We start from the raw sequence: 71201 nt of genomic DNA, 5'->3' as shown, positions 1-71201 counted from the left end.
GTAGCAGTGCCTGCTTGCAGCTGGCCAGGCAGTGAGCATACTGGGAGAGCCTCACTGGCCTCACAAACCTGCTCTTCTGGGTGGCCTGGGCTGGACAGGGGGACTGGCCCAAGCTGAAGCACGCCAAGGAAAGCTTTGCAGGTACAAATGAAAGGATCACTTTGGTGGGATGAACAGAAACTTCTTACAGAATCACAGAATTGTTTTGGATGGAAAAGGCCTCAAAGATCATCGAGTTCAACAGTTGACTTCACACCAGCATGGCCATTAAACCATGCCACAGAGTGCAATGTCTACAAGTTTTTTTGAACACCTCCAGGGATGGTGACACTACCACCTGTCTGGACAGCTTGTTCCAATACCTGACCACTTTTCCAGCAAAGAATTTTTTTCTTAATATCCAGCCTAAATCTCCCCTGGTTCAATTTGAGGCCATTATAACTGAGAGAAGCCCAAGGGACAAGATCTGAGTCACATCAGAGAAAGTATATCTGAGAGGCTGTACATGGGAGGAGATCAAGAAGGGCAGCAGGACATCCCAAATCACAGAATCAACCAGGTTGGAAAAGACCTCAGAGATCATCAAGAGCAACCTGTTACCTAACACCTCCTGACAACTAAACCATGGCTCCAAGTGCCACATCCAATCTTTTTTTGAACACCTCCAGTGACAGTGACTCCATCACCTCTCTGGGCAGCACATTCCAAAGGCCAATTACTCTTTCTGGGAAGAACTTTCTCCTCACCTCGAGCCTGAACTTCCCCTGCACAGCTTGAGACTGTGTCCTCTTGTTGTGTCATTGGTTGCCTGGGAGAAGAGACCAACCCCCACCTGGCTACAACCTCCCTTCAGGTAGTTGCAGAGAGCAACAAGGTCTTCCCCGAGCCTCCTCTTCTCCAGGCTAAACACCCCCAGCTCCCTGAACCTTTCCTCAGAGGGCTTGTGCTCCAGGCCTCTCACCAATATATAAGTAGGCAATGAGTCCCAATCCAAACAAATACATAAATAATGCTAAATGCTGTACCAGGCTGTCACCTGTGGCCCTTCCCCACTTCACTGGGCTTTGGTGCTGTGAGCCATTACACAAGGACTTCCTTTTATCCTTTTTTTTTTTTTTGGCTGGTATTAAAAAAAGACTCTGGTCCTGATGAATCTGAAGACATAGAGTAGAATCATAGAACTCTTTCGGTTGGAAAAGACCTTTAAGATCACTGAGTCCAACTACCAGCCTGACAGCACCATGGCCATTAAACCATGCCCCAAAGTGCTATGCATACTAAACTTAGTGGAAGAAGGAGAGAATGAGAAACTAAGTAGTCAAGCACCTGCAGTGCCTGGGAGCAGGGTGGTGACGCCCACAGCCTGAGCACCCTCTAGTGGCACCCAGCACCCTTCCAGCCTGGCACTCTCAGGCCCACCCCCTCCCAGCACCAACATCCAGCCGTTCACCCTGACTTTCCAACACATAGCTGAACACAAATATTTGGGCAATGGTACCAAAGCCAGCAGAGCTAACTGAGGAGCTCTTATGACACTCTGCCCTACAGCAAGCTTGTACCAGGAAGGTTTTGCTGCTGCCTTCCACAGGGCTGAGAATCAAAACCCTTCTGATGCACACACAGCACCCACATGGCACACCATCTCCCTGCTGATTAGGGGAGGCAGTTATGTGAGGGTCCTTTACAGAACCTAGCTCTGATCCATCTGTCGCTTGGCACTAATCCAGAGAAGGGAAAGAAAGTCCAAACCGTAAGCTCTGACTTCCACTTGTGCAAACTGGGAATCAAAAGGAAATAGGTGAAGGTAGCTGGAGAAGAGAGTGCAAGGATTCAAGTTTCATCCTTAACTAAATGAGTTCCTGGAATTCTCCTCTCAGCAGAACAAAACCAAACCTGCAGAGAAGTGTTCCACAGATAACTGGCAGAACACACATCTTAGAAGGACATTAGCAGGGACTGCAATAATGCCACATCTGCAAAGGCTCCTTGGCTAATCTGAACCAGAAACTACAGAGGAAGAGAAGTGCGGGCAAAAAGTACAGCAAGCTAAAGCACAGAAGAAAAATCCTTTTCTGCCTTCCCTTCTGCAAGGCAGCAGTTTGCAGGTGCTCAAGCCCCAGACAAGAGCAGCACCATTCAGCTGGAAGCAGTGAGGCACAAATCCCAAATCCTCTTAAGAGCATGAAAGGGACCATGTCCAGACTCCCTTCCTCCTATACCTAGTAGCATTTCTTCCCTCCATGGAAACTCTTTAAAAGAAAATATTAAGTCTGCAAGTGTTTCTTCCTCCCATATGAGAGATGTGGGGAGCCTGGTTCCTAAACAGGTGCAACTCTTTGCCTCCAGGAACCCTGCTCTACTGTGAGCTCAGCTTCCCATTCATACTTCTGCTCAGGCCTCCCTGGCTTGCTCTGGACGGCTCTTTATACAGTTTGTATCATTTGGGATTTCTTTTTTGGAGGTGTCCTTCCAGGAGCTTTACAAGAAGCTTGCAGACCAAATTTTGGAGATGGCTGCTGCTGCAGTGTTCAGATAGGTAAAAGCTAGGCAGAAATGTTTGGGATCAGCTCCAGCTCTTCAATCGCAGCTGGCAAATTACATCCTGGGCTGCATCAAAATCAGCCTGGCCAGCGGGTAGAAAGAGGGGATTCTGCCACTCTGCTGAGACCTCACCTGCAGTATTGTGTCCAGCCCTGGGGCTCCCAGCACAAGAGAGACATGGACCTGCTGGAGCAGGTCCAGAGGAGGGCCACAAAGATGATCAGAGGGCTGGAGCACCTCTCCTATGAAGCCAGGCTGAGAGAATTTGAGCTGTTCAGCCTGGAGAAGAGAAGGCTTCAAGGAGATCTTAGAGCTGCATTTCAATATCAGAAGGGGACCTACAGGAAGGCTGGGGAGGGACTGTCCAGAAGGGCCTGTGGGGATAGGATGAGGGACAATGGTTTGAAACTGGAGCAGGGCAGATTTAGGTTGGACATCAGGAGGAAGTTCTGCACAATGAGAATGGCAAGACACAGGAACAGGCTGCCCAGGAATGTGATTGAGGCCCCATCCCTGAAGACATTTAAGATCAGGCTTGATGTGTCCCTGGACAGCCTGATCTAGTTAGAGATGTCCCTGCTGAGTGCAGGGGGGTTGGACAAAAGATGATCTTTGAGCATCCCCTGAAGACCAATGCAATCTGTAAATCTGTGTAAAAGCCACAGGTGACCCCAGGTAAGGAATGGAAGAATTGGGGTCAGTCAGCTCCTGAGCCTGTTCCCAAGCATTGTACTAATTCCTTATCCACCAAAAAAAAAAAAAAGTCACAGAAGGGTGGGAGGTTGGAAGGGATTTCTAGAGATCATCTAGCCCTACCCCCCTGCTAGAGCAGGATCACTGGGAATAAATCACACAGGAACACATCCAGGTGGTTTTGGAATGCCTGCAGAGATGGAGATTCCACAACCTTTCTGGGCACATGACTGAAGCAGTGCAGAAGGAAAAAAAAAAAAAAAAAAAACAAACCAACCCACCAAACCCCAGGAACATGAGGTTAATCGCAAGTAAACTGAAAATGCCTATCATTTAGAACTTAATTCTGATCCACTTCATCTTGGTGCAAATTTCTGCCAGTAATGATTACAAGGTTTTACAAACCAATCCTTCTTCAAGGCTATGAGGCACTGTCTATGCAGGGAGACAGTCTGGTTGTCAAGATGGTTGGAAACATCTTTCTGGATTGTTGGCCTCACCAAGCTACACACACCTCTCCAAATGTCTGCTCTAGCTCATTACCTAAACAGCTGACAAACTCCATTAATCTGATGTTGAGTTGGGGAAAAAAAAAAAAAAAAAAGGTCAATCTGTATGCTTTGTAAGTCATATCAGGACAAGCAGCAAACATTCCTACTGCTTTATCAGTACCAGAGCATTTTCTGACCAATGGCCAACTGCACAAGGTCCTGCATCCTTGGAGAGAATCACCCTTGGAAATACTGACCTTGAAATAATGTAACCTTACTGGATGTCAGTGGAAGAGGTAAGAAACTGAGCAAGATGAGGACAACACTAATGGTCTGTGGAATTAACACTAACATTCAGAATCATTTTCCCTTATAAGTCTCCACAGATTTGTCTAATTCGATTTCTGCTTTTGTAGAATCATAGAATGCACTGGGTTGGGACCTTTAAATGTCATCTAGTCCAACCCCCTTCAGTAAGCAGGGACATTCCCAATTACAGCAGGTTGCTCTGAGCCCCATCAAGCCTCACCTTGAATATCTTCAGGGAAGGGACCTCCACCACCTCCCTGGGCAACCTGTTCCAGCATTCCACCACACTTCTTCCTAATGGCCAATCTAAATCTGCCCTGCCATTGCCCCATGTCCTGTTGCTACCAGCTTTTGTAAACAGTCCCTCCCACCAGCTTTCTTTTCAGGTACTGGAAGGCCTGTTCTCCAGCCTGAACAATCCCAAGTGACTCAGCATGTCACACAATCACAGAATGTTAGAGGTTGGAAGGGACCTCCAAAGATTGAATCCAAGTCCCCTGCCAAAGCAGGATCCCCTAGGTTAGTCTGCACAGGAATGCATCCAGCTGGGTTTTGAAAGTCTCCAGAGAAGGAGAATCCACAACCCCCCTGGGCAGCCTGCTCCAGTGCTCTGTCACCCTCACTGTAAAGAAGTTTCTCCTCATACTGAGGTGAAACCTTCTCTGTTCAGTTTTTTTCCTTGTCTTATTACTGTGCACCACCAAAAAGAGATTGCCCTCTCCACTTGACACCCACCCCTCAGATATTTAGAGGCATCATAGGAGAGGTGCTCCAGCTCTCTGATCATCTTTGTGGCCCTCTGCAACATCACCCTCAGGTCCACATCCTTCTTGTGTTGACTGGCACAGAGCTTTAATGAACTCCAAGAAAAAAAATTAAAAATGTATCAAGTGCTTTCCAATCTTCTTCCTAATGTTTGCTAAAAAAACAGTAGTTTTTTAAAAACCAGTATAGCAGGGGCAGGTCTGATTTTTTTTTTCTCAACAGCTTGTGAGCTATCACTTTTATATAATGAACTGCTATTAACTGTTAAACTAATACCTAATTATTGAAATAACTGAAGACTTTTTAGGCTCTGTCCTACCCATCTCTGCCCTGTCAGAATCACACAAGCTGGGCTGCATTATGTAGCAAGTGAAGCTCCATGTTAATTGCAGACCTTTTGAACCTGAAAGTCTGTGAAACAGTTGAACAAAAATCTCAGGCTCCAGGCAGCATGCCACTAGTTTTTCACACAGTATTCAAACATCATGAGAATGGCAAAGTGCAGAAATCACAGTGGAATTTTAGCATTCTGGCCACATCCTGCATTAGAGTCAAAAATAATTGTAGCGTCCTAGAATGGCTTAGGATGGAAGGGACCTCAAAGATCATCTGCTCCAATCCCCCTGCCATGGGCAGGGACACCTCTCAACTAGACTCAACTGCTCAAGGCTTCGCCCAGCCTGGACTTGAACACCCCCAGGGAGGTGAGCAACCTATTCCAGAGTCTCACCACCCTCATACTTGAAGAGGTTCTTCCTAAGATCCAGACTAAACCGTCTCTCCCTCAGCTTAAAACCATTCCCTCTTGTCCTATCTACAGACAGCCTTAGGAAAAGTCCATCTCCAGCCCTCCTGTAGGATCCCTTCAGATATTGGAATATTCAGATATTCCCTCCAGAGTCTTCTGTTCTCTGTGCTAGAGAAGAGCTTCCTCAGCCTATCCTCACAGCAGAGGTGTTCCAGCCCCTCAATCACCTTTGTGGCCCTCCTCTGGACTCAAATCTGTATTCTTATGATGGGGACACCAGAACTGGATGTAGTGTTCAAGGTGGGGTCTCCGAAGAGCAGAATAAAAGGGCAGAATCCCCTCTCTTGCCCTGCTCTTGATGCAGCCCAGGGCATGGTTTGCCTTCTGGGCTGCATGACCTCATTGCCAGCTCATGGTGAGCTTCTCATCAATCAACACAACCAAGTCTCCTTCTTCAGAGCTACTCTCAACCCACTCTGCACCCAGCCTGGATTTGGCTCCATTAGAAAGAGACGAAATGCACCATAGATATTTTTCTTGCAGGATGGCATGCCAAAGCACAGTCATTAAGAGCATAGATGCAGACAAAATGAACAGTGTCAGCTGCAAAACTGCTTCCTAACTTATGAACTTCCAAAGACACATTTTGACCTCATTTCCAGCAACGTTAATCCAGAGCTCAATCAAATTCAAATTTATGCCATTATGAACGAGAGCAGAATTTGGCTCTTAAATTACAGCAGCTAAGCACAACAGATTTTGTTTCCCTTGGAGTGTTTTTAAGCTCCTGATAAAGAGAGGGCTTTTGTGTCTTTAATAATCCCTCCTTCCTGAATTCAACAAGGTAAGCATCACTCAAAGTGTAGGGCTTCCTTCATTTCTCATGACAAGTTTAATGTCTTTTAAAATAGTTTCTAAAGCAGTGCATAAATCATGCTGAAAGTGACAGAGGGATCAGGCTCAGACCCAACTGTGAGTGGCTGTACCACCCTCATGACACTTGGAGATAATGGGGGGGGGGGGAAGGAAAATAAGGATGTGAAAGGAAATTTTGGGAAGAGGAACTGAAAATCAGCAGTGTGCTGAAGTGCTGAATTTATGACCGAAGTGACACAGGGATTACTGACCATGAGTTTTGCCATCTAGTGCATGAGGCTCACAACCCAGCTAAAGCTCACAACTCAGCCTAATTCAAGCCTCACCCAGCCTTTAGGCTTTTGCTGTATGCCATGTACATGCATAGCTGGTGTACATCTAGTGTATACATGGTGTGCAGGTATACCTCAGGTGCATTAAGAAGAGAGTGGCCAGCAGGTCAAGGGAGGTTCCCCTCCACCTCTACTCAGCACTAGTTAGGCCACATCCGGAATACTGTGTGCAGTTCTGGGCCCCCCAGTTCAAGAGGGACAGGGAACTACTGGAGAGAGTCCAAGGGAGAGCTATGAGGATAGTGAAGGGACTGAAGCATCTCTCTGATGAGGAAAGGCTGAGGGACCTGGGGCTGTTTAGCCTGGAGAAGAGAAGACTGAGAGGGGAACCTTATCAAGTCTACAAATATCTGCAGGGTGGCTGTCAGGAGGATGGAGCCAGGTTCTTTACAGTGAAACCCAGTGACAGAACTAGGGGCAATGGATATAAACCCAGCCACAGGAAATTCCATTTCAACAGGAAAAAAACTTCTTTAATGTGAGGGTGCCAGAGCCCTGGAGCAGGCTGCCCAGAGAGGTTGTAGAGTCTCCTTCTCTGGAGGCTTTCAAAATCCAGCTGGATGTGTTCCTGTGTGGCCTGCTCTGGGTGATGCTGCTTTAGCACTAGAGGGTCCTTCCAACCCCTAACATTCTGTGATTCTTTTCCTCTCAGCGTCCTTCCTCCAGTCTTCAGTGATGGTAAACCCCAGACCTATATGCCCTGACCAAAGCCCTCCTCAAAAAAAACAACAATTTTTTTTTTTTGGTCAGGACCTGCCACAGATCATAGCACAACAGTGCCAAGCAAAGTGGGAAGTGAGAATCAATAATTAACTAGCTGGCAAAATAACAGATTTGCTTTCTATAAACAAACTCTCCTATTAACCAGCACTTAGAACCATAAAATCATAGAATTGTTAGGGTTGGAAGGGACCTCAAGGATCATGTAGGTCCAATCCCCTGCCATGGACAAGGACACCTCACACTTGATCAGATTGCTCACAGCCACATCAGCCTGGCCTTAAAAACCTCCAGGGATGAGGCTTCCACCACTTCCCTGGGCAACCTGTTCCAGTGTCTCACCACCCTCATGGTAAAGAACTTCTTCCTAACATCCAACCCAACATCTACCCTTTTTTTTCTTCCATTCCCTCCAGTCCTATCATTACCTGACACCCTAAAAAGTCCCTCTCCAGCTATCTTGTAGGCCCCCTTCAGATACTGGAAGGCCACAATAAAGTCTCCTTGGAACCTTGTCTTCTCCAGACTGCACAGCCATTTAGGAGGATGGATGTGGTCCAGAGTTACTCACTATTTGCTGCTTTGTGCCTACAGTGCAGAGATGTGGTGCTGAGGGATGTGGTTTAGCACCAGACTCGGTAACGTGTGGACTCAATGACCTTAAAGGTCTTTTCCAACTGAAACGAAGCTATGATACCATAATCATTGCCAGCTCTAATTCAGCTGTAATTACCATACTTCAGCATGTTTAGCAGTATATTGGCAGGGTTACAACAAGTATTCTGGGATGTTTTGGACAAAGCAAAGTTCATCTAGAGGATAGAAATACTGAGGCATTTTAGGTTTAGTTCACTGAACACAAAAGAATATTTCAGCTTTCCAGCACCACAGCGAGGAAAAAACCAAAACAAACAAGGAATAAAAACACAGAAAAAGCAGAAGACCATAGATTCATAGAATGGGTTGGAAGGGATCTTAAAGATATCAATCCCCCTAAAATGGGCAGGGAAACCATACACTAGCCCAGGTTGCTCAAGGTCTCATCCAACCTGGCCTTAAAACACCTCCAGGGAGGGGGCATCCACAACCTCCCTGGGCAACCTGTTCCAGTGTTTCACCACCCTCACTGGAAAGAATTCTTCCTAATCTCCAGTCTCAATCTGCCCTCCCCAAGTTTAAATCCATTCCCTCTCATCCTATCACTACAAGCCCTTGTGAAAACTCCCTTCCTGTCTTTCTTGCAGGTCCTTTTCAGGTACTGGAAAGCTGCTATAAGTCTCCCTGGAGCCCTCTTTTCTGCAGACTGAACAGCCCCAATTCTCCCAGCCTGTCCTCATAGGGGAGGTGCTGCAGTCCTCTCATCTTCCTCCCTCTCCTCTGAACCTGCTCCAGCAGTTCCATGTCCTTCTTATGCCAGGGACAGTTCCTCTGTTTTCTCTGCACCTCAAGCAGAGCACAAACCCCTGCAATGCCAGACTACCTGTTGCCTCTTGATACACCACCTACCCTTACAAGGAGCTATTGTCACCGAGGCTCCAACAGAACAGCAACAACCACCGGAAAGCTGTGGATTCACTGCCATTCCTTCCAACACAATCAAATCCCAGGGTCAGATGTCATAGAATCACAGACTTAACAAGGCTGGAAAAGACCTCTGCGATCAAGTCCAGTCTATGACCCTATGTCAGTTGGAAATGCCCTGCTGCACGATCAGTTAAGCCATCTAGGGAGAAATGAACCAAAACATGCAGTCACTCCCTCACAAAGGGAAAATCTCACACAGAATCACAGAATTAACCAGGTTGGAAAAGACCTCAGAGATCATCAAGTCCAACCTATCACCCAACAGCATCTAATCAACTAACCCATGGCACTTAGTGCCTCATTCAGTCTTTTCTTAAACACTTCCAGGGACAATGACTCCACCACCTCCCTGGGCAGCACATTCCAATGGCCAATCTCTCTTTCCGTGAAGAATTTCTTCCTAACATCCAGCCTGAACCTCCCCTGGCACAGCTTGAGACTTGTTCTCTCACTGGTCGCCTGCGAGAAGAGACCAACCCCCACCTAGCTACAAACGCCCTTCGGGTAGTTGTAGACAGAACAAGGTCTCCCCTGAGCCTCTTCTTCTCCCCGCAGGTACTCAAAACACACTTACCAAAGAGGGGGCTGAGGACTCCTCGATGAGGTCGCAGTCTAAAGGGAGAGGATCCAAGTGCCAGGCTACATGCTGTGTGGAGAACAACTCTCTCTCTAGCAGGACTCCATTTGTATCCTGCCCAGGTGTGAGGTGCGCTGTGGTAATTTTTTTAACGAGTCGGAGGGCAGCGTGCTCCAAGCAACACAAAAGCAAGGTCAGAACTCCTGGCTCCACAGGTGCCACTTAATGAGTGCAGATCATCAAGCTGATCTTTATCAGCTGCTGGCAGACCTCAGTCAGGTGCCCCTGAGGACCTTCGTGTTCGTCAGGGCGTTGCAGCTGCCCTCAAGTATGCAATCAGACACGATGGGGTGTGAATTGCTATTGCGTTGTTAGATGTCTGCAGGTAGGAGGATGAAGCCGAGGAAGCATCATTCAGATCCTGACTCACGTGTGCAGCAGCAGCCATTTCTACCCGAGTTCAGGTGGAAAAACACTGGAGCATCTGTGCTCTGCTCTGCTCTTCAGGCAGAAAGCACAATCCTTGGCAGCACACATGCCCACTATTATCTTCTGGAAAGCAAGAAAAGCATATGGTAGAACAGATGCTGCACTACGATTTCCTCCCCTTGGACTCTGTTAAGGGCATTCAGTTAATTGTAACATTGTAATTAGCTGTGTTTTGCTATCTCAAAGGCAATTTTTTTTTCCCCACACGTGATTATTCCACTGGCACTACTTCTCTGAGGAACTGCAGAAAGGCATGGTAAGGTTAACAAATGGAGAAGGAGAGGGAAAGGAAGTAAATCAAATAACTGGCCTAAACTGGGTCTACAGCGACAGGGCTCTGGGCACCCTGATCTAGTTTAGGATGCCTCTGCTTACTGCACAGAGATTTGGACTAGATGGTCTTTGGAGGTCCCTTCCAACCCAGACCATTCTATGATTCTGTGTTTCTATGACTGTAAGCTCTGGGTTGCTCCTGAGCAAAACAGGACGACAGGTTGCAGCCCTGCTGTTAGGTGTCAGATCAAGAAACCTTGTAGCAGCAGCAGCATCTCCTCTGAGCCAGATCTCTCAGTCCTTGATCCATCAACCCCATACTTCTGAGCAGTGGGAGCCTGCACGGAGTAAGGAGGGTGGGGATTTCCTATTTACATTTTTCTCCTGTGCAGAAGAAACCTACAAGCTACAGCTGCAGCCCCGGTGGCTGTTATCACTCCTGCATTTCCTGCGTGCAGAAGGGCTCCAGGAGGCTTCTGCACAGCGGCCTTGAGGCAAGGATCCTGGAAAGCACTCCAGCATGTGTAAAGCAATCCCTGCACATGCCAGCACTTGAGCAGAGGAATAGCATCAGGCATGTCTTTAATTCCCTGTGACTGCAGTGAAACTTCAGCCCCATCAAAGCTAAGCTCCCACTTAAGTGCTGCTAGAGCAAAGAGGGTTCCCCGAGCTGTAAAATGTGTGCATTGCCTTTCATTGTGGCTACACAGCCATCAACTAATGGGGGTGAAAAACTCTTTACAGAACCACAGAGCAGTTTTGCTTGGAAATGACTTCTAAGATCATTGAGTCCAACCATTGATCCAACAGCACCATGGCCATTAAACTATGTCTCCAAGTGCCATGTCCACACATTTTTGAACACCTCCAGGGATGGTGACTTGTGGCAGTTTAGGCTGGGTGCCCCCTGCCACTGCTGCATGAGATACACCTCTGGTGTCCTGGGTGCCCACCCAATAGGGGTGGACACAGGAAACGGCGTATTTCTACCCATAAATCCTGCGCCCTATCAAGCCATCTGCAGAGTCATTCTCTTCCTCTTTCTTCCCTCTCTGCTCCCATGGGAGATGTCCTCTCTTATCGGGTAATGCCGGGGGGTGTCTCAGGCCTCTTAGGCCCGACTAGGCCTAATGCCAGGAGGAGAATGGAGGGGGGGGCACTCTCAGACCTGGCCAGCCTGAGACTTGCCTAGCAGTGGGAGGGGGAAGAAAGAGCCCTGGGGGTTTGGGTAGACCCTCAGGTGGGAGGAGGGAAGGATTGGGAAGCCTCTGGGTACTATGTAAAGGGACTCTGTATGCTTTAGGATGTTCTTTGCCACTATGCTGTGTAGTTTTTCTGTAGCTTCACCAATAGCTTTTCCATTTAAACTTTCCATCACTCTCCAATCCACTTGCGTGTGTCATTCTTTTGTCCCTTTCGGGGCAAGAGGTATTCTGGCTGGCCTCAAACCAGCACATGACTGCAGCATCTCCAGGGGCAGCCTGTTCCAATCCCTGACCACTATTGCAGGAAAGAGATTTTTCCTAATCTCCAACCTAAACCTGGTGCAATTATACCCCTGGTAAAATTTCAGACCATTTCCTCTTTTTCTATCACTTGTTACTAGGGAGAAAAGACAAACCCCAACCTCACTCCAACCTCCTTTCAGGGATTTGTAGAGAGCAATGATATCTCCCTTTTCAGCCTCTTCTTCTCCAGACTGAACACCCCCAGTTCCTTCAGCTGCTCCTCACCAGCCCTGTTCTCCAGACCCTTCACCAGCTTTGTTGTCCTTGTCTGGACATGCTCCAGCACCTCAAAGTCCTGCTTGTAGTGAGGGGCCAAAAAGTGAACCCAGTATTCAAGGTGCAGCCTCATGTGTAGCTACAGAGCCATATAAGGCTCCTCCATATAGGAACTGCTGTTACTCCTGCACCTGTGAATTTAGCTGACTATTCCATTTTGGACAGAGAGTAACTCAAGCCCAGGTGTGCAAGTGTTCCAAATGGCCAGAAATAAAGTTTTTCCCTTAAAATTCTAATGCAGGTATGTTTAAAATAACAGGGCATCAAAACCTTCATATACATACAATTGACATCTCCCAAGGATAGTTTCTGGGGAGGGAGTTTCAGGGATAGATACACTTTCAGAGGGGTGAATTTGCTTCTCCCTGTAATCTGTACAAGATTCCCTAGGAGAACTTAGATGAACTGGTGAGCTGAAGGCAGTTAAGGATTTATGATTGTTACAGGTTATTAAATGTTTGGGGTTTTTTTTTTTAGCACTCTGTACACACAGGAGCAAAATGGCACTTAAATAAACATTTATAACCACATGGCTAATTGTGATACTCTCCTGCCCTCTGACAAACTTGCTGGAAGTGGGAAGGGAAGGCTCAGAGAACCACAGAATGGCTTGAGTTGGAAGGGACTTTAAACATCATCTAGTTCCTATGCCCCTGCCATGGGTAGGACACCTCCCACTAGACCAGGTTGCTCAAGGCTTCATCCAACCTGGTCTTAAACACTTTTAGGGATGAGATGGCCAGAAGATCTCTGTACAACCTGTTTCAGTGTGTCACCACCCTCACAGCAAAAGATCTGAGACGTCTTATCAACACAAATCGAGCCCTTGGTGAGCCTTAAGTCCCGAAACCCCTCACAGCCACTGGCACTTTGTCCACTTCAAGGACAAAATACTTAAGATAAGGAGAGAAAAAGCCCCCTGCAGCCTGTGGTATACTGGCATTAGCACCAAAGATGTAACTGCAGCTGGCACCCAAATACCATCCAAGCTAGCCAGCTCCAGTGGGACCACTGAAGCACAGGTCTCAGCCCCCAGGCTGGCCAGCCACTTGTGTGTGACACACATAGAGCAGGGCCACTGCTCCTACACTCCTGGCAGGCACCACACAGAGAAGAGAACTCACATCCTCAGACACCACACACTGCTCTACCACCTTTGTTGACAATACTCTCAAAGGCATCTGAGCAGCAAAAGAATTCTGCAAACCACCAAATGCTGCAGATAAAACAGACGACCCACAGTGCCTGGCAGGCACAGAATGACAGCAGGCGTCACTCGGCAGTGCTGCTCCCCATGCTCTTCCAAGCTGGCTTGTCAAACAATCCTTTCTTTAAAGATGCACTCTTCTGCCTGACTTTGAGACTGTCAGCAGCTTTGTGGACAGACAATCTGGCAGCAGGGAGTTTGTTTCCTGACCTAAAGACTGTACATAGTCAATTCAGGAACTGACCTGTTCCTCAGGAAATAGCAGTTTGGCAGCAGGAGTCTGAAGAAAGGACTTTCTTGCTTGCCTTCTGAGCATCTCCTTCCCAAAGCAATCCAAATGAGCACATGTAAATAACAAAAGAAATATACCCAGACCACTCCTCATAGATTGCTCCTTGTAGGAAATGAAGCTGTGGGACCCCAGACATCTGCTACAGCAGCAGTGTGTTGGAAAGGTGTCAGCAGTACCACAGGACAGACTTCGAGGAACATGCACTCCTCATGAACGTGTTCTCAAAGGCCACAATATTATCCCAGGTTTGAAGCTGGCATGGTTCAGTTGGTCTCTTGCTTCCTTCTGTAAGTCCACCACTTTCTTTGATTTCAAAGATGACGGGGAGGTGAGGAGGAAGAGGAAGACAGACCACAATACAGGCACATGCTAGCTCTATTTAGGGAGACCACCCATCACACTAACCCTGCCGTAGCAGTGGAGAAAAAGGGTATGCCAAGCAGAGCAGAATAAAATCATGGAGCACACCTCCTAACCATTGCAAGGGCACAACAAAAGTTAACATCAGTGCTGGTTAAAGTGGAGTAGATGATGCTGAAGGAAGAAGGTTGAGTGGAGTGGCAGCACTTTGCCAGCCTGTGCAAAATTTAGTTCCTGTTCCTGGGATGGATGGATGGATACAGGTTATGCTGTTGAGGCCACTCTAGGCTTAGCACTTGATAACTATCTCCACCTCCCAGCCCCCTCTGAGAATACAGGGATGGCCCTGAACTCCTCACATCTCACAAGTCTCCTTCCTCTCTTCTTCCAGTTCTAAACATCAAACCTGTGAAAGGCTTTATTGTTTGATTTCATGACATTAAAGCAACAACTGGAAGAATCATCTCAGGCAAAACCCACACTGCTCTGGCTCATTCCCTCCTTTACTCTGTGACTTTTTCCTGGATACACTTGAACTGGATGCACTCTGCTCCTGTGAGACTCCACCTTGAATACTGCAAACAGTTCTGGTGCCCCCACCAAAAAAAAAGAAAAAAAAACCTGTTGGTGCAAGTCCAGACGAGGGCCATGAGGATGACTGAAGGGCCAGAGTACCTCTGCTATGAGGATAGGCTGAGGTAGATGGAGGTTTTCAGCCTGGAGAAGACTCTTGGGGCACCTTAGAGCTGGCTTACAATACCTGAAGGGATCCTGCAGGAAAGCTGAAGAGGGACTTTTCATAAGGTTGTCCAGCGACAGAACAAGGGGGAATGGTTTGAAGCTGAGGAAGAGTAGGGTTAGCCTGGATCTTAGGAAGAAGTTCTTCAGTACAAGGGTGGTGAGACTGTGCAATAGTTTGCCCAGAGAGGTTGCAGATGCCCCCTCCCTGGAGGTGTTGAAGGCCAGGTTGGATGAAGCCTTGGCCAACCAAGTCTAGTTGAGAGGTGTCCCTGCCCATGGCAGGGGGTTTGGAGCAGATGACCTCTGAGGTCCCTTCCAACTGAAGCCAGTCTATGATTCTATGAAGACAGGGGGAGCTTTTGATGATGTTCTCTTACACTCAGTTTGCAAATCCTGCTCTGGGGAGCAATTGTCTTTTTTGGTGGGTTGCTCCATCACTCCCATAAATAGGGTCCTGATTTCTAGAAGCTGTAGTTGCAGTAATAAATAATAATAACAATAACACAGTTACTTGGAAAGCAGCCCCTTACAAAATGAATGGACCTCTGTGAAGATAAGCAGCCCTAAGAACATGATTACTTCTTCCATGCAAAGGCTATAATTGATCATAAAATAACAAGTCACATGCTCTGGAAGGCCTCTCTTTGATCACTCAGCAGGAAAATGGTAATCCTTCATCAGCCATACAGCAGCTGTGCATGGAGCCATAAGAGAGCATTTGACAGGGACATTTGTATCCCAACCATTCCCACCCACTGACGAGGCTGCAATAGCTGCTCAATAAGCATTTACCCCGTTAAGGGAACTGCCACAGATTTCCCCCCAGACATGAGCTCTCAAAGCAGTTACCAGTCAGACAAATGGCACCTTCCAGGGCCCACACCTCCACCAGCTCAGCTTTCACACAAAAGCAGCCTGATGCAGAGTCGAGGGCATCCTTTGCACAGACAAGTAAAGCCTGTCAATAGAGTCAGAGAATGGTGGAGGTTGGAAGGGACCTCTAGGCCAACCCCCCTGCTAGAGTAGCTCATATGGGAACATGTCCAGGTAGGTTTGGAAAGTCTCCAGACAAGGAGACTCCAAAACCTCTCCACAGCCACTGTTTCAGTGCTGTGAAATCCTCAACGTTTTTTCCTTATATTTAAGTGAGACTTCCTCTGTTCTAGTCTGTGCCCATTGCCCCTTGTCCCATTGCTGGCCACGACTGAAAAGAGCCCAACCTCATCCTTCCAAAGGAAGGCCACAAGGATGATCCAAAGGCTGGAGCCCCTCTACTATAAGGATAGGCTGGGGGAGCTGCGATTGTTCAGCCTGGAGATGAGAAGACTCTGAGGGAACTTTAGAGCTGCCTTCCAATACCTGAAGGGATCCTACAGGAAAGATGGAGAGGAACTTTTCATAAGGGTGTCTAGAGACAGGACAAGGGGGAATGGTTTGAAGCTTAGGAAGAGTAGGGTTAGACTGGCTCTTAGGAAGAAGTCCTTCAGTATGAGGGTGATGAGACTCTAGAACAGGCTGCACAAGGAGGTTGTGGATGCCTCCTCCCTGGAGGTGTTTAAGGCCAGGCTGGATGAAGCCTTGAGCAACTGTGTCTAGTCGAGAAGCATCTATGCCCATGGCAGGGGCCTCAGATCTCTGTAGTCCCTTCAAACCTCATTTGTTCTATTACTCTCTTGATTTCAACCCTTTAGATATTGATCAGCATTTAGTTGAACCTCTGGGAAAGGAGAGTATATCTTGTGCTACCAATCACAGAATCACATACTGGTTTGGAAGGGACCTTCAAAGGTCAGCTATTCCAACCCTGCTTCAGGGAGCAGGAACATCTTCAACTAGATCAAGTTGCTCAGAGCCCTGTCCAATCTGACCTGGAGTGTTTCCAAGGATGGGGCTTGTACCACCTCCACACCACCCTCACCCTAACTCCGTCTAAATCTCCTTTCTTTCAGTTTACAACCTTATTCTGTTGCAACAGGCCCTGACAACGAGCTTGCTCCCATCTTTATAGGCCCCTTTTAAGTTCTGAAATGCTGTAATACAGTCTTCTCAGAGCCTTCTCTTTCCAGCCTGAACCATCCCAACTCTCTCAGCCTGCCCCAGCCTTCTGACCATTGTTGTGGCCTCCTCTGGACCATGTCTTGTGCTGAGGACTCCAGAGCTGCACTCAGCACTGCAGCTGCGGGGACTGAACAGGTGACAGAACTCATGGAAACCAAACTCCGTGAAACCAAGCTCCACCACTATCAGGATAGCGGACAGCAGGCGGATCGCGGCTCCCCCACCGACGGAGGGCTACGAGCCCGCCCCGGGGCGGGGGCGGGAGGAGCCCGGGGGCCGTGGCCGGCGTCTCCGCGGGCTGCGGAGGGGCAGAGGCAAGAGGAGTCGAGGGGAGAGGAGCGGAGAGGCGAGGAGGCGCCCGCGGCCATGGTGCCCGCATTGCTGCCCCTGCTGCTGCTCCTGCTGCTGCCGCCTCCGTTGCCCGCGTCGGGCGGCCGCTGCCCGCCGCGCTGCGCCTGCAGCCAGGCCGCCCTGCGCTGCCTCTCGCCGCCCCAGGGGCCGCTGCCCGCGCCCGCCCGCGCGTAAGTACCGCGGGGGAGACGGCACCGGCCGGGCCGTTCGCGCCTCGGCCGCTCCGACGGGGAGCGGGTCGGGAGGGGGTGTTGCTGCCTTTCCCGTGCCGTGGGAAGCGCCGTCGGGAGTTGCGCAGGTTCGATGGTGTGCTCGGGGCTGAAGCGCTAGCCGGGTGTGCCGTGCGCTGCCTGCGAAGGGAAACCCTGGCAAGGAACGGGAAGCAAAGGGTTTGTTTTTTACCCCCGCTAGGAAGATGCGCATCCTCTCGGGACGTTTTCTCGGCTTCCAAAAGCACATGCCACATGCCACCAGCCTCACGGACAGGTCTCAACTTTCTGTACGCTCCCGCTGCGGGCAGGAGGCAAAAAGATGCTTTTCTTGTTCCCAAGTCAGTAGCCTGTAGTGGGACAGGTCTCAACTTTCTGTACGTTCCCGCTGCGGGCAGGAAGCAAAAAGATGCTTTTCCTATTCCCAAGTAGTGGCGTGGATAACTTTAGGAAAACCTGATGAAAACGTTGATATTTGGTCTTCAATCTTCTGGGGGTTCCTTGGTTGGTTGGTTTGTTTTCTCTTCCACAAACCCGATTGACTCTGACCCTCTTCACCAAAGCTCCTGCCGTTTAATGAGCCCTATATTAAAGCAGCAAAATCCCTTTACCAGTGCTCGCTGTTTCTTCTGGAGGTCCAATTCATTGACAATTTAGGAGCTAATCTTCCCTTTGTCCACCCTTCGGTAATGAAAAAAAAAAAAAAAAGCAGGTGTGAGTTTTGACAGCTGTTTGGATCTCTATGGGCTGCTGTTTGGATCTCTATGGGCTGTTCCATCAAATCTTTTTGCCTAGTACTCCTCTTGGAATTAAGGTTAAATTGTAACAACAGGGAATCATAGGCATTCCTTTACACCCCACATCATATTCTAAGCTCGTGATCTAGCAGACGAGACCAAAATGTTTTATATAAGAAGGTATTCCAGGGTTGTGATGTTTATGGGGTCAGTTACAGCACTGATCTAAACACTTGTGGCGTCAAAATAAGGGATTACACAACCCAACAGATAGCACAGTTGCTGTTTTGAGGATCCTTTGGTTATCTGCACACAAATTGAGCCTTATTATGCCCCCTTTGGGAACAAAGCCTGTGTTTTCCATTTTCATCTGATTTGTTTGTAAATTTCATGTGCTCTTGAAATTCCCCAGGGATGATACTATCCCCTCATCTCCTCTTCCTTTGTCCAGGACTGAAGAATTGATAGGAGCCAGAAATACCAATTCCTGTTAATCTAGAGCCATCTGAATAATTTTTCCAAAGCCAGCTTATAGAAAGTAATATTTCTTCCCCTTTCCCCTAATAACTACCTGAGCATCAGAGAAAGCAGAGATTGTGAATGTTGAAGAGACTCTCCATAGTTATTGCAGGAAGCACATTTCTTCCTTGATCTTCATATTGCACACAGAGCAGGGGTGGATCAGTCACATCAAGGATCCCTATAGCAACAGAAACAAGTGGGGAGGTTAATTTTCAAAATGGATTTAGCATGTTTATCAGGATAATGCACATCACAGCCCAGAGAGGTTATGAAAAATTCTACTTATGTGTTGGGGTTTGGGTTTTTTCTTTTTTTTGGCATACTCTTTTATTTTCCCATTTTCCATCTATCATCTGAAGAAAAAAGGACATCCCAACTTCAGTGATCAGGTTAGGAGAGAAAATGGTCTTATGGCTGTTGGCAGTTATGCTTCACTTAGATCAACAGGGCTAGATGATGGGCAAAAGCAAGAGAAGAATTCTTCCCTTCAGCCTTTAATATAATAATCTTTTATGACTGTACACAAAGTCTACCGATTAGGCTGGCTGTAGAAACCAATTTTACAGTCAGAATTCAACCAAAATTCTGGTCAATACTCCTACAGAGAAAACAATTATACTTAGATGGGCAGGAAAAAATCATCCACATCTTTCAGCCTGCATTTGCAGACATAGAATCATAGAATGGTCTGGGTCGGAAAGGACTTCTGAAGGTCATCTAGTCCAATCCCTCTGCAGTCAGCAGGGACATCCTCAACTAGATCAGGCTGCCTAGAGCCCTGTTGAGCCTCACTTTGAATGTCTCCAGGGATGGGGCCCCAACCACCTCCCTGGGGAACCTGTTCTAGTGTTTCACATGCCCAGCTCCTTCTACTTTCAGGCCACATCCAACCTGATCTACAATCTGAAACTATTCTAATAAATTTCCATTTCTATTTAACTGGGGGGAGAGGGCTTTTTGATAGTTTTTGTGTGCCTGTTTCATTTTTTAATAGAAAGTATACAAGTACAAAGCTGTACTGATGAACATGGTCACTAACCTTATAGGGCTATATGTATTCTTGCTTTGTTTTAATTCTTACTGAACTTGTTTTACTTTGCTTTCACCTCTTTGATTTTCATGCTAGTGTCTTCTTCCCTGCTTAGCTGTTGTCTCCCCTTCTCTGCCCCCTCTCCCCTACTCATACAGCTTTGTCAGCTTTGTTAGTATTGACTCCTCCTCTTTCCATAATCTACTGATCTTTTGAGCTCTCTTCTCCCCTGTATAAGACAAAGCAAGAGACATTTCCCCCCCCATAGTCACATCTGTACCTGTGTGCACCAGATAAACTGCAGTATAGTGCTTGCAATAATAATTTGAGGGTAGGGGTGGGAAATGCTGTCCCAGGTTGTTCCAACACAGTTCCTTCTGTTGGTGCCACAAGAATACAGAAATCAGGCCTCAGAGAAGTCCTTGTTACTAGAAGTGAAGAAAATAAACAGCAATATGTAAATCCAGCTACAGCCAAGTAATTTAAACCCTGTTGCTGAAACGAGCTGCATTTCCAAATGTGTTTTCAGTACTTTGTTATATCCCAAGTGTGTATCCTGTAGGGAAATCTCAGCCATTTTTCTTTACTAAGTTATTCTTGCCATGTCATATTATTGCTGAAACAGTTTTCAGAATGATTAGAATTTCGACAGGTTGCAGAAGGATGTGTTCTATACAGTCTTGAATTGACCACATTTTTCTCAGGCTCCTGGTTTTAATTTGGACATTAGACAAACATTATAGAAACTCCCATTATGCAGACACCTTTATTGTGCCATTTTAGCTACAGTAGCTATGCATCCTCTTAGTCTCAGAAGGGACAGTTTTCAAAATCAATACAGGCTGGGGGATGATGAGATTGAGAGCAGCCCTGCAGAAAAGGGTTTGGGGGTGCTGGTGCATGAGAAGCTGGACAGGAACCAGCAATGGGCACTTGCAGCCCAGAAGGCCAATGGCAGCCTGGCCAGCAGATGGAGAGAGGGGATTCTGCCACTGCTCTGGGGAGAGATGAATAGCTTGGAGTCACGTCTGAGTTTCACAATCTGAGAAATCAGCACTTCATTCCTGCCAGTAGCTGCTTGAGTTTGTGGTGTGCTGTCAAAGACATCAGCAGTGTTCAATAGCAGAGACTGCAACTTGAGATAAGGCCTCACTTTACTCTGCACTTTGGGAAGAATTAAGCTTGCAACAAGCAGCTCAAAACCCTGTTAACCTAAATGCTTATGCATGTCCCTGCCCATTGCAAGGGGTTGGAACCAAATGATCTTTAAGGTCCCTCCCAACCTAAACCATTCTATGAATCTGGCTTGTACTTAGCAAGCTAAAGGATCTTCAAAAGGTGACCAAAGAAGGAGACAGCTAAATGCAAGGTTTGAGGTACAAAGCACAAAGGTAAAGTGGATAAAAATAGGGATGGGAACATTCAGCTTTTTGGTGGATCTAAACTGTCTTTATTGATGTGGACCTGTCTGTGCACACCACACCAGTATTTCAAGGCTTAAGAAAGAAGGCTTGTTATGAATTGCCTTTATTCCTTGGCTCTTGCTGTTCTGGGAGGTTCTTAATGAGACAAGGTAATGTCAGTGCAGATGAGTTCACAGTTCCAGCTATCATGGTGAACTCAGGAGAGTTAAAAACCCAAACCCAATGAAGTTGAAAAGCAGAATGGATTAAGTGCTGTCATGCAATTTAACTACAGTAGCTATTAAGATGCTGGCTTGTCCCACTTAAATTTAATGGCTTAGCTGAGGTGGCTGGAAACTTGGAGCACCACTGCCAAAGGCTTTCTTCAGGCAGCAGGGTCACTGAGCCACATGTTACAACCACCACACGTTAATTGTCACATCTCAGAGTGGTAGGAGCTTGTTGGGATGAAGCTTTTGATGTAAGTGAAAGCCAAGACCTGTTTTAATCTTTGCACTTTAAGATGTACTCAGATTTCTTTTGTAAATCATAGTATTTCCCCCCAAAGTTATGCTTTATTTTGTAAGCAGCCCCAGCTGGTGGTACAGTTATGCAGAGGTTCCTACTTCCAGGGTTACAGACCAACAATTTCTCAGGTTCTACTTCTTCCTGAAGCTGTTTTACTTTTGGGTTGGAGTATTTAACTTACTCTCTAAGGTGGCATCACCATCCCTGGTGGTGTTCAAAAAATCTGGGACATGGTTTGGTCAGGCATTGGAACAGGCTGCCCTGGGAGGTGGTGGAGTCACCATCTCTGGAGGTGTTCAAGAAATGTATGGCCATGGCACTCTGACACAGGGTTTAATGGCCATGGTGGTGTTGGGTTGGTTGAGGGTGGACTCTGTGATCTTAGAGATCTTTTCCAACCAAAACAATTCTATGGTTTAATGGCCATGATGGTGTCAGGTCAATGGTTGGACTCGATGATCTTAGAGATCTTATCCAACCAAAACAATTGTCTGGTTACCTCTACCCTTTTGTCCCCTCAGGGACATTTCTCAAGACACATGACTTAGTTTCATTTCTGGTTTCAGCCAACCTCACACACAACAAAACACACCAGCAGCCATCTAGAAACAGGCATGACCCATTCACTGTGGTGTCAAAACCACATATATATATATCCTTAAAACATCCCTATTAGGTAGGGAACCATCGTTGTTCCTAATTTACAGACAAGGCAGTCAAGATGCAAAGGAAATAAATGATTTAACTGGAGGTTCTACATAAACACAAGGAGAAAATTCTTCACTTTGAGGGTGGCAGAGCACTGGAGCAGGCTCCCCAGAGAGGTTGTGAAGTCTCCATCTCTGGAGGCATTGCAGACCCACCTGGAGGTGTTTCCTGTGTGATTTATGCTAGGTGACCCTGCTCTAGCAGGAGGTTGGACTGGATGATCTTCAGAGGTCCCTCCAACCCCTACCGTTCTTTGGTATGTCCTAGATCCAACAGTTTGAACCATAGCTAGGAAGTGACTGTCAGGCTCATTAGTACATCTGGATTTGTAACCCCCAGACATACAGATGTCTGACAGCCTGCCATTTATATTGTGTGGGCATGATCCATGTAGATATAAAAAAAAATACATATTTATAAGCATTTTTAATTGAGTACATTTTTAGGTTTTGGATTAAGCCCTGAGAAGCTGAGTCTAATTGAGAGGCATCCCTGCCCATGGAGTAGATGATCTCTGAGGTCCCTTCCAAGCCAAGCCACTCTTTGATATAGAGGATTGTAACAACAAAGCAAGCAAATGAAATGAGTAGCATAGAAACCTTTCAGCCAAAAAAAGCCCTGAGGACTGAGGGGTTTTTAAGGAGGGAAAACAAAGGTCTCTGACTAGGTATTTGTAATTACAAAGCAAAATGTTTGCACAAAGATAAGGTCTTCAAGTATGCTAAATATTTTCCTATGGCCATTATCAGGGAGAGTGTGGTCATGGCTAGATAAATTGGCTAGTAAAAGCACTGTGACTCAAATGCAGAGGAGAAATGCAAATCTGTCTCCCACATCCTGACCTTCTCAGGCAGCGTAACTGACATACTGAAAAAGGGACATCCACACTGGCTCTTAATTAACTAACCACACTGATGCTTAAAAATATCTTTAAAAGTGTAGCAGCCCACTTCCATCAGGCTATTCATTTACTTCATAGGTACTGGTGACTAATGATTTGACAGTGATTAGCATCAAAGGGATGCTGCTGAGGAACTGACCCAATATCCTTTGAATTCTGTTTAACTGAGATCAGTGGGACATGGATCAGGCCACAGGCTGACAGAGAACTGCAGGTGCAATGAAGTGGTGCTGTGCTTTGGTGGTTTTCTCCTGGTGTGTACAGAAGGAATCCCCATGCCTTACAATCCTGTCCTCCTTCATTTTTCAGGTTGTTTACTCGTCTCCCTGTGAAAGTAATCCCATCACACGCCTTTGAAGGACTTAGAGATGCTTTCATCATGTAAGTTGACAACGTTTTCCTTAGGCTTCTCCTTAACTTCAGGAAATGTCCTTAATGTAATGGAAAACTGAACATGAGCTGACAATGTGCAATGGCAGCCTGGACCCTGGGCTGCATCAGAAGCAGCGTGGCCAGCAGGATGAGGGAGAGGATTCTTCCCCTCTCCTCTGGTGAAACCCCACCTGGACCACACTTCTGGTGCCCCCAGCATAAGAGGGACATGGATCTGCTGGAGTAGGTCCAGAGGAGGCCACAAGGATGATCAGAGTGCTGGAGAACCTTCCCGATGGGGACAGGCTGGGAGAGTTGGGATTGTTGAGACTGGAGAAGAGAAGGCTGCAGGGAGACCTTATAGCAGCCTTTCAGAACCTAAAAGAGACCTACCAGAAAGACAGGAAGGGACTTTTCACAGGGGTTTGTAGTGATAGAATGAGAGGGAATGAATTGAAGCTTCAGGAGGGAAGATTGAGACTGGAGATTAGGAAGAATTCTTTACAAGTGAGGGTGGTGAGACACTGGAACAGGCTGCCCAGGGTGGTTGTGGATGTCCCCTCCCTGGAGATGTTTAAAGTCAGGTTGGATGAGGCCTTGTGTAACCCTGGTCTAGTGGAAGGTGTCCCTTCCCATGGCAGGGGGGTTGGAAGTAGGTGATCTTCAAGGTCCCTTCCAACCCAAATCATTCTATAAATCTATGAACTTCTTGCTTCAAATTCTGTCATAAACCTCCATGGTAAACCTCCATCTGAAATATGAAATAATATCTTTTTACATTAAGTTGAAGATGTGTTGCTAAAACATACTATTAGGGAAAAAAAAAAAAAAAACAACCAAACTGACAGTGAGGAACAATAACACAGCATTTCTTTTCTTGAAGACAGTATATAAAAGATTCTTCCAAAAGGTATGATTTGCAACAGTTAACATCATAAAATGAAATATTAATCATATTGGAGAGAACTGAATACAGCTGATGATTCACAGATTGCTTTGGGTTGGAAGGAACCCTCAAAGATCATCTTGTCCAACCCCACTGCACTCAGCAGGGACACCTCCAGCTAGATCAGGCTGCCCAGGGTTGATGTTGAATGTCTGCAGGGACAGGGCCTCTACCACATCCCTGGGCAGCCTGTCCCAGTATTTCACCACTCTCATTGTAAAGAACTTCCTCCTGATGTCCAGCCTACATCTCCCCTGCTCCAGCTTCAAACCATTGTTCCTCACCCTATCACCACGGCCCCTCCACAGCCTTCTGTAGGTCCCCTTCAGACACTGAAATGCAGCTATAATAGATGCCTTTGATTGGCAGGGGAGATAGATTTCTATCATAAAACGTTCTCACTCCCATGGTAGCTAGGCATTCTGTCATCAGACATTTATCTAGTAGCCAAGTAAGATAGGTCTTTGGCATTTTGTACCAGGAGATGAAATTGGCAGTGGGGATAAGTAGGACTGAACCTCTTCTTGGATCTTTCAATTTGCAAGTACTGTAATTTTGTACTCTGAGGTCTGTGTTGCTTCCCCTCCCTTGGCTCTGTAACCTGATTTCTGTCAGATTCAGACCACAAGGCTCATCTGCCCACTTCTGCCCTTGTTGTTGCTGTTGTTCCAGCTGAAAGATAGCAGGCTGAGGTCTCCATTATTGATTACTTCTAAATTTATCTGCATTGACTGGGCTCTAAAAGACAGTTGATGACACTCTAGTGCAATGCAGAACAGGAGAATGGCCTCCCTCAGAACCTAACACAAACTATGCCACTTTCTTTTTAAGGTCCACTTCTTTTACCTCTCTTCACCTATGAGAAGCACTTAGTGCATCAGATCCTAAAATATTTATTAGTGGTTAGCTAATTTATTTAGGGGGGTAGGAAACCCCCCTTGTGGTGCATTCTTGAAGGGTAAGACTTGGAAGATGAGGATAATGCAAATGTCTGGATAGATTTAACAGGACTACTTTAGCTTTTAGTGCTCATTGGTTAAACAGTGGTGGCTGAATCATAAACCTCAGTGTTCCTGTAGCTCTGGAAAGCAGAAAATAAGCTGAATTCTGCTGCATCTATTCCACTGCAATAAAGTACCATAGTACAATCCAGTGGTGCACCTTGATAATTAATGAGAACTTCACCATTTTCAGATGGGAGCCCAACTTCAATCTCACAATTTCTCCTACCTGTGTGACTTGAGGCTAAACTTTCCCACACTGTATGTACCTGCAATTATTCACAGAGAAGCTTCTGTTCATTGACATTTTCCCTTCCACCAAGAGAATTTAATTCCTTGCTTTGTGTCCTTTTAATGTATCTCTCCACATTAAAAGTGTAAAATCAATGCATGTCTGAAGTAAATATATAGAATGCTTCATAATTGTCTTGAAGTTTAGAGTTACTTTGAAAAATGCACACTTTCAAATGATCAATCTCTAAATCCTCTACTTGTGCAACTCATCACCGTCTGCAAATCAGATGATCAATTATTCTCACTGCCACAAGTCACTCCAGCATATGGAAATGCTAAGTCAGTTGCAGACAGGAGGAATCTGGAGCATGTCCAGATTTGTAGAGAAAGGCAATACAGCTGATGAAGGGTCCAGAGATCAAGGCTTGTGAGGAGCAGTTGAGGAAACTGGGATTGTTTAATCTGGAGTAAACTGAGGGGAGAGGTCATTGCTTTCCACAACTACCTAAAAAGAGGTTGCAGTGAGCTGGGTATCTGTCTCTTCTCCCTAGTATCAAGTGATAGAACAAGAGGAAATGGCCTCAAATTGCACCAGACTGAAAGAATTTGGACTCTTCAGCCTGGAGAAAAGGCTCCAGGGAGACCTCAGAGCTATGTTTCAATATCTGAAGGGGACCTACAGGAAGGCTGGGGAGGGAATATTTAGAAGGGCTTGGAGTGATAGGACGAGGGGCAATGGTCTGAAACTGGAGCAGGGGAGATTTAGGTTGGCCATCAGGAGGAAGTTCTGCACAATGAGAGTGGTGAAATACTGGAACAGGTTGCCCAGGGATGTGGTTGAGGCCTCATGCATGGAGACATGCAAAATCAAACTTGGTGTGTCCCTGTGCAGCCTGATCTAGTTGGAGGTGTCCCTGCTGAGTGCAGTGGGGTTGGACAAGATGACCTTTGAGGGTCCCTTCCAACCCAATGCAATCTGTGAATCTATGATTCTTGACTTAGTATACAAAGCACTGTGAACATTATCTACAACATCACACATGCAAACAAATAGTCCAGCTGAGTGAAGCAGGACTAACAATAGGAGCAAAAGGCTCCCAGGTGTGAGGTTCTTTCTGCTTAGATAAGTGCAAAGATACTAGATACAATCCTAGAATGGCTTAGGTTGGAAGGGACCTCAGAGATCATCTACTCCAACCCCCCTGCCAAGGGCAGGGATGCCTCCCAACTAGACTTGGTTGTCTAAGGCCTCATCCAATCTGGCCTTAAACACCTCCAGGGAGGAAGCATCCACAACCACTCTGGGCAAACTATTCCAGAGTCTCACCATCCTTGTACTGAAGAACTTCTTCCCAAGATCCAGGCTAACACTACTCAACTTAAAACCATTCCCCCTTGTCTTGTCTCTAGACAGTTATGAAAAGTCCTTCTCCAGCATTCTTGCAGGATCCCTTCAGGTATTGAAAGGCAGCTCTAAGGTCCCCCCCAGAGCCTTCTCTTCTCCAGGCTGAACAACCCCAGCTACCTCAGCCTGTCCTGGAGGTTCTCCAGCTCTTGTGTCAAGTGCTAGATGACCCTGCTCTGGTGGGGGGGTTGGACTCTATGCTCTCCAGAGGTGCCTTCCAACCCCTATCATTCCATGATTGTGTGAAAAGAAGAAAATGCAAATTGGAAAGCTGATTTCTGGTGTCTTTCTTGTTCATGTCTTTGTGCCTACCTGTTTCATTGCAGTGAGATCTCGCAGAGCGATTCCCTGGAGAGGATAGAAGTGAGCGCATTTGACAGCCTCCCCACTCTGTCTGAAATGTAAGCATCCGTTCAGAGTCACCAAGGAGGAAACACTCTGAGGAGAAGTATTCCTGGACCACATCTTCCTCTTTTACTTCAGTTGGCTTTGGACTAGATCTGTGATGAGAAACAAAGTGCCATGTCAAACAGGGAGCCCTCTTTAAGGTCTAGCCTTGGAGGTTGAAATCATACAAAGACATCCTCTCCACAACTACCTGAAAGGACACTGGGGAGAGGTTGGTGCTGGTCTCTCCTCACAGGTAATTAGTGATAGAAAAGAGGGAATGGCCTCAAGCTGCACCAGAGGAGGTTGAGACTGGACAGTAGGAAAAAAAATTTCCCATCGAGAGTGGTCAGGCATTGGAATGTGCTGGACAGGCAGGTGGTTGAGTCCCCAACCTGGATGTGCTTAAAGGTGGTTTGGATGTGGTCTTGGGGATCTGGTTTAGGGGTGAACTTTGTAGAGTAGGGTTATGGATTGGACTTGGTGATCCTGAGGGTCCTTTCCAACCTGAATGTTTCTGTGATTCTGTGATCCATGCCTAAAGTCCCACTGCTTTTAGTGAGCTCAGTGGCAGGAGCAGAGCTCTGTCTATTTCTGCCAGCACTGTCGAGTTTTCTAAGCAGGGAAATCATTTGAGATGACAACAGATGAGGAAAAATTTTCCTTTTTGAAGATGAGGATTTAAATACAGCTGTTTAGTATGCAGAGCACTTCCTCTGAGTGCTAAAATATTACTCAAACAGAACATGTACTGATTTTAAACTTGACCTGCACAGGCATCTGAGAGAGGCAAGTTAAAAGCAATGAATAGGAGAATGTTCTGAAATACTTAGTGAAATTGGAAACTATAAATCTGGTTCAGTATCTCATTTCTGCTTTTTTTTTTTTTTTTTCCCCCCACATAGCATGATCAGCCAGTGGCTTAAAAATGGTGCAACTGAGTGAGGACAAATCCATCTCTTCTTTTTTGCTCCTTGAACTCCATTGAAGCCAGTTACTCACATAAGCCAGAGATGCACATTTATCCAACTCTGGCTGAATCCAACTTCCACAACAATCAGTGGTGGGTTTAGGGAAGGACTAAAAGGGTTGACCCAATGCATTTACCTTCAAAGAATTGTAGAATTGTCAGGGTTGGAAGGGACCTCAAGGATCATCCAGTTCCAACCCCCTCCATGGGCAGGGACACCTCACACTAGTTCAGGTTGCTCAGAGCCACATCCAGCCTGGCCTTAAAAACCTCCAGGGATGAGGCTTCTACCACCTCCCTGGGCAACCTGTTCCAGTGTCTCACCATCTTCAGGGGGAAGAACTTCTTCCTAACATCCCATCTGAATCTACCCCCTCTAAGGAAGTCCATGGTACTCTAAGACATTAAACCATCTGAGGAATTGCCTTTCCTGGCTAGGCAGAGCAACAGTAATAAAATGGGAACAATGCTCTTTGAGACCCCCACCTGCAGTACTGCATCCAATTCTGGTGCCCCCAGCATAAGAGGGACATGGAGCTGTTGGAGAGGGTCCAGAAAAGGCCACCAAGATGATCAGAGGGCTGGAGAACCTCCCCTATGGGGACAGGCTGAGAGAGTTGAGACTGTTCAGCCTGGAGAAAAGAAGGCTCTGGGGAAACCTCAGAGCAGCCTTCCAGTACCTGAAAGCAGGCTACAAGAAAACTGGGAAGGGATTTTTACAAGAGTTTTTAGTGATAGGATGAGAAGGAATGGATTGAAGCTTGAGAAGGGCAGTTTAGACTGGAGATGAGGAAGAATGCTTTGTGGTGAGACACTGGAACAGGTTGTGCCCAGGGAGGTTGTGGATGCCCCCTCCCTGGAGGTGTTCAAGGCTGGGTGGGATGAGGTTTTGAGCAACCTGGGTTAGTGAAAAGCATCCCTGCCATGGCAGGGGGGTTGGAACTAGATGATCTTCAATGTCCCTTCCAACCCAAACCATTCTATGAATCTATAAGGGATGATACACAGGGATCTCACTGTGGGGCAAGGACAAGGCATGCACACAGGTGCTCAAAGCTCAGGCTCCTTGCTCCAAGATCATCTGTTGGAGGCACAGTCATCGTGATGGCAGCATGCATGTGCCTCTGAGCCCCTGAGGCAAAGCAGCAGCTCACTGTGTTAGGCACACCACAAACCCAGAACACTTATACCCAAAAGAACTGGCAGGTGACAGCAAAATGAGCAGGATATCCATAACAGATCATCTCAGCTCAGTGAACCAGGAGGATTCAAGAGCTGTTAATCCTTTTTCAGCCTCCTAACAATGACAGCTCAATTTTATTTGCAGTAGTGCTGCAGAATGCACTGGGGGTATACCTGTAGCAAAGCCTGCTGCCATATTCTGCACTTGACAGTCTCCTGACAAGGCCAATCACAAGCAGAATTCTTGTGACCCTCCCAAATGCATGACAATTAGAATACTTTTGTGAAAAAAGAATAACATTTTTTTTCCTCCTTACAGATTAATCCTGAATACAAAAAATCTGTTGCACATCGAGAATGGAGCATTCAGAAACCTTCCAAGGCTAAAATACCTGTAAGACAGAGTTTTCCCTCTTTTCTATTTGCCTTTTTTTTTTTTTCTCTGAAAGAGTAGAGAAATTACAGAATGGAGTAGAATGAAACCAGAAGTTTCTCATGCATTTTGGAGAATAGATTTTATGAAGAGCGACTGAAGGAACTGAGGCTGTTTGGCTTGGAAAAGAGGAGGCTGAGGGAAGACCTCATTGCTGTCTAGAACTACCTGAGAACAAACCAAAAACCAAACTACCAGAGAGATGATTTTCCTGGGAAATAAGAGTGCTGGAGAAGGGGTACAACATTTTAAAGCACATCTATTACACCCCAGTTGAGTTATGTCACTTCTAAATGCTTAGAAATGCTGTGTCCAGCAGGAGCAGGGAGGTGATTGGCCCCTTGTGCTCAGCTCTGGTGAGGCCACACCTCAAGTATTGTGTTCAGTTTTGGGCACCTCAATAGAGGAGAGATGGGGAGGTGCTGGAGTGAGTGCAGAGGAGGGCAAGGAAGCTGGGGAAGGGCCTGGAGAACGAATCTGATGAAGAGCAACTGAAGGAGCTGGGGATGGTTAGTTTGGAACAGAGGAGGCTGAGGGGAGACCTCATTGCTGTCTACAGCTACCTGAAAGGACCTTGTGGAGAGGTTGGTGCTGGTCTCTTCTCACAGGTAATTAGTGATAGAACAAGAGGGAATGGCTTCAAGCTATCACTGGGTAGGTTTAGACTGGCCATTAGGAACAAGCTTTTCCCATCAAGAGAGGTCAGGCATTGGAATGTGCTGCCCAGGGAGGTGGTGGAGTCACCAAGCCTGGGTGTGTTTAAAGGTGGTTTGGATGTGGTGCTTGGGGATGTGGTTTAGGGGTGAACCTTGTAGAGTAGGGTTATTGGTTAGACTTGGTGATCCTGAGGGTCTTTTCCAACCTGAATGTCCCTGTGATTCTGTGATTCCAGTACACCAGAAGTATGTGCATCATTTACAATGGCTTTCATGTGCAGCTAACTGACAGCAGCAGCTTTCAACAGGCAAGAAAATAAAGTAACCAAGGCAGGGCAGTAATGGACAAAAGTCTGCAAATCAGTTCTGCTAAGTGCTTATTGCTAGGATAAAGCTTTCAGATTGACAAGAGGCTGGGCAAAAAGGGCAACTACAATCTCTTTTTTTATGCTTAATGAAGAGACAATGAATATTGCTTCTCCAGAATGCTGCTTGAAGATGCTACAAAAGTTAACTTTTTATAAGTTTTACAAACATAATTGGAGCCTAATTAAAAATTATTATATTTGGGGCAACCCCCGGCATAAATCCAGGTTGGGTGCAGAGTAAGTTGAGAGTAACCCTGAATAAAAAGATTTGGGGTTGTTGGTTGCTGAGAAGCTCCCCAGGAGCCAAGAGGTGCCCTCACGCAGCCCAGCAGGCAGCTGTGTGCTGGGCTGCAGCCAGAGGTGTGTGGGCAGCAGGGCAAGAGAGGGATTCTGCCCCTTGACTCTGCTCTGCTGAGACTCCCCCTCCAATCCTGCCTCCAGTTCTGGTGTCCCCATCACAAGAAGGACACAGAACTGTTGGATTGAGTCCAGAGGAAGGCCACAGGGCCAAGAGCTGGAGCACCTCTACTATGAGGACTGGCTGAGGGAGCTGGGGTTGTTTAGCCTGGAGAAGAGAAGACTCTGAGGGGACCTTAGAGCTGCCTTCCAATAGCTGAAGGGATCCTACAGGAAGGCTGCAGAGGGACTTGTCATGAGTCTGTCTAGAGACAGGACAAGGGGGAACAGGTTTGAGCTGGGAAAGCAAGGTTAGACTGGATCTTAGGAAGAAGTTCTTCAGTATGAGGGTACTGAGACTCTGGAATAAATTGCCCAGGGAGGTCATGGATGCCTCCTCCCTTGAGGTGTTCAAGGCCAGGCTGGATAAGGCCTTGAGGTGGCCTTGAGGAGGCATCCCTGCCTGTAGCTTGGAGGTTGGAGTAGATGATCTCTGAGGTTCCTTTCCAACGTAAGCCATTGCAGGATTCATATCTGTCACTCATCTTTTTAATGACTTGTTAAAATTATACCTGCAGAGCTGCCCTCTTTTCGTGTCTCCTCTCTGCTAACTTTTTCTCCTGTAAAAAGGAATTCTGCTTTTCCCTAGGAGCATCTGTAACACTGGGATAAGACAATTTCCAGACCTGACACAGATATTCTCATTAGAAGCTCATTTTATTTTGTAAGTAGAGACCCAAGCTAACCCAGCCCTGAGTCTTCTCTCTCTTGTCCCTGGGTCCCTGACAAAACCACCTTTTTCCCCTTCCCTCCCCAAGGGAGCTGTGCGACAACTTGCGTATGACGACCATCCCACAAAATGCTTTCCAGGGGATGAACAACGAATCGCTGACACTGTGAGTAACATGATCCTAGCTGCAGTTCCTCCTGCAAGGACAGCACCTCTGCTTCGAAGTAAGCAGGCTGACTTTAGAAATGTCTTGAAGTTAAGCCCCATAAAACGTACGTCTGTGTCATGAGTTCGGTTTGAAAGGCTTTAGGAAATAGCAGAGCGTCCTTCAAGCTGAAGAGCAGGAGGTTACCCAAAAGCTAACTTCACTTAGGAAGGAAAAGAGGAGGAGGAGGAATCCAAATCCTTATCTTCCATGCAGTATTGTTTAAAAAAAAAATACCATCAACTAACCTCCAAAGGCTGTGCTGGAGCCAAAGTCTCTCCTCTACCCTCAGGGATGTGGTTTCTTGAAATCGTGCTTTCAGGGACAAACGAGATTGGAACTGCTGATGAGCATCAGCTGCACAGGATCTCACTGAACAGGAGAAAGAGAGAAGAAATTGCTACAGATTACTGCTGCTTGTTCCTCCCCTGATTTCTGCTGACTCAGTTTATGTTGATTCCTCTTAACTCTCCATACCCTAGGCTTTCCTTTTTAGCAAACTCTGGGTTCATTGCTACAGCTAACTGTGAGGCTGGAGGGTTGGAAGGGACCTCAAAAAAATCATTGAGAGCAACCTCTCTGCCAAAGCAGGATCACCTAGAGTAGGTTACACAGCAGCACCCACACAGGTTATGAATGTCTCCAGAGAAGGAGACTCCACAACCTCTCTGGGTAGCCTGCTCCAGGGCTCTGCCACCTTCACTGTGAAAAAATTTTTCCTTCTGATCATGTGGAACCTCTTCTGCTCCAGCTTGTACCCATTGCCCCTTGTCCTATCATTGGACATCAGTGAGCAGAGCCTGGTTCCTTCCTCCCAACACTCACCCTTCACATATTTCTATTCATACACAAGTAATTACATTGAAACATACTGAAATAATATTGGAAACATGAACTTAATATCACAAATGGATTTTTCTCAGTGAAATCAGACCCACAGGTTCCTAATGAAGGAAAAAAAGCTGGACTTCAGCTGCAGCAGGGCCTTTAGGATGGGGAGGCAAGAACTCAGGGTACCACCAAGTGCCCTTGCAGAGCCCAGGGGACAGCAATCTTTTCCACAGCACAAATCAAGACTGCCAGCAGCACTTTGGAGGAACTGATAGCTCAGGGACTGCTAAATGATGCACAACTCATCCCTGTCTCTCCATAAAGCTGAGTATTTGGCTGCTGGAAGATTCATAGGCTCATTTATGTTAGAAGGGACCTAGAGATCATCTAGTTCCAACCCCCTCTGCCATGGGGAGGGACACCTCCCACTAGACCAAGTTGCTCAAAGCCTCATCCAACCTGGCCTTGAGCACCTACAGGGCTGGGGCATCCACAACCTCCCTGGGCAATCTGTTCCAATGTCTCACCACCCTCACTTATAAAGAATTCTTCTCTGATCTCCAGTCTCAATCTTCCCTCCTCAAGCTTCAATTCATTCCCTCTCATCCTATCACTACCAACTTGTGAAAAGTCCCTTCCTGTCTTTCTTTCAGGTAAGTAGGTCTCTTTCAGGTACTGGAAGGCTGCTATAAGGTCTCCCTGGAGCCTTCTTTTCTCCAGGCTGAACAGCCCCAACTGCCTTAGCCTGTCCTCATAGGGGAGGTGCTGCAGCCCTCTGATCATCTTCATAGCTTCCTCTGGACCTTCTAATCTGTAAGGATCTGTGGTCCAGCACCACCCTCCAGGCTTTGGAGCTGCTTTTCATCTGACACTTCTCTACCCCTTGTAGTTTTCTGTTTCCACAGGCTGAAACCATGTGGTGGGTTGAAGATTCCCCCCCCAACACAAACTTTGCCAGACCACCACCAAATCCATGTCTTCTGCAGGAAGTTGTCTGTGTGCCAGGAGCTTACCTGGATTATGGGCTTTTGTTTCTGGATCTCAGCCCAAAGCAGACACTTGTGAGCCCCTCAGAGAGGGGAGCTATCCGTGCATAAGCAGAAGTCCTCTTCAACAGCTAACAGAAAGGTGATTAGGGAATTAAAGCTGCAATTTTAGCATTAATGTAAGTCATGCAATAGCCACCTTTACTCTCATCCCTCTAATCATTAAATGCAGCATTAAGATTGTCTAGGGAGGTTGTGGATGCGCCCCCCCCCCCCCCCCCCCTCCCTGGAGATGTTCAGAGCCCGGTTGGATTAGGCTTTGAGCAATCTGATCTAGTGGAAGGTGTCCCTGCCCATGGCAGGGAGGTTGAAACTACATGATTTTTAAGGTCCCTTCCAACCCAAACCATTCTATGAATCCATGAGTCTAAGCTCTAAAACCTGGAGTATATGACATAATCTCATGTTTTCCAAATCCTTTTCACCTTATTTTTCATCCTCAGCAAACTGTATAAAAATGGATTTGAAGATATCCACAGCCATGCCTTCAACGGGACAAAGCTCAATCAGCTGTGAGTATGTTTCCCCTCTTGGGTACTTCTTATGAGCAGTAACCACAGGCAGTAAATACAATAAATAGTACAGTAATATAGTGATAAATAAATATAGTAAATAATAGTTGAAATACAGTTAAAGGATCTTCCTTCAGCTTCACTGGCTCTGCCTTTGCATTTGCTGCTACCCATTAGAAAGTGGTGTGTTTCAGTCTCACTCCAACTCACTTACTGACCCTGCAGCACATCCTGCTTTTCCTGAAACATCATCCCTTAGTTTTTGATGAGAAAAGTTCACCATTTTTCATCAAATTCTTAAACTTAGCAGCAATAATGGAAAACTGGAAACAGTAGCCCAGACCAAGGAACCTAAATTCTATGTCTGGAAACAACAAATAGTTTGTAATTCGCTTTTACCTGCTCTGGGACTCAGCCTCTTGGCTTGGGCAAAACTTGCTGCATTTTTGTATGCTACTGCTTGTCCTGGTTTAAGTTAGAATAAATTGGAAATGATCAGAATTTCAGTGTAGATGATAAGTCCAGTATCTGAAAAGGGCCTGTGTGAAAGACAGGAAGGGACTTTTTACAAGGGCTTGTAATGATAGGATGAGAGGGGATGCATTGAGGCTTGAGGAGAGCAGATTTAAACTGGAGATTAGGAAGAAATTCTTGACAGTGAGGGTGCTGACACACTGGAACAGGTTGCCCAGGAAGGTTGTGGATGCCCCCCCTCCTGGGAGGTTTTCAAGGCCAGGTTGGATGAGGCCTTGAGCAACCTGATCTTGTGGACAGTGTCCCTGCCCATGGCAGGGAGGTTGGTACTGGATGATCTTTAAGGTCCTTTCCAACCCAAACCATTCTATGAATCAATAGGTTGTAATTCACTTCCACATGCTCTGGAACTTAGCCTTTTGGTTTGAGCAAAAACTTCTGTTGTGTTTCTCTACACTGCTGGTTGCCCTGGTTTAAGTTAGAAGATATTTGAAATGATCTGTGTAGATGATAATGGTCTGGTGGCATCAGTGAAGGGAACAAAAGGAATAAAAGCACTGTCAGATATTGCAACAGCAGCTCTGATGGGAGAAAGGATTGAAATAGTTGGGGAGAATAAGCAAACAAAAGGGTTATTTTAAAGTACAGATGTAAAGAAGGTTATGTTTGATTCCACAGAATCCTGAAGGATAACAAGAACCTCAGGCGGATACACAATGACGCCCTGAGAGGGGCCACAGGACCAGATGTCCTGTAAGTACTCAGCACTCCCTCACCTGGCTTCCTTGGCGTCCCATGGGAAAGGTGCTGTGCCATGTAGGCTACATCATCTCAGCTAACACGGGCTCCAAGTCTGGAAGAAGGCTTCATCTCTTACCCTCTGCCTCTAAAATGGAAATAGATCAACAAGATGCCATGAAATATGCCTCTGCTGTGAGGATAGGCTGAGGCAGCTGGGTTATTCAGCCTAGAGAAGAGAAGACTCTGGGGGGACCTTAGAGCTGCATTCCAATACCTGAAGGGATCCTACAAGAGAGCTGGAGAGGGACTTTTCATGAGGGTGTCTAGAGAAAGGGCAAGGGGGAATGGTTTCAAGCTGAGAGATTGGAGGATAAGACTAGATCTTAGAAAGAAGTTCTTCAGTACAAGGGTGGTGAGACTCTGAAGTACTTTGTACAGAGTGGTTGCGGATGTCCCCTCCCTGGGGGTGTCCAAGGCCCGGCTGGATGAGGCCTTGAGTTGAGAGGTCACTGCCCATGGTGGGGAGGTTGGAGCAGATGATTTCTGAGGTCCCTTCGAAACTAAGCCACTCTGTGATTCTATGAAAGTACAGGGTGGAAGGCTCAGTTTGCACCATGCCAAGTGCTTATCAGCCAGTTCTAGCATTGCCATTGACCTCCACCTCTTAGATATTTTGGCCTTTACTTTATCTGTGTTTTATGCTCTTGATCCTTCCCTTGTGCTTTATATTCTGGCATTTCAAACTAAGCTCTTCTGGTAGGATAACTATGATTTTACTGTTTATTATTGTGGAATTTGGTTGTAAAAGCAAAGTAGCTGATTGCGTGCTAGAGGCCTGTGCCCAATAAACCACATCATTATCATCCTCATGCTTTATTAATCAAGTACTTACTGCCTGGCTGCACTGGATGTAACTCCATGCATGAAAACACAATGGGTGGTTCTGTAAATAGCCACACTTGCCCTTCTGTTCCTTTTCTTGGTGCCTTACAGTACATGGCATTACTAATGCTACTCTCACACTTGTAGCCTTTTTCCCCCTGTTTAATGACCTGCCATTGAAAATCCCTAGCTACCTTGATGGCCTTTCCTCACACAAACAGCCCTCTGAAGTTACTCTAAACCAAACTGCTTAAGTTTGTCCTGGTAAGGGTTCTTTTTTCAATTAATAACCATCTCATTAAAACACCCAGAAGAGCCTTTCAGAGTTAAGCAGAGAGACAGGAGGCTGTCCCACCTGCTAGCTTGCTGAGGAGTCCCATTCACCTACTTTCTCTCCCTTTCTCTGGCCTAAATCACATCCTAGGCTACATAAAAAGGTGCATTGCCAGAAGACCAAGAGGTGATTCTGCCCCTCTGCTCTGGTGAGATCTCACCTCAGTGCTGTGTCCAGCTCTGGGGCCCTCAACACAAGAAGGACATGGATCTGATGGATCAGGTCTGGAAGAGAGCCACTAAAATGATCAGAGGGCTGCAGCACCTCTCCTATCAAGACAGGCTGAGAGAGTTGGGGCTGTTCAGCCTGGAGAAGAGAAGGATACAGGGAGACCTTACAGTGTCCTTCCCATACCTGAAGGAAGAAAGTTGGGGAGGGACATTTGATAAAGGCTTGTAGCACTAGAACAAGGGTCAGTGGTTTTAAGCTAGTGCAGGATAGGCTTAGATTGGACATTAGGAAGATGTTTTTCCACAGAGTTGTGAAATACTGGAATAGGCTGCCCAGGGCTGTAGTTGAAGCCCCATCACTGAAGACGTTCAAGGTGAGGCCTGATGGGGCTCTGAGCAACCTGATCCAGTTGTGGACATTCCTGCTTGCTGCAGGAGGGTTAAACTAGACATTTAAAGGTCCCTTCCAACCCGTGGCATTCTAAAGAGCCATCCCTCACTCCATGCACAGCAGCTTGCAAATAGGGAGGTCAGGGCACAGCCCCTGGAGCAGTGGGTTTTGGCTTCCCCAGGACAAAGAGAACTCCTTGCCTCCCTGGGGTTCCTGGGCCACAGGCATGTTCTTACCCTGCTGCTCTGTAGTTTCACAGACCATGTTTGGAAGCTGGGCATCAGGTGCTGAGGCAGCTTTGCAGATTCAGAACTTGGTGAAACACCAAGTCACTGTTACCCTACAATGCTTCAGTTGTATTTTGATAGATATATTTTGATCTTAGAAGAAGTTCTTCACAGAAGGAGATTGGCCATGGGAATGGGCTGCCTAGGGAGGTGGTGGGGTTGACATCCCTGGAGGTGTTTAAGAGAAGACTGAATGAGGCACTTAGTGCCATGGTCTGGTTGATTAGATAGGGTTGGACTTGATGATCTTGGAGGTCTCTTCCAACCTGGTTGATTCTGTGATATGAAAAGAGGAATGCTCTCCTTATTTCACAGGGATATTTCCTCAACAGCACTGGAGTCCCTGCCTAGTTACGGGCTGGAGGCCATTCAAGTCTTAAATGCAACATCATCTTACTCCTTGAAGAGGCTGCCACCCCTGGAGAAGTTCAGCAATCTTCTGGAAGCTGTTCTCACTTACCCAAGCCACTGCTGTGCCTTTCGAAACCTAAGGACTGAAAAGTAAGTCCAAATAGCACATTGTTGTGCTGCACTGCTTCAGAAGCTCCAAAAGGCCACTTCTGCTCCACTCAGCTAATGAGCTTTGATGATCCTTTGACTTAGAAGGATGCTGTGGTGTGTAGCAAGGCCTTGCACAAAACGACAGATCTCTGCTAAAGCCGGGAAAATGATCTGTTTGCTTTAGAACAGGAATGGATCCCAGCCTCTGCTCAGCATCTGACAGCAGGAACTTCGCTCTAAGTTTGCTTAAAGCTCTTCACACATTCACAGATTGCATCTGGTTGGAAGGGACCCTCAAAAGTCATCTTGTCCAACCCCACTGCACTCACCAGGGACACTTCCAACTACAGCAGGCTGCCCAGAGACACATCAAAGCTGATCCTGATCTCCAGGGACAGGGCCTCAATCACATCCCTGGGCAACCTGTTCCAGTATTTCACCACTCTCATTGTGCAGAACTTCCTCCTGATGTCCAACCTAAATCTCCCCTGCTTCAGTTTCAAACCATTGCGTCCTGTCACCACAAGCCCTTCTAAACAGTCCCTCCCCAGCCTTCCTGTGGGTCCCCTTCAGATGTAGGTCTCCCTGGAGCCTTCTCTTCTGCAGGCTGAACAGCCCCAGCTCCCTCACTCTGTCTTCGTAGAAATGCTCCAGACCCCTGATCATCTTGGTGGTCTTCCTCTGGACACCCTCTAGCAGGCCCATGTCTCTCTTGTGTTGGTGGCCCCAGCCAGTACTCCAGATGAGGACATTCAAGATCAAACTCAGTGTAGCTCTGGGCACCCTGATCTAGTTGGAGGTGTCTTTGCTGACTGCAGGGGGAGTTGGACAACATGACCTTTGAGGGTCCCTTCCAATCCAATGCAATCTGTGAATAACCAAGCTGAAAGACCATACTTATATTCCCCATGAAGTACAGTATTTGAAACCTTCTCCCTGCTTCCAGAGGTCTACAGGAATGTTCACACTGACAGAAGTTCCACTCTAGCTTACTTTGTGTGTCTGTGAAGTTCTCATCACATGCAGAGAAGATGAGAATTTAGCCAAAATCCAAAGTGACACTCAATTTTCTATCTTTCTTTCAGACAAAATTCCTTGCTTTCCATTTTTGACAATTTCTCCAAAGAGTGTGAAAATACCATGAGGAAACCACCTAATGAAGTATTGTAAGTACCTGTCTGCAAACAGATGCTGGAAGTGGCCAGTTCAGGCCTCCCACTCCTGCTGGTGCTGTGATTTTCATCTGCCAATTCAGTTGCACAGTGGCAATTTTACTATCATTAAACCAGTATTATTGCTTGTTTGTTCAAAAGCAAACTAAAAAAGGATACAATCTTCTGAGCTTTACTCACTCCAGCTTCAGTTCTGAATTCCAGACTTGCAAACCATCAATTAAACAGTTAACAAAGCTAATAGCCTACAAGGAGACTTTTCATGGCCTGAGATAATTGCAGTTGTCTGTGATTCAGAGAAGAGCTGCTACTCTTCATATGATTTTTGCCTATAGAAATTATAATTAGAAGTCTGTATGCCAGCAGTTTTCCATGGTAGAAATAGAATCCCTGAGTTAGAAGCATGGTGACCCTACACAACTGGTTTACCTCTTCTGTGTCATACAATTCTCAGGTTAAAAAGGACCTCAGAGATCATCTGCTCCAAACCACCTGCCATGGGCAGGGACACCTCTCAACTAGACTTGGCTGCTCAAGGCTTCATCCAACCTGTCCTTGATCACCTGCAGGGAGAAGGCATCCACAGCCTCCCTGGGCAACCTATCCCAGGGTCACCTGACTCTCATACTGAAGAGCTTCTTCTTCCCCAGCTCCAGTCTGACCCTGCTCTCCCTCAGCTTAAAACCATTCCCCCTTATCCTGCCTCTAGACACTCTCATGAAAAGTCCCTCTCCAGCCTCCCTGTAGGATCCCTTCAGGTATTGGAAGGCAGTTCTAAGGTCCCCCTGGAGTCTTCTCTTCTCCAGGCTGAACAACCCCAGCTCCTTCAGCTTGTCCTCATAACAGAGGTGCTCCAGCCCTTGGATCTTCTTTGTGGCCCTCCTCTGTACCCGTTCTGACAGCTCTGTCTTTCCTTATCATCACAGTTCTGTTTGACAGTGTTCAGTGGGACAGTGAGGCAGGCTAGTATCAAAACTGTTGCACTGGCAATACTGGATGACACAAGCTCTAAACCAGTATTTAAGGGAGAGGTTTAAGAACTGGCCTCTATTCATCCCTCTTACAGCTAAATGAGAGACCTTGGGACTTCTTATCAGCCCTGTTGTGGGGTCAGAACATTATAAAGCCTAGAAGAAACAAGGTTATGGTCACAAAATTCCAACAGCTAAATACAGCTGAAATGTGATTGATAATTGAGATACTGACCTCCTTGGACATCTTCTTGATTGCTGGTTGGTGAGGCCTCCTACACTTCCCATTTGGTTTTGTTCAGCCTTTTGTGAAGCAACAGGTGCCTTTTTTCTCTTGTCACCTTGCTCTTGAGGAGCATCTTTGCATAGTGGCTCAGAAAAATCACTTCTTATTCATAGATGCAAACATATTCCCTGCTTTTCCAGTTTAAGCCAAGCAAGCAAACACAAGATATTAGGCAGATTTTGGATAACAGGGTTAGAAAGTTATCTGCCCAGCAGGAATAGATGAAAAGCATCTCAGCTTTATTTACCAGTTAAGATCCTGCTCCAGAAAAAATTGCTTAGCATATATAGAATTGTAGAATCCTAGAATGGTTTGGGTTGGAAGGGACCTCCAAAGGTCATCTAGTCCAACCTCCCTGCAGTGAGCTGGGGCATCCTCTACTAGGATCAGGTTGCTCAAAGCCTTGTTGAGCCTGGCCTTGAATATCTCCAGGGATGGGACCTCAACTGCCTCCCTGGGCAATCAGTGCAAGAGTTCCACCACGCTCATGGTTCAGAGCTTGTTCCTAAAGTCCAATCTAAATCTGCTCTTCTCTCATTTCAAACCATTGCCCCTTGTCCTGTCACTGCAGGCCTTTGGAAATAGTCCCTCTGCAGCTTTCTTGTAGACCCCTTTCAGTACTGGAAGGTTGCTATTAAGTCTCCCTGAAGCCTTTACTTCTCAAGGCTGAACAACCCCAGCTCCCTCAGCCTGTCTTCATAGAAGAGGTGCTCCAGCCCTCTCACCAGGCTCTACAACTACCTGAAAGGACATTGTGGAGAGATTGGTGCTGGTCTCTTCTCACAGGTAACTAGTGATAGAACAAGAGAGAACAGCCTCAAGCTGCACCAGGGGAGGTTTAGACTGGACTTTAGGAAACATTTTTTCCCATCAAGAGTAGTCAGGCATTGGAATGTGCTGCTCAGGGAGGTGGTTGAGTCACCAAGCCTGGATGTGTTTAAAGGTCATTGGGATGTGGTGCTTGGGTTTAGGGGTGACCCTTGCAGAGTAGGATTCTTGGTTGGACTTGGTGATCCTGAGGGTCTTTTCCAACCTGAGCATTTCTGTAATTCTGTCTTACTGTGGTTTGAACTGCAGTCCTCTGGCAGCATGAGAACAATGCTTGCAAAGCAATCAAGATGCAGTACTCACAAGTTCTGAGGAAACATTCCTGTGGTGACCTCTGCTCCTCCCCAAGGCTGCTACCCCAACAAAGGGTGCACCTGTAAGGCTTCAGCACACATAAACAGCCTGTGGAAACACACCTAGGGAGTGACTGGTTTAAAAGAGCTGCTAGCTATTTTATTTTACAACAGAAGGTGAGCGACTACCTGAAGGGAGGTTGTAGCCAGGTGGGGGTTGGTCTCTTCTCCCAGGCAACCAGCAACAGAACCAGAGAACACCTTCTCAAGCTGTGTAGTGAGAAGTTTAGGCTTGATCTTAGAAAGAAGTTCTTCACAGAAAGAAAGATTGGCCATTGGAATGGGCTGCCCAGGGAGGGGGTGGGGTCGACTTCCCTGGAGGTGTTTAAGAACAGCCTGGATGAGGCACTTAGTGCTGTGGTCTAGTTGATTAGTTAGGGTTAGGTGATAAGTTGGACTTCATGATCTTGGAGGTCTCTTCCAACCTGGTTGATTCTGTGATCTTCTAGCAAACAGTAACTTCTCTCTGTGGGGGGGGTTGGGTTTTTGAATAGCTCCAGAGATGACTCTTCCAACACATCGCTGTGGCCAGAAGAGAAGGCTCTGTACCCCTTCACAGCAAAGGAGGAGCCCTCCCCTTACAGCTACTCAGCCGTTTTTTATGACAGCGAGCTGACCGCCTTCGACTTCGAGTACGACTTCTGCCAGCCTAGAATACTCACCTGCACCCCGGAACCGGATGCCTTTAACCCCTGCGAGGACATCCTGGGCTACAGCTTCCTCAGGGTGCTTATCTGGTTCATAAACATCCTGGCCCTGGCCGGCAACTTCACCGTGCTCCTCGTCCTCATCACCAGCCACTACAAGCTGACCGTCCCTCGCTTCCTCATGTGCAACCTCTCCTTCGCCGACTTCTGCATGGGCCTTTACCTGCTGCTGATCGCCGCCGTGGACGCCCAGAGCAGCGGCCAGTACTACAACCACGCCATAGACTGGCAGACGGGCGGCGGCTGCAGCGCTGCCGGCTTCTTCACGGTGTTTGCGAGCGAGCTCTCCGTCTACACGCTGACGGTGATCACCCTGGAGAGGTGGCACACCATCACCTACGCCATGCAGCTGGACCGCAAGCTGCGCCTGCGGCACGCCGTGCCCATCATGCTGGGGGGCTGGGTGTTCTCCATCCTCATAGCCGTGCTGCCCCTCTTTGGGGTCAGCAGCTACATGAAGGTCAGCATTTGCTTGCCCATGGACGTGGAAACGGGGCTTGCCCAAGCCTACATACTGCTGATCTTGGCGCTGAACGTCGTCGCCTTCCTGGTCATTTGTGCTTGCTACATTAAGATTTACGTAGCTGTTCAGAACCCAGAGCTGGTAGCTGCCAATAAAGATACCAAGGTTGCCAAGAGAATGGCAATACTGATCTTCACGGATTTCACCTGCATGGCCCCCATCTCCTTTTTTGCCATATCTGCTGCCTTCAAGGTCCCTCTCATCACAGTGACAAACTCCAAGATCCTGCTGGTTTTATTTTATCCTGTCAACTCCTGCGCAAACCCCTTCCTCTACGCCATTTTCACCAAAGCCTTTCGAAGGGATTTCTTTCTGCTGCTGAGCAAACTCGGCTGCTGTAAGACCCGAGCAGAGCTTTACAGGATGAACTATTTCTCTGCTCATACCTCTAACTGCAAGAACGGCAGCTCAGCCACAGCCCCCAGCAAAGCCTCCCCAGGGCTTCTGCTCTTGTCAGCCTTGGAGAAGCCATGTCCTGCAGCAGCAGACAAGACATCTTGCAATGGCAGTTAAGCCAGAGTGCTACCAGCTGTGGCACTTTGCAAGGCCAGGTGTAATTATTCTAGTGACTAGGAAATATTTTCTATCTTGAACACTGCACAATCACTAAAAATGCCAGTCAGGAATTCTTATGCAACCTAACTGATCTGATGGTCAAAGTGACACTTTGCCCAGCTTTTCTTTTGTAATGATAGGCCTGGATGGTGGCTGCAAGGCAACACTTTTTGGGGTGAAACCAGAGTAACGCAGCAGTAGTCAAGTTGCTGTTTCAAAGAGTCACAGAATGTTAGGGGTCAGAAAGGACCTCCAGAGATCATCCAGTCCAACCTCGCTGTGTCAGAGGAGGATCACCTAGGGCAGGTCACACAGGAACACATCCAGGCAGGTTTTGAATGTCTTCAGAGAAGGAGACTCCACAACCTCTCTGGGCAGCCTGCTCCAGGGCTCTGCCACCCTCACAGTGACAAAATTTTTCCTTCTGTTAATGTGGAACCTCCTCTGCTCTAGCTTCTACCCATTGGCCCTTGTCCTCTCATTGGACATCACTTAAGGTTGGCTGTCAAGGTGAAGATGTCAGGCTCTTTTCAGTAGTGCCCAGTGATAGGACAAGGAACAACAGGTCTGAGCTGGAACACAGGAGGTTCCACCTCAACACCAGGAGAAACTTCCTTACTGTGAGGGTGACAGAATACTGGAACAAGCTGCCCAGAGAGGTTGTGGAGTCTCCTTCTCTGGAGACATCCAAAACCCACCTGGATTTGTTCCTGTGTGACCTGCCCCTAGGTGATCCTGCTCTGTCGCAGGGAGGTTGGACTGGATGAGCTCTAGAGGTCCCTTCCAACCCCTAACCTTCTGTGATTCTATGACACACTTAATGAACAGAATTTCCAAGTACACAGCCTTGTTACTACACTTGCTTAAAGTGTTCCAGTAGTAAGGTTGTCAAGATGCCACCAGGAGCAAAAGTTGACCTGCTGAAACTTTGTTACTAGCAGTTTACATTAGGTAGGTAGTTTACTTATAAAAACTGGCCCATCCACACCTATGTATGATCTGGGAATCACCAGAGATGCAATAGCTTCAAACCCCAGCTGCTGCTCACAGGCCTCTGTGTTACACACCATACCTGCACACATACACAGCACAGGCTGTCAGGACTCCCTCTCAGCAGCAGGATGGCTCTGTTCTGCACAGGCAAATAAGTGCTGCCTCATTTCCTCTCCAGGGAGTCTCATGAATTATCCACTCACCCTCTGGCATCATCAGTGCTAGTGGCATTCAGAACATGCTGAGGACCTCTCTACAATCACAGGCCAACTCCATTCCTAGCTGCTGAAGCTGAGTAGTTCCATCTTAGTGCCTGTTTTCCCATAAAACTCTCTCTTCTCTCACTGTGCATTGTCTGCTGCTAAGGAGATGCAGATTTGTAGCCCTGCTCCCGATTTAAGCAAGATATGAGCATTCCTTCGCAGCGTATTTACTGCCTGCAGCAAAGAAGCTGTCATCCCTCACACAGGTCACTTGTCATGAGCCACCCTTGCTGTATTGAAGTTCAAGATGCAGATGTTTAAGCTCTTACCTGTGTCATGTGGGCCAATGAAATCCATGCTAAGTGACAAGCTGCAGCCTGCATTGAACGTCAGGAAGGATCACAGATTCACAAACTGCATTGGGTTGAAAGGGACCTTCAAAGGTCATCTTGTCCAACGCCCCCCTGTAGTCAGCAGGGACACCTCCAACTAGTTCAGGCTGCCCAGGGATATTCAAGACTGATCTTGAATGTCTGCAGGGACAGGACCTCAACCACATCCCTGGGCAACCTGTTCCAGTAAGTTACCACCCTCATTGTGAAGAGCTCCCCCTGGACTGGGCATTGGTGAGGCCAAACCTTGAGTCCAGGGTGCAGTTTTGGGCCCCTCACTCCAAGAAGGACATTGAGGTGCTAAAGCATGTCCAGAAAAGGGCAAAGCAGCTGGTGAATGGTGTGGAGAACTGGTGTAAGGAGTACCCAAGGGAACTGGGGTTGTTCAGCTCGGAGAAAAGGAGGTTCAGCAGAGACCTTCTGGCTCTCTGCAACTCTCTGAAAGGAAGTTGGAGCCAAGTGGGGGTTGGTCTCTTCTCCCAAGGAACAAGAGATAGGAGAAGGGGAAACAGCCTCATGTTGCCCCATGGGAGATTTAGTTCAGACATGAGGAATAATTTCTTCATGGAAAGGGTATCAAAGCCTGGACCAGGCTGCTCAGGGCAGCAGTGAAGTCCCCATCTCTAGTGGGACTGAAAAGCTGTGTAGATGCAGTGCTAAAGGACATGGGTTGGGTTAATGGTGGGACTTGATCTTGGAAGTCTCTTCCAACTAAAAGAATGCTATGAAAGCAATCACTTGAAACCTCTTTCATTCTCCTCAACCGATTCTTTTGATTTCAAGTCTGTGATAGCAAGAGTTAGAAAAAAAATCCAAAGTATGCCTCTTGCTGCCAAAATATGGCACTGCAAATTAAATTTGCTTCACATGAAAGAAAGTCATTCTCTGCACTGGTGACTGCTTTAGCTCATCAGTACATTAATTAAAATAACATCTCTGACCCTCTCTTGTCTTCAGCTTAAATGCCATCATTTCAATCAGGATCAAAGCTCTGCGTGTATGCACAGCTGTACTCATGAGCAGTTCAAAGCTCTCGTGAGACCCCACTGTGTCCAGTTATGGTGGCCCCAGCACAAGAAGGACACAGAGGTACTAGAGAGGGTCCAGAGGAAGCCACAAAGATGATCAGAGGGCTGGAGAACTTCCTCTGTGAGGACAGGCTGCAAGAGTTGGGGCTGTTCAGCCTGGAGAAGAAAAGTCTCCAGTGAGACCGTAATGGCAGCCACCTAGTACCTGAAGGTGGCCTACACCAATTTAAAGAAAGGACTTTTTACAAGAGCTTGTAGCAACAGGATGAGAGGGAATGGATTGAAGCTTGAGGAGGGCAGATTTAGACTGGAGATTAGGAAGAAATTCTTTCCAGTGAGGGTAGTGAGACACTGGAACAGGTTGCCTAGGGAGGTTGTAGAGTCTCCTTCTCTGGAGATTTTCAAAACCTACCTGGATGTGCTCCTGTGTGACCTGCTCTAGGCAATCCTGCTCTGGCAGTGGGCTTGCACTCTATGATCTCTAGAGGTCCTTTCCAACCCCTGCTATTCTGTGATACACACAGAAGTGAGGAAATAAGCAAACCCAAGACTTTTCATAAAGCTTTAGATACATGCTAAAGCTTCCCATCCAAGTGACATTTGTAATTCTCTCTCATGATGTTTGCTAAACTTTACCTTCTTTCTGGTGGAAATTTTTAGACAGCCATTTCCTGAAGTATCTTTGAACTGGTCCCACGAACCTCTTCCCATCACATGTGCAGCAATGTGTTTGCTAAGCTGTAAGCAGCAGCAGTCAAAAGCATTAATACAGAAAACTATTCAGATCAAAAGCTCTCTGATTTGATTACTGCTCAAGCCATCGGCTATAGCAATTAGCTCATCTGAGCTTACATTTTAATACAATTTTTTTCCATCCCCCCATATTAATGGCTTCAGAGATATTTAATTGTAGATGTCTTACTAAAAGCTTTAAGACTTTGCCAACATTCATTCAAGAACACTGAAAAAAAATGTATGGCAATTCTAGTATGCTTAGATGGAAGAAAAGAGGTCAGTCCTACTGGAGTTCAAATAGACAGTCTGTAGCTCTGGACTAGGAAATCACTCCAAAAGACTATCTGCAGTGTAGACTGGAGGGAGCCAGATCAGTCACAGAATGGCTTAGGTTGGAAGGAACCTCAGAGATCACCTACTCCAATCTCCCTGCCATGGGCAGGGACACCTCAACTAGACTTGGTTGCTCAAGGCCTCATCCTACCTGTCCTTTAACCTATTCCAGAGTCTCACCACCCTTGTACTGAAGAACTTCTTCCTAAGATCCAGTCTAAGCCTACTATCCCTCAGCTGCAAACCATTCCCCCCTCTCTGGCTGTTCCTATGTGACCTGCCCTAGGTGATCCTGCTCTAACAGTGGTATTGTATTCTTCCAACTTCTACCATTCTCTGATTCTGTGGCAAGAGTGAACTGTTGTCACCTGCATGGCTCATACACATTTCTCTAAGCAATTCTATATTCAAGAAACACAAAACCAGCTCTGTGCTGGAAATGTCTGAGATGGCATTTTATTATTGTGCACAGCTCACAGGTTTCTGATCTGTAGTGCTAGGATGTACTGGGTTTGTACAGCAGCAAACTTAAACAACTCTGCATTGCCAGTGAAATTAAACCACATTTTTGTGTTAAATCACACTACTCACTGCATCTCTGCAGGCATGGAGGGTATAGCATAAACTATACTAATCCTCACATAGTGAAAGCTCAAGGGTCTTCTTCCACCCTCATTTCCTGTCTTGAAGCTAAAGTACCTGCCTTTAAGCTGAAGTCAAAAACCCACAAAGCAACAACATAAAAATAAAAGCAAGGGAGGAAAGAAAGGGGAGAAGGAAGTACACAGGTTTCAGACTTGCACAGATGTTGCTCTTCCCAACAACTGCATTGTTTTATACCTCAGATAAGTAATCCTTCAGCTCTTCTTTGACAAAGTGGAAAGAAACCCAACAGAACTGAAACTGACTTAGTATTCCGTAACTTTCTTGAGTTCCTAACAGATTCAACAGTTCACTCTTGAAAGCTAATTCATTCCAGTGATGGTTCTTGGGTAGAAAAGTAATGAAAGAATCAGAAAAGAACAGCAAAAACCCAGCTGAGTAACTAACACCACAACATTTTCATTTGCATATTATCAACTGATTTTGCATATTTTTTTAGCACAGCTTTGTTGTTTTATTGGGTTTGCTGTGTAGTTGGAGGTTCCTTATGGCAAAACAAAAAAAAAATGAGAGTGTACTTGTTTCACAGCAAGTTCACAAGGGAATAATGCCATGGTCTTGAAGTACATACTTCAGTGAGGTTTCACCACTCTGCATCTCCAACAGCTTTGGCAAAAACATGTTCTTTACCCTCAAGGGCCATCACTCCATCTTTTAAGAAGAACTTCCATTTGTTCTTGCTTCGATGTATCTGATGAAAATAAACAAACACATAAATGAGTACCCCTCTAAAAAAAAAAACAAACAAAAAAAACCTAAAAATTAGCCCATCCATTAAAAAACAGGGTTAAGGGTCAACTGGTTTACAAACTTCGGGTTGTTTTCACAATCCTGACAACTCAAAACATGTGAACCACTGCTGCTGAACACACTACAAATACACAGAAGCAGCAGATTTCAGTTGGTTATAACCAACTTCCTCTCAAGAGAACAGTATTCTGAGTCTTAGCACCCCCCTACCCCAGCTTCACCTCCAATATAAAAAAAAAAAAAATAAAAAGCAAAAACGTGACAGCTGAATAGTGGCTGGAGAACAACACAATAATCAAACTATTTCCTGGGTGGACCAGTCCCAAAATACCCTGCACCTTGCAAACAAGCATGGCTTAACTCCAGTGGTTTTCTTCTCCCATGCGCCTTGCAAAGCAGTACTGCACACACAGAGATGTCAGGATAAGACCAAAAGAAAGAAAACTTTTCTTAAAACCAACTACCACACAAAACAGAAGATAAGGCTTGGGTGAGACCTTATTGCTTTCTACAACTCTGAAAGGAGCTTGGAGCAAGGCAGGGGTCAGTTTCTTCTCCCAGGTTACAAGTGACAGGGTGAGTATATGTTCCAGTGCTCCATCACCCTCACCATAAAGAGGTTTCTCCTCATGTTGAGGTGGAACCTCCTGTGTTCCAACTTGGACCCATTCTTGCTTGTCCTATCACTGGGCACCACTAAAAAGAGCCTGGCACCTTCATCCTGACAGCCACCCCTCAGATATTTATAGACACTGATGAGATGCCCTCTCAGCCTTCTCCTGACTACACAGCCCCAGGGCTCTCAGTCTTTCCTCATAGCAGAGATGTTCAAGTCCCCCAATCATCCTCATAGCTCTCTGTTGAGCTCTCTCCAGCAGATTGCTGTCTCTCTTGAATTGGGGAGCCCAAAACTGGACACAATATTCTAGGTGTGGTCCCACCAGAGCATAGTAGAGGGGGAGGAGAACCTCCTTAGACCTGCTGGACACATTTCTCAATGCACTTAATTTTGTCATCTTTTAAACTATTAATACGTGTGTCCAAAACCATAGCAGAGTTAAGAGGATGTGATTTGATCTTCAACAGCTGAAAATAAGGTTGAACTCTAAGGAGGACAAAATGGCCTTTCATAACTATTTTGTATTTCAGAAAACAGAATTCTGTTAGGAAAAAGTCTCTCAGCAAGTTCTTAAAGCCAAATAAATGTAAAAGAAATTAGATACACTCCACTTTCTGTTACCCATTTCAAAGTCTTAATTCATGGATGAAAACACATCCATCCATGGACCTGCTGATATTACTTAAAAGAAAGTCTGTAAGTTTTAGCAGCTTTACAAATCTTAATTTTGCAAGATTTGAGGTCCTTTCCTTTTCCTTTGCAGGCCATTATGAACCTGTTGATGATCTTCAGCAGCTAAGTCACAGAACCACACAATGTTAAGAGTTGGAAGGGAGCTTGAAAGATCAAGTTCAACCCCTGTGCCAGAGCAGGATCACCCAGAGTAGGTCACACAGGAACACATCCAGGTGGGTTCTGAATATCTCCAGAGAAGGAGACTCCACAACCTCTCTGGGCAGCCTGCTCCAGGGCTCTGGCACCCTCACAGTGAAGAAGTTTCTCCATAGGTTCTTCAAATTATTATCAGCTAAACAAATAATTTAAACACTCGGATTTACATTTTCCTTAGGAAACAGATTTTCTTTAAAATACACTGGCAGTAGACCAGGCATAGATTTGCTGAAGTTATTATTGAGAAGAATTAAGGAATAAATATAAAAGTACAGACTGTACCTTGTCATACTGACAGACTATCACATTGTCAGTGTCAAACAAATCTGGAATGTCCTGTTCACTGACATCATCATCAGAATTTAAGGGGTCCTAGAGATTAAAACTGTATTTTAGATAGGCTTTCAGAACAGCATTGACATTAAACACATCTAGAACAATAAAAGTTACCCCTGAAAAAAAGATTTAAAAAAAAGTAACATCAAAGAGCTGGAGGCTGTGAAGCCCACATTGCATAAAGCTCATTTATTGGGATCTCTACATGCTTCCCCTCTCAAAACCAAAACTAACAAAAAGCAAGACTGCTAACTCAAAGCTGATCTCACTAACTGGTGTGCTAAGCAGTTGGTATTTAGTAGAAATCCAAATGCTATGAGGTGAACCTCTAGGGTACAAAACTGCACATCTTTAAGGAAAACCTTTTAAGAAGAACCATACCTACTCCTATCTCACTGTTCTGTTTTCTGTCTCATGCCCCTTCCTTCAGAAGGAAAAGCAGCAGCAGTTCTACCCCAATGTTACTTAAACAGAAAGCAGAACTCCTGTTGAAGCTGGGGTTTTACCATAGAACTTTAATTATGGCAATTAAGGCTTTTAATTCATCCAATGAACAAATGGCTTCTCAGCATCTCTTTCATAAAATGTCTTAGGTTGGAAGACACCTCAGGGATCACCTATTCCAACCCCCCTTGCCATGAGTTGGGACACCTCTCAGCTAGAAATGGCCACCAAAGGCTTCATCCACTCTGACCTTAGACACTTTCAGGAAAGTGGCATCCACAACCACTCTGGGCCTACTCATCTATTTCAGAGTCCCACCACCTTCACACAGAAGAACTTCCTAAGATCCAGTCTAACCCTCCTCTCCCTCAGGTGCAAACCATTCCCCCTTATCCTGTCTCTAGAAAGTCCCTCTTCAGCCTTCCTGTAGGAACCCTTGAGGTATTTGAAAGCATCTCTAAGGTCCCCCTAGAGTCTTCTCTTCTCTAGGCTGATTGACCCCAGCTCTCTCAGCCTATCCTCATAGCAGAAGTGCTCCAGTCCTTGGACCAACCTAGTGGCCCTCCTCTGGACTCACTCCAACAGTTGTATGTCCTTCTTGTGATAGTGACACCATTTCATCTGTCCATACTCCTCACAATGAGGTCCAGAGTAAGTTCTCAGCAATACCTCCAATCCCAAGAGGTATGTAGCTTAGCCATGCATTATTTACATTCAACTTACCAGCAATTGATCTGGGTCAAACAATTCAACAGCCAAGACAGACACACTGTTATGATGTGCTTCACAAGGCATAAAACTAAAGTTACCTCCTCAACTACATCTATTTGGAGCTCTTCATTATCACCACCACTGCCGCTAGACTCTGTGGTTGAAACACTGTCACATTCTTCATCGTCGTCTTCATTATCCTCCAGAACTTTTAGATCCTCTGATTCATTAATGCCAACGAATAAATTCTCTTCCCTGTCCCTGTGTGGTATTTCTTCCTTGGGAAAAACATCACCAGTCCCATCCAGCTGAATTATGCCTTCAATGTCACTGCAGATATCCTTCTCTGACTGCAAATTAGATTCCATCTGCTCTGTTGGTTCCATCTGACAGGAATAAGAGACCAGAGACAGCTTGAGAATTAGCACCAGAGAGCTTTTGCTGTTCACTACAAAATCTGAGATTTTTTATTTAATAAAGCAACAAGACTAGGGCACTAAAATCAGAGTTGCAAGTCTTGGTCTACTTTTAAACCCCAAATATGCTCTCAAATCTCATTCTTACACTTAAATGGAATTCATGCCAAATATTCCTCAGCCATATAGAAAAACATTTTCTTAGACTTTTCTTTAAACGCTATTGTACTCTAACAACTTCTTAGCAAAAACACAACTGAGTGAGCCTTTAGAATTTCTATTGCAAAGAAAGCTCCAAAAGCAAAGAAAAAAAAATGTTACTGTCCTGCCCATAAACACCAGTATTTTTAGTTCTGAAGAGTCAAATGGAGCAAAACTCAAAGTGGGTAGATTCAGACTGGATGTCAGGAAGAAATTCTTCCCCATGAGGGTGGTGAGACACTGGAACAGGTTGCCCAGGAAGGTGGTAGAAGCCTCATCCCTGGAAGTTTTTAAGGCCAGGCTGGATGGGGCTGTGAGCAACCTGATCTGGTGTGAGGTGTCCCTGCCCATGGTAGGGAGGCTGGAACTACATGATCCTTGGGATCCCTTCCAACCCTAACAATTCTATGATTCTAAATTCTTATCAGATCTGACTTATCATACTCAAAACAAGTTAAATGCTCTTCAAACCTTAATCCCAGCTGAGATCAAAAAGCAATTTGCCCCACAACTAGACAGTATTCATATGCAGATTCACAGACTGTACTAGGTTGGAAGGGACCCTCAAAGGTCACGTTGTCCAAGCCCCCTGCACACAGCAGGGACACCTCCAGCTAGATCAGTCTGCCCAGGGACACATCCAGTCTGATCTTTCATGTCTCCAGGGACATCTCAACCACATCCCTGGGCAATCTGTTCCAGTATTTCATCACTCTCATTGTAAAGAACTTCCTCCTGATGTCCAACCTAAATCTTCCCTGCTCCAGTTTCAAACCATTGCCCCTCGTCCTATCACCACAAGCCCTATTGAACAGCCCCTTCCCAGCATTACTGTAAGTCCCCTTCAGATATTGAAATGCAGCCCTAAGGTCTTCCTGGCACCTTCTCGAGGCTGAACAGCCCCAATTCTTTCAGCCTGTGCCCACAGGAGAGGCACTCCAGCCCTCTGATCATCTTTGTAGCCTTCCTCTGAAGCCATTCCAGCAGGTCCATGTCTCTTTTGTGTTAGTGTCCCCAGAACTGGAAACAGCACTTCAGGTGAGGTGTCTGTCACCAGAGCAGAGTGATAGAATCCCCTTCTCTCCCTCTCTGTCCACACTGCTTTTGATGCAGCCCAGGCTGCCATTGGCCTTCTGGGCTGCAAGTGCCCACTGCTGGCTCATGTGCAGCTTCTCACCCACCAGGACCCCCAAGTCCTTCTCTGCAAGGCTGCTCTCAATCTCATCACCCCCTAGCTTGTTTTGATACCAAGGGCTGCTCCAACCTTGCACTTGGCCTTATTAAACCTGATGAGATTGTCTCAGTGTCAGAACAACATAGTAGTTCTCAAAGGGCCATTCAGGCCTGCTCAGTCCCAGAGAAAAAAGAAAACTTATCCTAAAAAGTAGTCAGCCAGTCTAAGAACACATTATACCTATTCAACACTTAGAGTAGTTTTCAGCTTGACTTCCTCTTCAGTGCCAGTATTTCAGCAATATCTGGGACAAATTTTTAATGTAAAAATAAGCAGCTACTGCTATTCAAATCAAGCTGAAGAACTGACTTCAAAATGCTAACAATTTTTGTTATTGTAATTCAGAGATGCTACTTGTCACTTACAGGTGTGTTTGATTACATCTCATAGGATGTATCAATCAAAAATCTCCCACAGATGTATTTTCAGCAGGTGTTACCTTGTCAGAGGAGGCAGTGCTGTCCTGGCATTTCAGAAGTGTGTCATCATCCACATCTTTGCCCATGATAATCAGGTCAATGATATCATCAGACACCTGCTGCCCTGCCAGCTCCTGAGGCTTGATGTCTAACTGCCCCTCTACATCCTGCAGTATACTGCCTGCGTTGTTTGGCAAGGATTCAGCAAAAGCAAAGCCTTCAGAGGATTCTGGATCAAACATGGCTGTGTGAAGATTAGCCTGCTGGGGTTCTTCTGTTGAGCTTGAGCACTGATTCAACACCATATCAGCTGCAGGCTGCTGCTGACTCGCAGGAGGCTGCTGGACCAAAGTAACACTGGCAGAGCTCTCCAGGTGGTTCTTCTCCATGGCATTTGGTTGAAACATCGTGGCCTGTTGGACAGCAGCCTCCTGGGGTTGCAAAGTTTCAGCAGCTGCCTGGGCAGAAGCTGCATTCACCTGTGCAAGGCTGGCAGCACTGGCTTGCAGAACAGAAGGCTGCACCAGGGGCTGAAATAACTGCTGAACAGGATGGAGAACATTTGCATCTCCTGAGGCCTGTGCAACCATAACAGGCATATTTACCTTATAAAGCCGCCCTGCCAAGAGAAGAGTTCAAAACTGTTTCAGCTGGTTAAACTATAGATTGATCCAGGCCATTGTCCTGCTACCTCTGATAACTAATAGCAAACATTCAGGTAAACTACCAGGAAGAACACATTTAGAAAGCAGTACTTGCCCCAAGCACAACCTCAGCCTTTGAAAATTAAGTGTTTAGAGGCTTTACTTCCATCCAGACCCTCATGTTTCATACCCATTTTTGGTTTTAACCTCCACAATATTCTGTGGCAGTAAGTTCAGTAACTTAATTATAAAATTAATTTAAAAAGGAAAATCCTGATTTTGTTTTCCATGCATTTTAAGAAACTAAAGCCAAGCTGGATGAGACCTTGAGCAACATGGTCTAGTGGCAGTTGTCCCTGCCCATGTCACAGGGGTTGGAACTAGATGATCTTTAAGGTCCCTTCCAACCCAAACCATGCTGTGATTCTATGAAGATGAAGCAGTAATTATTCTGTATCTCCAGGGACAGTTCACTCCTTTGAGGACCTTTCGGTATCCCCTTCAAAAAAAACCTGCCAAATAAAAAAAAAAAAAAAACCCGAAAAAAAAAACCAAAAAAACCCCAACAACCAAAAAAACAAATCCACATCAAATCAACAACAAACCCCTCTCCACTACTTCTAGTTGATCTGTCCTGTCCTTGTACAGGAACCACTCAGAGTCATAGAATGGTTTGGGTTGGAAGGGAGCTCCAAAGGTCATCTAGTCCAAGCCCCTCTGCAATCAGCAGGGACATCCTCCACTAGATCAGGTTGTCCAGAGCCCTGTCCAGCCTCACCTTGAATATCTCCAGGGATGGGGCCCCAACCATCTCCCTGGGCAACCTGTTGCAGTGCTCCACCACCCCCATGGTGTACAACTTGTTCCTAACATCCAATCCAAATCTACTCCTCTCTAGTCCAACCATCAAACCCCACTCTACCATGTTCACCACTAAGCCACACCCCAAGTGATAGATTAAAACCACAGTAAAACAACAGCAGCAAGTTAAAACGATCTACACTAGAAAAATCTATTTGGCTGGTTGGTCTTTAAGACTAATGTATTGGAATTTAACATTTGAATGACTTCTTCAAAACTAAATATTGAAGTATTACCCAGAAGCCAAACAAACAAACCAATCTCCAAATTACTGTTGCAATATTTTTCCCCCAAGTTTCTTACTGCATTAAGAACCAATTAAGACTTAAGGTTAAGAATTTTCAGTTTTGTCTGTGTAAAACATGGATGGCAAAAATGCTGTTTCTTTATTCTACCAGCAATTACAAACATGAACAACAAAGCAAGAAGAGAGTAACTGCCTCTAACCACTTACACTTCATACTTGCTTTATCTACTGTACCCCAGACCATCTTTCAATGCCCACAGGCACTGTAACATTCTTGATCTCCTCTTTGATCTTACCAGATGCTGTCTGCAGTGTCACTCCAGCTGGTACATGGATAGGATAAGCAATACTTGAAGGGAGAGCAAGAGTTGCACCTACTTGTGAAGCACCCTAGGTACACAAAAGCTTGATTAGGAAACAGTGCAGACTTTATCTCCTAAGGCCCTAAATGTCACATGCAACATATGCAGATGTAACAGGAACGAGGGCTTTTTTGTGGCTATCTTTACAGGGAGTCAGTGCTGCGGATTGGAAGGGACCTTCATTGATCACCTAGAGTAGGTTTCTCTGGACCAGACTGCACTGTTGAGGCAGGTTTTAAAAGCCTCCAAAGAAGAAGACTTCACAACCTCCTAGACAGCCTGGTCCAGTACTCTGTGACCCTAACACAGGAAAGAAGTTTTCCCTCGTGTTTAAATGAAACCACCTGTGTTCCAGTTTGTGCTTGTTGGCCCTTGTCCCATCAATGGGCACCACTGAAAAGAGCCCAGTCCCACCCTCATGACCTCCATCTTGAAGAATTGCTTCAGATTTTTGAGATTTAGGCAGAATCTCTGTATTGACAAATTAATGACTTGCCCTAAATGTGTCCTGTTTTCCAGTTACCACATTCCCTTTTTGCTAACAGCACACCTTCCTGTACTCCTTCAATGTACAACACCATCCTGAAAAAGGTATTTTTTCCCACTCAGAGCCACTCTTAAACAAGTTGATGTATCACTCCAGACAGCACATACTCCTTGCCTAGGCCTGGGAAATCATTTCAAAACTAGCTGTTCCCAGAAAATCCGTAATTTAAATTAGGAAAATTGTGTGTTAAACAAACGTCATCCCAATATTCTATTTCAGCTTGGCAAGAAAGTTAGCTTGAGGCTCAGGAGGTGCTTGGTAGGTTAATCAAATTCTGGCAATTAATAGCCCTTTCCCAAATGAATTTTGCCAGGCACAAAGTTCAGAACATGTAAACTCTAAAGGCACTCACTTTATTCTGGATGATTTTTCTATGCCTCACAGCTAATTCTGTTCCCAGCTTCACTAGTTCCAATATTTCCAAAACATTTTTGTTTGGTTGGTTTTTTGTATGTGTGGTTTTGGTTTGGTATTGTTTGGGGTTTTTATGGTTTTGGTTGGTTTCTGTCACTGGATGTTAAAATAAAGGAGAAGGATCTGTAGCTGCCCGTTTCTACCACACTTCCATTCCATTCAGCCACATTTTCCAACACACTGTTGGCTGTACTGCTTGCAAACCCAACTGGTAGGTCACAGAATCACAGAATTGTCAGGGCTGGAAGGGACCTCAAGGATCATCCAGTTCCAACCCCCCTGCCATGGGCAGGGACACCTCACACTAGATCAGGCTGGCCAGAGCCATATCCAGCCTGGCCTTAAAAACTCCAGGGATGAGGCTTCTACCACCTCCCTGGACAACCTGTTCCAGTGTCTCACCACCCTCATGGGGAAGAAATTCTTCCCAATATCTAATCTAAACCTCTCTTCCTCTAGCTTGGATCCATTCCCCCCAGTCCTGTCACTACCTCACACCTTAAAAAGTCCCTCCCCAGCTTTCTTGTAGCCCCCCTTAGGATACTGGAAGGCCACAACAAGGTCTCCTCAGAGTCTTCTCTTCTCCTAACTGAACAACCTTAACTCTCTCAGCCTGTCCTCATAGCAGAGGAGCTCCAGCCCTCTGATTGTCCTTGTAGCCCTTCTCTGGGCACATTGCAGCACCATCTTGTAATGGAGATTCCAGAACTGGATGCAATACTCCAGGTGGGGTCTCACAAGAGTGATGTAGAAGGGGAAAATGACCTCTCTCAACCTGCTGGCCACACTTCCCATCCCTTTTCACTGCCCAAACAGAAGCAGCAGCATTACAGCTCTCCCTTTGCAGACTCCTAAATTTTACATGGTTTTCGTAAAAAAAAAACCCAACAAAAATCAACAACAACCACCAAACAAAAACACAACCCAATTTAAGAAGGGCTAGACCTACCATCACTGCTTTTCTTCAGCTGTCTGTCAGCCATACTCCCACTCCCTTGCATACTGCACACTACTGGACAGATGAAACTGTCATGAGACATGCTACTTTTTCAGTCCCTAAATGCTGTCCTAAGCATCTATACAAGAGAAATCTTTAATACTTGCCTCCCCCTAGGCCTGTTAACAACTGACAAATGTAACAGTTAAGAACTCAGAAAAATGAAAACTGAAATAAAACATCACCACAGCTACATACCAGGCCTGCTGCTGTGAAAGGCTGAAAACCTCTGCCAGTTGGGATGATTAAAGAAGCTATACAAAAGAAAACAACAAAAAATAATCATTTTACCAAAAACACCCAACCAGACAAACAATTTCTTGGACACAGTTGATCTTTCAGTAGTTTACAGCAAGCACTGCTGAAATTAAACCAATCAAACTTCAGTTCACACTCATTAGATCAACAGGTAAGTCAGCACAATTAGATGAAACTCTTGAATTTACTTCCCTTCATGCTCCTTCAAGCTTGTACTGTACTCAGGAGCTGAAGTTAAACCCAGGATTTATAAAACCTTTTGCTAAAGAAATGGTTTTAGATTTTTGTTTGGTTTAAAAATAATATTTCTATTTAAACTATTTAATCTGTTGAAGATACACTGTAAAAATTAAGCATGCCCACAGTTCACACTACCTTCCACAGATTGTTTCACCTTAGTATTGCCCTTCTAGAACTCAGGGCTAACAAGGTACAAATCATTAAATATAAAGCCTCCAAGAGCACAAGAACCCAAAAGTATATTTCTTTTAACTACAACATGGAATAAATAAAACATCTCTCTCTAAAATCAGTCCCTTCAACTATTAAGATTGTACAAAAACTCAACCAAACAAATAACACAACAAAAAAAACCCAAAAAAACTCAGATGAGGCTTGCCTGCCCAACCATGAAGTGTACTATGACACAAATTTTTCATTACATCATCTCAAATGTCTTTTCTATGGAGGAAAGGTCCTAGCAGCCTCTCACTTTGGCAGAAGCCTCAGCTGAGCATTGCACTCTTAACCATAACACTACCAAAGTGGTCAGCTGGACTTAATGAAGAATAGGCTGTGTGAAAATCAAGTACTTTGCAAGGGGAACACTGCTTTTAGTAAAACTGAAAGACAAACCATAACACTCCCCCCCAAAACTTCTCCCTCCTCTTTGACCAAGGGATTACATTTTAACATGGGCAGAACCAGATTAAACTCCCAACATGACAGCAGAGCTCCATGGCACAAATACACCATTTAACCTCTGCACACATCATGCCACACATTCAACAGGAGAAGTAAGAGCTTAACCTTGCTGGTAAACTTCCAGTCAAAGGGGCTACACTTTTGGACTGCAGACAAGAAGGCTAAAAATCTCTTTGCATTTGGCTACTGGAAATAAGCAGCAGTCAAGAGCATGCAGGCATAATCACATTAGCTCAAAGTTTAATCCATCCTTTATTAGTCAAACTCTGCTTTCAAGCAATTAGTGTTCCTCATCACACCAGGTAACATCACAAACCCAGATTACTGCAGCACCCTGAAGCCTTCCAAAAAAAGACTTCTGGTTGTGGCTACTCTTAAATTGCATTTGTTGTGTTCAACAAGATCTGACCTGCTGGAGCCTGCAGAACCTGGTGCAAATTGTGTGGCAACTGCATGGTAAATTGTTGAGAACGGTGGCTGTGTCTGAAGAAGCCTTCTGTTGCTTTAGACTGCATCACCTTGGTTTCCCAAAGCTGCAGAAAGATTAAGGTCAACAGGTATCAGCTTTAAACACAAACCACATCTAAAATGGTAATGCCTAGTTTTTCCCAAGAGTAAATGGACTAATTACATCCAATAAATATGGTAACAATCACTACTGAATTTTGACTTCCAGCAGCCCAACACATCATTCACAAGATATTTGTTAAGTCTAAGTCAGGGCAAAAGTTTGCACGTTTTGGAGGACAAAGAAACTTTGTAGGTAACAGGTAGGTTAAAAAACTGACAGGTACATCATCTCAAAAGAAAAGCAAACACACAACTTCTGTTAATGCAGGGGAACCCAACAAACCTGCTTCAAGTCCTTCAGAACCTGTTCCTCTAAACCTTCTTCTGCAAAGAGCTCCCGCACACCTTCAATCACATCTTCAATAATGGACTTGTAGAGTTTAAGCTATATGAAAAAATTAAATTATATATTTTTTATTTCTTTTTTTTCAAGTTCAGATGCATGTTAAGTCATTTGAAATAACTGCACAAACTCTCATCTCACCACACGAACTACTGTTTACAAACTGAACATGGACAGATGGGTGCAAGAAAATAAAATACTGTGTCAGGTGCAAAGGTCTGCCAAGTCCACTCCTTCTTTTAAGTCTGAAATCTCTGGGAACAGACACCCCTAGAAAAAAAACCACTGGATTTAAGCCTCAAATCATGGGTTTCTGCAGGCTGTAGAAAAGCTTAAGAAATGCTGTACTTTCAAACCACCATGTCTGAAATAATCACTTTAAAACTGTCTTTTGCCACTTAATATCATTCTAGTATCATTGCCCCTAACTTAAAGGCAAATGAACAATAAAAACTGGTAAAAAAACTAACTCTGCCAATTCTATCAGAAGCATAAGGCAAGTAGCCTGCAAGAAGTAACTGAAGTTTGTTTTACAGTTGGGGTTTTTTTTGTGTGTCTGATGCTATATAGCAGTTTAGCTATGGAAATTTTAACACTAAAGCCACAAATCTCATTCATATTACAGTAGGAATCCAACACAAGATTTTATTCCTTCTTCTGCCCTCATCACCGATTCAATCATAACCTTCCAGTCAGACCTGGACAGCAGACAAACATAAGATGCCAGATTCATCCACTCAGATGATGATTCATCCACTCTAGTAATTAAAAGCTTATTAATCTTGACTATCTTGCCGAGGGAGGATGAGGATATCCCCTCCCTGGAGGTGCTTAAGGTCAGGCTGGATAAGGCTTTGAGTAACCTGGTCTAGTGGAAGGTGTCCCTGCCCATGGCAGGGGGTCTGGAACTAGGTGATTTTTAAAGGTCCCTTCCAGCCCAAACCATCCTATGAATCTATGAATCATTACCAGCAGAACAGCACACACCAAGTGAAAGATGAAGCTGAGACTTTTAGAAAAAACTTAGAATTGAACATTCTAGGATACTAATTTACATTTTCCTAATTTAATCTCAAATCAATATTTTATTACTCTAGAGTCATTCTAAACAGCAGAAGATAAACAATTTGCTTAAAAAAAAGGCAAGGAAGTCTTGAACCAGTGCCACTAGACTAAAAAGATGTGGAGTACCCCATGCATCAAATGTTTTCCCTTCATTGTTAATACAGAAGGGAAACTGAATTTCCATTCCTCAATGTGCCTATTCATAGATTTACTGCATGGTTTAGGTTGGAAGGGACCTTTAAGATCACCTAGTTCCAACCCTCCCTGCCATAGGCAGGGACACCTCCCACTTGCCCAGGTTGCTCAAGGCCTCTTCCAACCTGGCCTTGAACAACCTCCCTGGGCAACCTGTTCCAGTGTCTCATCACCCTCATTATAAGAATTTCTTCCTAAACTCCAGTCTAAACCTGCCCTCCTCAAGCTTCAATCCATTCCCTCTCATCCTACCACTATAAACCCTTGTAAATAGTCCCTTCCCAGCTTTCTCGTAGCACCTTTCAGGTACTGGAAAGCTGCTATAAGGCTGTGATTCCTCTCCCCAAGCCACAATACTTTCAAATATTTATTAAGCTATGTAAAACCTACACGTAACAACTGCAAAATTCAAGCACCACATGCTTCCAAATTGGAGAAAAATGATTCTACTCCTTCACATCCAGGCAGTGCCAAGGCCCTCCTTTGCCAGACCTTGGGCTATCCACATCAGTAACTGCCGGCACCAGGAATCAAAGTGGGGTGGTAGGAAAGGACTTACCAAGTCCCCATTCCAGCCAAGCCAAAAGCAAGTCTTAATGGGAAGCCTCCAAGGCATCCCTGGGATTAGTGTCCTCTGAAGGACTACCTGGAGTCCCCCAGAAGAAGAGGAAACGGCAGATGAAACCAGAGGATAGTTACAGCCACCGCCTGGCTCCTCGGCACCACTATGCTTGCACAGTGTCCCTCTGCACCCTACAGCTACACAGTGGTTCAAGCTTTAGCCCGCAGAAGTCTTTAACACACCCACCCCATAAATAAACTTTAAAAAGGCTTTCAGAGGTCACCCCTGAGCTTCCCACGCCTCAGCAGTACCAGCGGGGGAGACCCCCACAGGGCCGCACCGCCTCCCGCCGGGTCCGGAGAGGGGGAAGAGACTTCCCCGGCTCTCGCCCGCTATCATCCCCTCTTCTCCCGAAGGGGCAGAGACCGGCAGGCAGCCCCGCCGGGTCGTTCGGCACACCCCCAAGCCTGGCTACACGCCGCGGGTTGGGGTAGGCACCCTGCCCGGCCTCGCTGCCGTCCCTCACCAAGGGGTTAGCGTTAGCCATGGCTCCCACAGCCACCCTCCGCGCGCCTTGAAGCGCCCGCCCGCCCGCCTTAAAACGGCTGCCCGCTGCCGGCACCGCCCTGCCCGGCCCTGCCTGCCCCCCGCACAGGAAACGGCACGGCCAAGGCCGCCACTGCGCTTTCTGCCTCTTCAGCTCCTGAGACCAAAAAGAGCAACAAGGGGCAACGGACATGGACTAGAACAGAAGCTTTCTACCTGCACTTCACTTGAAGGGCGGCAGAGCGCTGGACCAGGCTTCCCAGAGAGGTTGGACAAGACGAGCTTTGAGCGTCCCCCTTCCGACCCAGTGCCATCTGCGCGTCTGTTGTGGAGTCCCCTTCTTTGGAGGCTTTCAGAACCCACCTGGACATTGTGTTCCTGTGAACCTGCTTAAAGAGAGGGTTGGACTAGATATCCTCCAGAGGTCCCTTCCAAATACTTTGTGTTTCTGCCACCCACCACTGCACAAAGCACAAAGCCACTGGAGGGGACTGGTTTGTAATTCTGACCCTGAGCTCCATCCTGAAACTTCAGCATAGAGGGAGAAAGTCTGCGTCAGGAGAACCCCACAGTGTGAAAACACACCCAGGAAAGCTGGCTACAATAGGATAGTATTTTGCTGTGATAAACTCTCAAGTCATTATTGTCTCATAAAAGAGATAACTGAAGCTACCAGTTAGGTAGCAGCAACTCCTCAAATAACTGCTTAGGTTTGCAACAATCTATTTATATATTAATACAAAGATTTCCCAACTTAGCAGTTACTCATCTGGAAAAACATTTCTTAATCTCATGTATGTAAGAAAATAAATACTTTGGTTTTTATACACCTTCTGTCTGTACATGGATTGGTGTTGCCCTAATGATTCTGAGAACACAGAAACCTCATCTTTTTCCCTTCTTTTTCTTCCCTCTTCCTTTTTTTGGTAGCTGCAGTGCTATTTGGCTTGAGAAGAAGAGACTCACCTCTTAGGCTTTGATTTTTAAGGCTGACTTACTCATCCTGAAAGTATTTTAATGGAAATACTGACAGGCCCTTAATTATGTAGCTCGACTAACACATATTAACAACAAAAAAATAGATTTTAAAAATGGCAGTAACATCCATAATAATATTTTAAGTTGCATTTGCACGACTGAGACAAATGCTGTTTGCTATTGAAGTAAGTTTGCTCTGCAACAAAATCTGTTTAATGACACTGTCTGTATCTTGAATTAAACAGCAGTTGCCTATTCAGCTGTTCTGTGTGCCCTGCATTATCAAGAGGAAAAGGCAAACCACGTTGCTTTGCTTACAGTGTAATTGAAATAATAAAATGTATGTTTTTTTTAAGCACAGTGCTCATTTGGAAATGTCTGGGGCAGTGAACATCAAGAACATCATTATTCTTCTCCTCTCTAGTTACTCCTGTTGTTTTAGCAAGGAGAGGAGGAAGAAGTAGCAACCTTGAGGATCTTTCTGGGCCCTGAAGGTTGCAGATGGTGATCCTGCAGCAGGCTGTGATTCATTGGGCAGATAAACCTGATGCAGAGCCATCTACCTGCTAGCATACTCTACAGCAGTTTTAGAAAGGTGGCAGTGCAGAAAGAAGGGTTGTAAGTGAATTCCCTGCTTTCTAACACCCTTTGTTTATCTAGAGATTACCAAGTGCCTTGGAGTTGGAACAATTTATATGCCTAAGGCCAAAAAGAAAGAGAGGTTGGGGAGGCTGGTACCAAGGGACTTCTCAGCTGTCTCAGATAGTGGTCAGGTTATTTTGGCTATGTTCAGATGAAAATCTGTAGATCAAAGCAAGTGATCTTCACCTGCACTTCAGGGTGACAGCGTGTCTCTTTACTTGCATACACCTAGCACATCCCGCCAGCACAAGGCACTGTGGGCATACCCCACATGATGTAAGTTATACCCTTTTTATTGCCAGGGATAAGTGCAGCCCTGTAGTGATTTTCATGCTAATGGATTTTGTTAACATTTAACTCCACTTTTAAGAGAAGAAACTGAGGCACAGACACAGATTCACAGATTGCATTGGGTCGGAAGGAACCCTTAAAAGTCATCGTGTCCGATCCTCCTGCACTCAGCAGGGACACCTCCAACTAGATCAAGCTGCCCAGGGCCACATCTTGAATGTCTCCAGGGACATTCTGTAAGCCCCTACCCAAATATGGCCTCTGTGATATTCTGGGAAGTTACAATTTGAGCTGTTTTTGTTCTCTAAGTATTGCGCTAATAGTCTTCCAGAGTGTTATATCCAGGTTTCAAAAGGCATGAAAACTGTTTTAACTTTAATAAGGGGAAAAAATAATTTGATTTCTGGCCCTGTTTGGTTCAGGTGGGCAAGCAGAATGAAAGGGACATCTTTGTGCTCCCATCTTAGGCTCCTCCAGCCTAGAAATCTTGGAAGCACTTCAGAGTTGATTCACAGATTGCATTGGGTTGGAAGGGACCCTCAAAGGTCATCTTGTCCAACCTCCTGCACTCAGCAGGAACACCTCCAACTAGATCAGGCTGACCAGGGCCACCATCAAGGCTGATCTTGAATATCTCCAGGGACAGGGCCTTAACCACATCCCTGGGCAGCCTGTTCCAGTATTTAATCTCTCTTGTTTTGCAGAACTTCCTCTTGATGTCCAACCTAAATCTGCCCTGCTCCACTTTCCAGCCATTACCCCTCACCCTATCACTACAAGCCCTTCTAACACACCAGATATCTTGCTCAAGCTACCAAATGGCAGTTGGGAGCAGCATCCACATTTCATCAGTCTTGGTTCAGCTTCCAGTCCATCTTTCCCTGTTGTAGTCTCTTTAACAGCTCACAGGAATTTTAGAAGGCAAGGCACTGAAAAGATTAGCCTGATGTTCAAACCCTGCTGATTTTTCAGGAGGTTTCTCAGCATTTTGGGATATTGCTCCTTAAAGGGCACCTCAAACATTCATTTCCTGGACAGGTATTAATTTGTACTTATTTATTCTCCTCTTGGTACATGATGTCTACAGAAAATTTATTTTTGGGTGGTGGACATTTATTAATCATTTTTTAAATAAAAAGAAATTAAAATTACCGTTTTGAAATACCTTCCCTCTAGAAAGGGAGAGCCCTCAGCAGAGTCAGTTTCTAGGTCACCAATGCCCTCTTCTGCTGAAATCCAGCATTGCTGCTGTAGAGCAACGTGGCTTCTCCACCGCAGGACTGCAGGATTCTTTCTCAAGGCATATTTTACAAATACCATCTTGCCCTCCTTTACAGCTTCACAGATTGCATTGGGTTGGAGGAGAGCGTCAAAGATCCTCTTGTCCGACCCCTCTGCACTCAGCAGGCACACATCCAACTACAGCAGGCAGCCCAGGGACGCATCAAGTCTGATCTTAAATGTCTTCAGGGACCTGGCCTCCACCACATCCCTGCACAACCTGTTCCAGTATTTCACCACTCTCATTGTGCAGAAATTCCTCCCGATGTCCAAACCAAATCTCCCGTGCTCCAGTTTCAAACCATTGTCCTTTGTCCTATCACTGCAAGCCCTTCTAAACAGTCCCTCCCCAGCCTTCCTGTAGGTCCCCTTCAGATATGGAAATGGAGCCATAAGATGTCCCCAGTGCCTTCCCTTCTCCAGGCTGAACAACCCTAATTCTTTCAGCCTGTCACCATAGGAGAGGTGCTCCATCCCACTGATCATCTTGGTGGTCCTCCTCTGGACCCACTCTAACAGGTCCATGTCCTTCCTGTGCTGGGGGCTCCAGAGCTGGACATAGTACTGCAGGTGAGGTCTCACCAGGGCAGAGCAGAGTGGCAGAATCCCTTGTCCCCATCTGCTGGCCAGGCTGCTTTTGATGCAGCCCAGGCTGCCATTGGCCTTCTGGGCTGCAAGTGCCCATTGCTGGCTCATGTCCAGCTTCTCACCCACCAGCACCCCCACGTCTTCCTCTGCAGAGCTGCTCTCAATCTCATCATCCCCCAGCCTGGATTGGTAGTGAGGGTTGCCCCAACCCAGGTGCAGGACCCTGCACTTCGCCTTATTGAACCCCATGAGATTCTCCTCAGCTCACCTCTCCAGCCTGTATAGGTCCCTCTGGATGGCTCCCACCCCATCCTTCAGTCTTATCAAATGCACCACTCAGTTTGGTGTCATCTGCAAACTTGCTGAGGGTGCCTTGATCTCATAACAATCATTCATAGGAGGGAACTGGTTGCAGAGTCCAGGCAGATGCCTCGACAGGGGCAGCACTGTAATTCCACTTGAAAGATAGTCTCTGTCATGCTCCCTTTGTTTTCAGCTGTTAACTTGTGGATATACAGCACTCTAGTCTCATTACCAATTTTATTAACAGCCTGATTTTGTTTTAAACTCCATCATTTCCATCCAAGTTCTGAGATAGATGACACTGGGACCTGTGATTTGTTCCTCTTTCATTTATCATGTGTGACTTGTGTTTCTTCAAGGGCCTGTCCTTTTTTTAATCTGATTTAAACCCCTTCATCAGAAGAACCATCAAAAGGGCTGTCCCTTAATTCAGTTTAATGACAAATTTTCAGGACATTTGGTAGCATAAGAAGAGCTGTGACCTGGACAAACTGCCATATAAAAGTGGCAGGCCTGATGGATTGAATATACTGAACAGTACTGTGCACTTCAGCATCTTGATAAGTCCTGAGACTTGTGCAGTATGAGTAAGCCTTAGTAAGGATGAAATAAGCCCTGCCTCTCCTAAATACTCACCCTGATACAGAAGCCTTATGTGGAGAGAAAGCCTCAAAGGGAAGCAGCAGCCACCAGCCCCTTCACCATCCTTATTCTTGCTTCTGCCTTCTGCCACACTCCTGCCAGTGCTCAGCTCAGCACTCATCTCCTCTTTCCTCACCTCCTTTACTGCCTGCCTTGTTTCCCTGGGTATGATGTACAGATGTTTATAGCACTCTCCTTCCCCAGAGACCCCAATCTGCTGCCTTGTGTTCCCACGGAAAACACCAGTCCAGCTCCCTCCTCTTTTGTCTACTGTCTTTGCCCTCATTGCTTTCTAAGCCTCTTCCCAGCCATCTTGTTTTACCCCCCCCATCAGTGGCTGAAATCTCACCCCCTCCTTGCCACTTACCTGTTTCTGGCCTCCCCTAAACCAGTGGAGTGCAACTAGCCACAGGGACATGCAGAACCATGCAGAGGCAGGGTGCAGCAGGAGAGTAAATGCCAGAATCATAATTTCTTCTCATTTGAATTAGCTGCTGGAAGTTTGTAGTTGAGCAGGCAATTGCAGAAGTCCAGCAGCTTGAGTGCAAAGTTAAATAAGAGCAGAGCAGCATGTTTTGGACAAGGCCAATTTGCTCTGCCTTAACTTTGCATGTGGTAATTGGGAGAGGAATAAATCTGAGTGACCACGGTCGCCTCTTTCACCAGCAGTGGGGTTTGCAGCATCAAGGATACCACTAAAATCATCTAGAAATCATCAGGCTAATGCCTCAGTTCTTGCTTTAAATCCTTCCTCATCCACTGCTGGGCTTTATTTAATGTTTTCATTGCACCTCCTGTACCCTGACTGTGTCATTGGTTCCTTGCATGAGCAAAACCTTTCTGTCCAGGATGCTAAGTTACCATTACTGACAGCTATACAGAGGTGATGCAGGGATGCTCAAGAGCAAGCTCCTCTGCTTGGCACATATAGAAGCAGGACCAGCTGCATGGCATGGCACTGCCCTGGGCAGTCCACAAGCAGGCACCAGCTTGGCTCAGTTGGGTAGGGAACCTCTCAGCTTTTCACCTTGACTTAGAAAGCAGCAGCTCTCCTTAGCCCTTGCAAACAAGCTTGCCCACTGCCCTTTCCCTTTGCCAACTCCCTTCTCACTTCCTGCCTCTTACCTCCACTGCCTGTCACTCATCATGAATCTCTTCTGCTCCCATTTTTTCCTCTCAGACTTTTATTGCTGAACATGCAAATGGGAGATTCATAGATTCATAGAATGGTTTAGGTTGGAAGGGACCTTCAAGATCCCCACCATCCCCACCAGGGACACCTTCCACGAGACCATGCTACCCAAGGCCTCATCCAGCCTAGCCCTGAACACCTCCAGGGAGCAGACATCTACAATCTGTTCCAGTGTCTCACCACCCTCACTGTAACTAATTTCTTCTATTATATCCAGTCTAAATCTACCCTCTTCAAGCTTCAATTCATTCCCTCTCATCCTGTCACTATAAGCTCTTGTAAAAAGTCTCTCTCCAGCTCTCCTGTAGCCCCCTTCAGCTACTGGAAGGCTGCTCTAAGGTCTCCCTGGAGCCTTTTCTTCTCCAGGCTGAACAGCCCCAACCCTTGCAGCCTGTCCTCACAGGGGAGGTTCTCCAGCCCTCTGATCATCTTTGTGGCCTCTTCTGCACCCAACCCAGCAGCTCCATGCCCCTCTTATGCTGGGGGCACCAGAACTGGGGTTTCAGCAGAGCAGAGGGGCAGAATCCCCTCCCTGTGCTGCTGCTCTCCCTGGTTTGGATGCAGCCCAGCACACAGCTGCCTTCTGGGCTGCCAGCAACCATTGGTGGCTCGTGGGGAGTTTGTCATCAGCTGACACCCCCAAGTCCTTCTCCTCCAGACTGCTCTGGAGCTACTCCTCACCCAGCCTGGAGTTGTGCTTGGGTTTGACCCAACCCACATGTGGGACCTTGCACTTGGCCTTGTTGTGCTTCATGAGGCTGGCTTGGGCACACCTCTCAAGCCTAACTCCCTCTGCATGGAGTTATTCCATATTAAACCAAAACCACCATCACAAGGCAGTAAAATGCTGGACTGTACCTACCCCCCAGCAGAAATACCTCACCACACTGGGTTTTATGAAATGGCAAAGCAGACTTTGAGCCAAAGCTGCTTTTTTTTTAAAATGTTTTATCAGTAAGGCATCAGCAGGGAGTGTGACTATCACTTGCAACCTGTTCTGATTGTTATTGTGACAATTTACAGGCTGTTTTGACTAAGGAAAGAGCAGGCTATAAAACAGCACATACTAGGCACAGCACATACTAGCAAACTGTCCGCCCCCCCCCCCCCCCCCCCCCCCAATGTTTTCATGTTTTTAATTGCATTCTGGCAATTTACTATCTTACTTTTCCACGTACCTGAGTCATATTGCTCACTGATACTTTTAAACATTGGTTTAAGCCCTGGAAGGGTATTGTCCTTCTGCTAGACACCTGCCTTCCATTTGCAGGTGCTCACTGAAGGGTAGAACAACGAAAATGGATCTGAACTGTATTTCCCAGTGCTGCGCAGAAGAGCTGCCTGCTTTGCTACAGAGACAGCAGCACAAGGCAGGTGACAAGGATCATTTTATCCTTTAAGCCCATTCTTTGAATGCTGCCCCACTAACCTCTGCCTTATTCCCATGTTTCCCGGCAGAGCTTTCACGATTTGCCTAGTAAGAGGCTTTGAAATTCGTCAAAAGGCTTAACCAGTTGTGGCTACTTTGTAGTCAAATATCCCAGAGAGATCAGAGGAAGAACTCAGCGTTCTTTGCCTTACTACTGTTATGCAAATAAGGCAGGAAAAGGGCCTGCCATCAATGATCATTAGTGGAATACAGGCATTGCTCAGCCTGCTGCAGCTGGCTTTATCTAAGACAGGAGAGCTGGGCAGGGAGAAATTGAATGAAATCCAACAAGGCCAAGGATAGTCTTGCACCGGGGAAAGAACAACCCCATGGGCCAGTGTAGACTGGGGACTGACCTGTTGGAGAGGAGTGAAGGGGAAAGGGACCTAGGGGTCCGGGTGGACGGAAGGTTGACCATGAACCAGCAATGTGTTCTTGTGGCCAAGAAGGCCAATGGCATCCTGAGGTGGATTAGTAGGTCCAGAGAGGTTCTCCTCTTCCTCTACTCTGCCCTGGTGAGGCCACAGCTGGAATACTCAGTCAAGTTCTGGGTCCTTCAGCTCAAGAGGGACCTCAGGGAATCGCTTGAGAAAGTCCAGTGCAGAGCCAAAAAGATGCTGAAGGGAGTAGAACATCTCCCTGCTGAGGAAAGGCTGAGGGAGCTGGGGCTCTTTAGCTTGGAGAAGAGGAGCCTGAGGGGTGACCTCATTCATGTTTATGAACATGTGAAGGGCAGTGTCAGGAGGACAGAGCCAGGCTCTGCTCAGGGATGTCCAATGATAGGACAAGGGGCATTGGGTGCAAGCTGGAGCAGAGGAAGTTCCACATGAACAGAAGGAAAAATTTTTCACTGGGAGGGTGGCAGAGCCCTGGA

General features: G+C 46.1%; 2 protein-coding genes across 2 annotated transcripts; one reads left to right on the top strand and one right to left on the bottom strand.

The window, feature by feature from the left end:
- Positions 1-17206: 17206 nt before the first annotated feature.
- On the top strand, positions 17207-44036 carry LHCGR (luteinizing hormone/choriogonadotropin receptor). The gene is made up of 11 exons (XM_054394865.1): positions 17207-17361; positions 23539-23610; positions 27514-27588; positions 30046-30120; positions 32229-32303; positions 32398-32475; positions 34835-34903; positions 36056-36130; positions 38498-38683; positions 39769-39849; positions 42794-44036. The coding sequence occupies exons 1-11, from the start codon at positions 17207-17209 to the stop codon at positions 44034-44036; spliced, it is 2184 nt and encodes a 727-aa protein (XP_054250840.1).
- Positions 44037-49008: 4972 nt separating this feature from the next.
- On the bottom strand, positions 49009-62982 carry GTF2A1L (general transcription factor IIA subunit 1 like). Its single transcript, XM_054399186.1, has 9 exons — positions 62962-62982; positions 60554-60655; positions 60110-60233; positions 58717-58772; positions 56495-56588; positions 54467-55065; positions 52275-52562; positions 50968-51057; positions 49009-49116 (listed from the first exon to the last, which is right to left on the bottom strand). The coding sequence occupies exons 1-9, from the start codon at positions 62980-62982 to the stop codon at positions 49009-49011; spliced, it is 1482 nt and encodes a 493-aa protein (XP_054255161.1).
- Positions 62983-71201: the final 8219 nt, after the last annotated feature.

The sequence above is a fragment of the Indicator indicator genome, chromosome 2 (assembly GCF_027791375.1).
Source record: "Indicator indicator isolate 239-I01 chromosome 2, UM_Iind_1.1, whole genome shotgun sequence".
NCBI lineage: Eukaryota > Metazoa > Chordata > Aves > Piciformes > Indicatoridae > Indicator > Indicator indicator.
The sequence above is the reverse complement of the archived record's forward strand: the minus strand, read 5'-3'. Positions and strand labels throughout refer to the sequence as shown.

Excerpts from the sequence above, each read along its gene's own strand:
- LHCGR (XM_054394865.1), top strand. The coding sequence starts at position 17,207 with ATGGTGCCCGCATTGCTGCCCCTGCTGCTGCTCCTGCTGCTGCCGCCT. Across the intron at positions 17,362-23,538 it reads CTGCCCGCGCCCGCCCGCGC|GTTGTTTACTCGTCTCCCTG; the intron begins GTAAGTACCGCG and ends TTCATTTTTCAG. Across the intron at positions 34,904-36,055 it reads GGGACAAAGCTCAATCAGCT|AATCCTGAAGGATAACAAGA; the intron begins GTGAGTATGTTT and ends TTGATTCCACAG.
- GTF2A1L (XM_054399186.1), bottom strand. The coding sequence starts at position 62,982 with ATGGCTAACGCTAACCCCTTG. Across the intron at positions 60,656-62,961 it reads TGGCTAACGCTAACCCCTTG|CTTAAACTCTACAAGTCCAT; the intron begins GTGAGGGACGGC and ends TTTTTCATATAG. Across the intron at positions 51,058-52,274 it reads AAATAGATGTAGTTGAGGAG|GACCCCTTAAATTCTGATGA; the intron begins GTAACTTTAGTT and ends TTTAATCTCTAG.